Source organism: Apus apus, chromosome 4, assembly GCF_020740795.1.
Source record: "Apus apus isolate bApuApu2 chromosome 4, bApuApu2.pri.cur, whole genome shotgun sequence".
Classification (NCBI taxonomy): Eukaryota; Metazoa; Chordata; class Aves; order Apodiformes; family Apodidae; genus Apus; species Apus apus.
This window is the reverse complement of record NC_067285.1, coordinates 22,648,664-22,720,752: the sequence shown is the minus strand read 5'-3', so window position 1 is coordinate 22,720,752 and position 72,089 is coordinate 22,648,664. Positions and strand designations below refer to the sequence as shown.

Below are 72,089 nucleotides of genomic sequence, written 5' to 3'. Positions count from 1 at the left end.
CCATCATTTTAAAAGCTGCTTATGGATGCATGGGGCAAATTGGTTACTTAGCACAGGATGTGTATCAAGCAACTCAGTAACACACAACTAAGCCAGGAGCAAACACTGAGAACAGACATGTAAAAATGCAAGATGGTAGGTGCCTCAATCTAGCACACTTTCAGGGACTCTCAGGATGCCTTTGAGAGGGAAATCCTCTGCAGCTACTCCCCAACCTCTCCATCCAAAAGAAGCAGGAAGAGGACCCCTGAGTGTAGCCCTGCTTTGCATGGTTTGATCAGAGACTGCAAATCAAAGCAGCTGTGATAACAGAGCAGAGGCAAGCACACTTGGGAGGGCAGTTAAAACAACTACTTACTATAAAAGTAGACACCTCTTTGCACAAGCCTTCCAGGCCTGGACCCTAATTGAAATCCATGCTGAACTCTCAAAATCAGGAAACAGGGAAGCTTAGAGATGTCAGTAACATCCAACTCTTAATAAGAAAAAAATATTAGACAAGTGGAAACCAGGCTAAGAAGAGACTAAAGGGCTTAGATGGAAGTGATAGCTGATGTAAGAGATGGGGACATCTCAGAGAGTAACAGAGGTATTGCAGAGGGGCAATAAGGCAGCAGAGGAGAAAGAAGCAGTTAACACGAGGTAGATGGTAGAGGAGGATATAAAACTGACAGTACCACTGCAAAGCCACATGTAATTGCATTAAATGATGTTTCAACAGTCCCCTTTCAGCCTGATTCAGTCAGCTTTCACAGCCTTTGCTCAGTGATGTCAAGCTCCATACCACTGCAGAGGGGAACAAGTATTACAGACAGTGAGAAAATGAAACACGAAACCTGGATGTCCTTTCCACTCACTGCAGTCATGCAACTGTATCTGCTCTGCTCTCCAGGGCTAAAATAAAACCTGTGTTGACACTGGTCAAAGCCAGGACATTTGGCTTTGACAAGAAGGGCAGACAATAAAAGTCTTGTTGGCAGAAGTGCTGCAGATAAAGTTTGTTATTTGCCTCCTGACACAAGGAGCATAGCTTTTTATTCTGAAGAGGGTTAGTCGCAGAAGACAAAAACCCAAGAAACTTACTAATTTCAAAGAACAACTCTCACCCTTAAAAGCAGCCTTGGGCTTTAAGGATATAGAAAATACATGGAAGATTGCCCAAATTAATTTTGATAGGAAGAGGAGAAAGGGAAGAGTAATATGTCTGACTCAGAAGAAGAGCAGGACCCTGAGCAATGAGGCAGTTTGGTGAAGAACAGACAGAAGTATATCTTGAAAGTATAAGGATAACTGCACTTAACATCAGTAATGTGACAGCACAAGGACTTCAAGCTGCAAGGGTCACAGCATTGGCAAGGGAATGCTAATTGTGGCTCGTTTTCATGGTAACAGACCTAGACAAAGAAATTATTATAATCTGTTTACTAGGTTTACTAAAACTTCATTGCACTATGTTCAAAGCATATTTGCCTGTATGTAAAACAATATCAAATCCATTGCAGAGCTGGCCCAATTGGCTGACAACTAAGAGAGGGCATAGCTAACAGCAACCAAGCTAAAACGCTGAGATTAACTCAAGCTGACAACGTCCCTTAAGGGAACAAGCATAACCAAACAGGTCTATTTTTAAACCACTTTTGCAGAAGGCTGCTGCCATTTTTGACACTGTTACCAGAAGCCAAAACAGCATCTGTGGCAGCAATTTCATGGAGACAGTATAGTGGAAAGATGCTCCTCTACCTCCCTTTCCAGCCTTGTTTCATGAAGAGAGCAGTTAAACAATTTTAATGAATTTTGTTCCCCAAAAAAACCCAAAGCAATCAGCATATGGTGCATTCATCAAACCGACCAACTATAGTCGTGGCTGTGCTCACTCAGGACTCTGATCTTTCAGATGGTCTTGCTATTGTTAGTCAGATCACTTGTGGCTCTAGAACATCAAAGAGAGAGAGATGAAGCAACTCATCAGTATCTCTAAGAAATAGTTATGATGAAATCTACAGCCACAAGGTAGCAGACTTGTATTCCAAGGACAGATTGGTCTCCAGAGGATCTTTTCACCTCTCCTCCACCCAAACAAAATTAATTCCTTTTTCAGAAATTGTTAGAAAAAAATAATCATCATGTGAAGAAACAATACTGCTCCTTGCAGAATTATTTAAAAAGCATAATGATTTTTATATTTTCTTAAACAGAGTTTGCTTATGACTTCTTTGGTCATTTCTGTACAAATTAGGAAACAAGTCTGAAGAGGTGTAGAACACCTAGACAGAAGAGCCATATAGAAATACTTAATCCCATATTAGACTTAGAGGAAAAAACCTACAAAACAGAGTAAGATTTTTTCATCTCCCACATCACTGAAGCATTGTGGTGAAGTACCAATTGAGCTAGCCAATTCACTCAGAAGTAAAATCCAATAAATGCTCCATGCATCAGGAAAGCTGTAGTTTTAGGTTAGTAAACTCACATTGACACAGTTCTTAAAATGGAACTTGCTCACCCTTAGCCTGTATTCTCACAAAACAGGGAAACAGCTGCTAATTAACAGTAGTGCTTTTGAGAGCTGAGTAGTTGCACCCAATACTGGCAACATTTCAGGTTTACACACTAGGGAATACATCGTTAACTTAGGTTGAGCTATCTCTACAATTCTTAAGACCTCCTTCACATTGCAGAATACAATTTAATAGAGACATAAGCTCCCCAACACCTTCCCCCCTCCCATTATCAAACCGCTAACATCTCTGTGGCACCTTGAGCAATGGCTTGCATAGTGAAGCACTAGCAGGGAGACATTTAAACTGTCACAGCTGTCTTTCATGCAGTTTTCAATACCATGTGATCAGCAAACACTATAGACAACAGCAATCAAAAAATTGCAACTTCATTATCTATGGCAAAACTGGAGGTTTACATGGATTGCAGAGTATAGCACAGACTTCATAAAGCATTCTCTTCTAACCTTAAAAAACAATTTTCTGAGCATATAGTGTTCCCTTCATTAGCATCAAAATGTCACTAATGGTGCCAACTAGACATCAAGCAGAAACCTTTTGAAAATCTGGCATATTCCTCACTCTCCCAGCTTTCAGATGAGTGCAGCATTCAGCTGAATATCTTTCTCAACAAATGACATGTCACAGCCTTGACACAAAAATACTTGCACCTTGTCAACCATTCACTCTCCATGAAGTTCAAATGCTCATCTTCACAGAGATGGATTTGATCTGCACTGCAGTTAAGAATGTTAAATACGGACTCTCAGAAGAGAAGATGAGTGCAAGTAAAAGTACAATTAAAATGTGGCAAATCAGAGAAAGTACCATTCCATTTGTACAGTAAATAGGCAAAGCAACTCCTATAGCGTGTGGAAATTCAGGCACAGATAACAACAAACGCCAAGTGTTAGATGACAAGGATGGAAACAATCTGATATGGTCTCCATTTTAAACTGGTGACCTAAATATCCCAGTCCAAAGGTTAGCTACTGGTTTTATCTATCAAGAAAGTTATACTGCAACCATCACTATAATATAACACAGGCAGGCTGGTCCTTTATTGCCAGAGAGAAATCCATGTGTCATTTCCAACACCCCAGTTATTTGATAGATTTGTGAAATCAAGCTCTATTGTGCACAGCAAATTGCCTATACTAGCCAAGACATCATTCATCACTCCATTCAAACCAATTTTATCTGAACTGGAACTATGATAAAAATTAAACATAGTCACTTTGGAATTATTAAGGCAAACTAATAGTATATTACTAACTTTTGTACTTAGCCTCTCTCGGTCCACGTCACAAAAATAACTCAAATATCTTAAAGATGCCTGTGAGGAGAGAACAGAAGTCAACTAAAGGTCTAGTCTGAGATTTCTGAAAGGACTTAAATTCAAAAGAGCTAGATGCTTAATATCTGCAGTTTACTTCAGAAATAGCAATCTAAGATGCCCTGAGTAACTAAGAAAGTGGTCTCTACAGCACCTAGATGCTAGCAGAATTTACGATAATGCAAGATGCGACATGAGCCGCCAGTGTGTGCTGGAGCCCAGAGAGCCAACTGCATCCTGGGCTGCATCAAAAGAAGTGTGGCCAGCAGGGCCAGAGAGGTAATTCTGCCCCTCTGCTCTTGTCAGAACCCCCAGAATACTGTGTACAGCTCTGGAGCCCTCAGCACAAGAAAGACTTGGAGCTATTGTAGATGATCCAGACAAAGATGATCCAAGGGCTGGAGCACCTCTGCTATGAAGACAGGTTGAGAGAGTCGGGGCTGCTCAGCCTGGAGAAGAGAAAGCTCCAGAGAGACCTTATTGCAGCCTTCCAGTACCTGAAGGGGCTACAGGAAAGCTGGGGTGGGGCATTTCTCCAGAGAGGGTAGAGATAGGGCAAGGGGCAATGGTTCTAAATGAAAAGAGGGAAGATTTATGTTAGATATCAGGAAGGAATTCTTCACCATGCGGGTAGTAAGGTGCTGGAATAGGTTGTCTAGGGAGGTTGTTGATGCCCCCTCCCTGGAGGTGCTTAAGGCCAAATTGGATGAGGCTTTGTGCAGCCTGGTCTAGTGTGAGGTGTCCCTGCTTACAGCAGGGAGGTTTGAACCTGATGATCTTTAAGGTCCCTTCCAACCTTAACCATCCTATGAATCTACAATTCTAGGAAGATACAGGCTATATGAAAAGTTCTGTCAAGTATTACACTCTCACAGCTTTCTGAAGTCATTTTAGAGTCATCTTGGCTTCATTCTTCCTTCTCCTCCTTTCCGTCCCCCTCCCCCAGAGGACTTTCCACTGAATGGTATAGTATTTCACATTCACATTTTTAATGGTGAACTACATGTAATTGAGAAGACCATTTTCTGGCATAGCACTGCTTTGACGTGACATTTTTAAACAGTCTACTCACAGACTTGCCCAGCCCTCCCAAATTACCCGGAGAAGACACTTTAACTACCTACGCAGTCAGTCTTCCACAGAGACCCTGCTGGGCATCCTCACATAGCTGGACCACAATTGAGTTTTTACCACGTAAGTCTCGCTTTACAGTTAAGAATTTGGATATATTATTCCTCTCATTTAACATTCTGTTTACTTCCTTTTATTTTGGTGCCAGCCATCTTAGGCATTGAATTATTACACAAACCAGTCAGTGTACATCATCTAAGCTGATACACAACAGTTCTGAGGTTATTAATTTTTGTGGCTTTTAGTGTCCCACTGAGCAGCCCAATCTGATTAACTCAATTTAATGCCACTCATTCATTACTTTGGCCTCTAAACTTCCACATGCTAGGTTAGTTGGATTTCTGTCTCTTCAGCTTTCTTTTCAACCCTCTTTCATGGATCAGATAACTCTATACTGTATTTGCAGTCAAATACCTCAGAGAAACAACTCGAGAGCAGCAATCTTCAGTAAAACAGAGTTTCTCCATTAAAGCAAGCTCCACTTAATCACTCTTTCAATCAAGGCACTGCAGCTTCAATGAAAACAGTTCCAGTGCAAGGCATTTTAAAGACGCTAGGCAATGGATAACTGGCACACCAGCACACAGAAGCTTGCTTAAATTGTGAGATTTTATTTATGTTCAGTGGCAGCAGATACAGGTGAAGAAGCCTGCTCTTGTGTTTCTCCCTTCTGGCATTTTGATGCTTTTTCAAGCTACTTTCAGAAGCCTGGAGACACTATGCATCCTCTTTTCACAGCAGTCTGTATGCACAGGGTTTCTTCCCTCTTTACTCTGCCAATGCAACACAACCATAGTTCCTGTTCTAAGACATTTTTTTAAGGAGGTTTCTTGGAAATGAACACTGGCATGGGGGACAGAGGAAATGTAATAGTGAGTCCTGAAGCTCTTCAAGCAATGTATTTTTCTCCTAGTTCTAAATAATTGTATTATATCAAAGATTTTCACCGCATTACTTCAAATGGCAGGACCTGGCCATTTTCATAGCATTGCCATTACTGCAAAGCAGCATCTCTTTTAATGGTGCCAATGTTAGTGGCTCCAGACAAAAAAAAAAAAAAAAGATATTATGGTAGAGCACCTATTTACCCACTGCTACCTCATTTCAGGAGCCATTTATCAACACAGTCTTCATTTGGAGAAATAAAAGCAATGGTAGGTGGAGCTTTCAGTGCATTTAACTTCCCTGGCATGATAAGAGGTGGTAACACAGATGAGATCAAGCACTTTCATCTTTCCTCCAGAGCCAGCTTGGCTGCAGACTAGCTGCTTCTCAATTAGAGATTGCAGCATTTCTGGCAAGGGTTAAGGATGCTTTCTACAGCTGGGATTTACCTGGCTGTTGCTTTCTTAAAGAACATTCACTTTCTTCTTACTAGCTCATTCACCTTTTACCCAAGGTCCATAAGAAGATAAAAGACCTGGCTTAAGCTATGTATGAGTGAGACATAGATCAATGCCAAGATTTAAGAAGATAAGGGGACCAAGATATTAGAACACTGATGCTGTGTCATGATTTATAAACCCTGTCACGCACTGCAATAAGTGTTTCTCTGTTAGTTTCCTACACAGCAAGAGTTATTAACTACATAGAATACAAAGCCTAAGGAAGCTTCAGGAGACCTCCTAGCCAAGCCATTTCTAGTCCCTGAACATCTTTGCTCCAAGTTGGGATAAAAACAGTTGCCCAACAACAATTGCCTTGCACAAGCACTTTCACCCAGTTTAATTTATTGGGATATATGAGGACAATAGAAAAGGAATACCATCATTCATCTCTCCACAGAGAGAAAAGTAATGTATTAACTTGTTCCACTTTCAGAAATCTTCATCCCTCTCTGGGTTTTCTATTTAATATGCGAGGTAAATACAAACTAGCTATCCTATCTCTAAAACATTCTCTGGAATCAAAACATTAGTAATGACTTAAGTTAATGTGGCATTAAAAATGGTATCTCTGTTACAGCTTGCAAGACAGACCAAGAATAGCTGATACAGAATCAAAATCTGAAGAGAAGTCATACCAGTACAAACCTTTCCTTTTTGACAAGACAGAATATTTTGTAACATCAACCAAGGAACAAGGAAGCACAACCAGGTGTTCCTACCTTTTCCATAAATTCCCCACTGTATCTTTAAGGAGACTTATTACTGCATGTGATTCAATATCTTAAACTACACCAGATCTTTACCTGTCTCCACACTTGACACCTCTACATTCCCTGCAGCACCCACATGCTGACAGTATGCCACTCTTAGTTCATCCTAACTTCTCCATATTTCAGTCAAGGTATTGTTATTTGCTTCAGTTTTTTGCTTTTTACAAATTGTTAATGCTTCAAATATAATGATTAAAAATCACTAGGATGCCTGGTTTTCCAGTTTAAAGCCAAATTAATGTAGTTTCAAACCTCATACAAAGATCAATAACACTTGGCTGACAGATAACATACTGATCAGCATATATAAGTGTATGTATAAGTGTTTAAAACACTACACAGAATCATAGAATGTTAGGGCTTGGAAGGGACCTCAAGAAATCATCTAGTCCAATCTCCCTGCCAGAGCAGGATCACCTAGAGCACATCACACAGGAACATATCCAGGCAGGTTTTGAAAGTCTCCAGAGAAGGAGACTCCACAGCCTCTCTGGGCAGACTGTTCCAGTGCTCTGTCACTCTCACAATAAAGAAGTTTCTCCTCATGTTAAGGTGGAACTTCCTATGTTCCTTGTCCTGTTTCTGGACACCACAAAAAAAGACTGGCCCCTTCCTCTTACACCCAACCCTCAGATATTTATAGATATTAATAAGATCCCCTCTCAGAGAGGGGTCTCATCCTAGAGACCTTTTTCCATATTTAGGCTAGCTTCTCATCCAGTAACTTGATAAATCAGCATCAGTCTCTGTTGCATCCATCTTCCCACTCCCTGCCCTGAAATGCTTTCTCAGCAAAGGTTTGCGCTATTGGTTCTGCAGGTGCGTGTAGATCAATATTAAAGACATGGTAGTTTAGTCTGCAGTGACTAATATTAGTTGTGCGTCACCAGTTGCTCAGAGAGTGCAGTTACCTAGATGAGATTTCCAACGCTGATTGAAGTCAGCAGTATCTCTTATTCAGACTCAGCATACTGCTCCTCCCTTAAGCACTAATTATAGTGGCTCTAGACCACAACATTTCTTGAAGTTCTGCAAGTCAGACCACATTAAAAGAGATGCCAAATGGTTCAGAACAAGCTGTTGGGTTACAACACACTGTTCTTTCACCTTCTGAAACCCACAAACCTTGGCCACCCCAAGAATAGACATTTTGCCACATCCATACCACGTAAAATGTGTTTGTCAGCTTAATTTCTCATCTTTCCCATGAAAAAAAAAAAAAGGGTATCCAGGACTCTCACTTCACTACCCATCACTAATATTCTGTGCAAAGTGGAGTCAGATTTTTCTACATTTGGGCTGCACTTTGCCAGAGACTCAGGAAGTGGACACATGGAACTGTATAAAGGAAAGGAAAAACACACTGGAAACCAGGCTGAAACAGCCACAAATTCACATGAGCTCTTCCCATCTCCAAAAGCACTCCTGACTGTTAATTGCATTGACATTTCCTCTTACCAAAGAGCCAGGAACTGTCTTTGCTGCTGAAGTACCACATGATTTTAGTCAAGGTATTGTCATAAGTTGATGAAAAACAAAGAGCTGAGATATAATGGGGAAAAAATTATTAGTCAGCTTGTAAGGGATGTGGAAAAACACCACCAAGGAGGCAGCAGTGTTTCAGCCAGATATTTCAGAGTTTACTAGTCCCAGAGACGACATGGGAGGGCAGCAGATTGGTCCAGGGGTGCTAAGACAATCAGGGACCATAACTGGCACTTCAGATAAAGAAAGCTGACAGAAGAGGAACTGATACATGATGTGCCCAGCCTGGCTGCATAGGCAAGCAGTAAAAATAATTAGAGGAAAACTATGCTTATCATGGAGCGTCATAGCATACTATGGACAAAGTCCTTCAGAGCTTTGAACTGACAGACAAGCCAAGCACTATAACGATTTCCTTCACCACTGGAATTCAGCTTTCTCTGGAGTAAAACAGTGAAGAGATTTAACAGCAAAAACTTGACTCCACACTGCAGCTACTTCAAAAGCAACTAGATGGAAAATAGCCAGGTACTGGAGATAACCCCAGCTGCACAGAATGACAAGAACTAATACCATGTGTTAATGGCCACATCCGATTTAAGTTCTTGCCTTAGAAACTTACAGCACAGCACCAAGGAACCTGGAATCCCATCAGTCAAAAAAAAGACAACAAACAAACAAAAAACCCAAACAAGAAACAAACAAACAAACAAAACCCCACACCAAAAAAATCCCAGACAAGTAAGTCACCTATTAAATCATCACCCCACCTCCTTCAGCACCCAAGGTGTCTGCAGCCAAGAGCTCACCTGAGTATTCTCAAGATCTTGCCAGTCACAACCCAAGTACAACTTTCAGAAGAGTTACAGGGAGGCTCCAGACTGCCAGTGACACAAGATAAGACTGTTACATGCAGATGCTACGTACTGTGAATACTGTGAGACTACATCTTTGCTCTGCACCAAGGTCACCTTTTTACAGTCTCTACCAATATGAAATATGCAGCCTATTACCTTTACATACTACCTTCACATTCTGGTTGCTTTAGGAACAAGACAATAGGCCACAGAAAATGCCCCTCTGCTCTTTCCTCTTGCTCTTTTGCATGCCCTTGAGCTGCACTGCTCCCAGCCAAATGGCAAAGAAACCATACTGTCATTCTCCATGGCAGCACTCTATCCCACAGGGAAACACTTCAAAACTGAGAAATCGCCCTGTCCTCTTACCCACATACCCCTCAACAGATTAGCAACTTCACCACACACATGTAAGCGTTCTGTATTAAATGAAAAAGCCTGCAGCCAAAGCAACAGCTGCCACAGCTGACTCAGCCATTGGTAAAAAAAGGAAGTGAAGGAAACAGGAGGAGAAGACAAACTCTGTAGTCTCTGCTCTTATTTGTGTTACAAAAGGCCTTGGTCAGCACTATTACAGTTATGACACTTATGCACACTGAGTCTGGCTCAGAGTAAAGTCCCAATACAGGGCTAGTATAGCTGAGTTTACAACACATTCATTCAGTGACCAGAGGATGTGACTATGGTCACTAAAGGAAAGCCAGGGTTTGTATCTTTTTCTCTGACAAGGATCAGCACCAGGACTCTTACCTAATAAGGGGCTAAAAGGAGCCTTTAAAAAGGAAATCAAATAGGCAAGCCTTGACACTGCAGTTGTCAAAATGGTAATTCAAACTTTCTTGCTAATGCTCCCAAGCCCTGAACCAGCTCCATTATCTGTACAGAACGGTGCAGTACGAGGGAAGACAAACACTGGACCCACAGCACACAACCAGACTAGGCAATCCAGCAGCTGTTGTCCTTCTGCTGAACTTCATTTCTTCTACTCCTCCAGCAGAAAGCTCTATATAAGATCTCAAGTCCAAGTTTTAGTGGGTTTTTGAGGTTTTGTTCTTGTTGGGTTTATTTGTTGTTTTTTCCCCCTTCTGATGGAGCTTAATTTCCACTTACGTGCCCAAAGTGGAGACAAAGTAAGAACTGAGAAGAGCTGCAAGCCTTTTGGCTACTCTGTTAGCATCAGCTACGTGCTGCTATATACCAAGATGCTGCTGAAGCCACATAACTTCATAGCCCCCTCTGCTCTGAAGGATGCCGTTGTCCTGCCCTCTAAGTATATCTGTATTTGTACTACTGTGGCAGCTAATGGCTCCAACTGGAAGAGGACTCCATGACACCAGATGTAGCACGTGTGCATAATTAGAAACAGCTCCTGCTCCAAAAATTATTCTGGTTTAAAACAAGGTGCAATGACAGGAATTAATCAAATACAGAGGATGAGTAAGAGGATGGAAAAGCTATTACATGAACAGGTGTTTACAGTGACTGTCTCTACTTCCCCCCTGTTGTTCACAGAGCTTAGCCGTCTACAACCAACACACCATAAAGTCTGAAGCCATGAATTGGGGTTTGAGGCTTTTTTGATCCAGAAGTGGGCAGAAATATAACAAACTATCCTAATCCAGGGAAGTTCAGCTGCTCCAATACACTTGCAAGCAAGTAATTACAACTGATAGGGTGATTCTCTAGAAGAGTGTTAGGGGAGGCAGGGATTTAAATGCTGCTCTGAATTTTACAGCAGGTGAAGGTACTTATTTACCCTGACCTGGCCTTGCTTTTTATTACTAGCTTATTCCATTCTCAAATGCCCAAAAAGGACAAAAGAGAGAGAAAGAGGAAATGATGGAGTATCCCTCTTCTTAACCCTGCTGGCAGCAAAGACAATGTTTAATTTATAGCATTCCCACTACACACACCCCTCCACAGCTTGTCTCACTCAGAATCCACACCAGAAGGGCATGACATTTCCTCCAGATTGCAATATGCCCATTCATTTTCAAATATCAGCACTGCTTCTTAGGATGACTTCTGCACACCAGGAAATTACTAGAGAGGAGAGGAAAAAAAAACCCACAATAAACACCAAAAACAAAGCCACCCATGTGCCAAGAGAAAAGGTGGCACATGCCAAGTTCTTTCCCGAGAAGATTATGCCAGAAAACTGGGCAGTCATCTGAAAGGGTAACTTCAGATTAATAGACTCACATGCAGCACATGTACTTAACCTGTATGCCAGCAAGCAATACAGCACAGCTCTGCTATTCATCCCATCTGATTTTAGAAAGGGGGAGAGTTGGAAGCTTTATGCTGCCAAAATGCCAGCCACTAGCCAAAAGGTACATTTGGTTGCTTGTCAGTGTAGCAGATGTGAAATGGGCATCCTTTCCCTTCTCTGACCTCCTCAAGGACAGCAAAAGCAGCCCAAGAGAAGGAATTAAAACAGGCCAGCAATGACAAGCGATTTTCTGTGAGTTCTGCTTTTTAGCAGTCTTCCTGCATCATGTTTTTCCCACCACAAATTTTTCAGGAAAATATAATGCTGTTAATTCTTATTTATTGCATAAGAAAAACTGGTTAGCTGAGGACATTCAAATTAAACAAAAAGAGACAGTTATCAATAGTAGCAAGGAGGGTTTGTGCTAACAGGAGTATGAGAGGGGCTAAGGAGCATGTGGGAACACTGAACCGGATAAACTGGAACACTGAGCCAAGCTGACTGGATAAATCCACTAGTGATAAGCTTTTAAAAAGTTACTTATTCAATCATCCATTGTAATTTCAAATCAGGAACTGATTTAAGCCACTGGGACAATAAAGTTATTAAAAGTGAGGTTTATTTACAGAGCTGTTCTTAATAGCATATTTATTTAATAAAATACGTGTAAATTGTATGTGCTATTAATTAACTCATTAGAGCAGTTAATCCGAGCAAATTTCTAACTTAATACAGTAATGCATAATCTTCTCAGAGAACACTTCTCCTTCCCCATTCACAGGAATTTACAAGGACCAACCTTCTATTAAAGTCAGGATGTAAGATGAATATTCAAAAATGTTAACTGGAACCACCAATGTTTTAACTTGCTTTCTCTAATCAGAACTTTAATATCATGCTTCTCATACTTGCAAGTCTGTTTTCAAAAATCAAACAGCAACAACAAAAGAACACAAACCCAGGACCAAGTTCTTCTGTTATCCTGATACATAATTCACTCATCAGACATTTTTGGACATCTACCTTGGTACAAGCTGTGCCTCCAGAAATACCCATTTCTCTCCACTGATCACAAAAAATGTGTCCAGACAACCTGCTCAGATGCAGGTGCATAAAGATATTATACTGAACACCCCTAAATTCAGGTTTACTGAACACTTTTTCAGAGACTAACAGTAGTTGGAACAAAGATACAAAATTAGTAATTTCATAGCTGATACCAGAAGTCCCGTACTTGTTTCCCAACTCAATTTACTTGTGGCAGTTGCACAGTCTTTGGGCTAACCTCAGAGCCAAAGAAAAGGATATCCCTTTACTGTCCTGCACCCTCAAGTTTTCTTTCATTCCTCGCGAACAAGTCATGTCTCCAGTCCTGATTTTCAATGCCCTCCTCTGATTAAGTTTTACCTGAGGATCACAAATAGTTCATTGCTTCAGTATCCATTCTCATAGTGCAGGTCTGAAAAACCAATAGCCTTTTATTTGCTGAGAGTCTCTCATGAACTATTCCTTTCTGGTGATTCTGTATCAGATCCAGGATTTTTTTCCAACCCCACAAGACCCACTGTGTTACAATAGACAAAAATGGAACCAAGCTCCATAGTCTAAATGGCTTTTGCAGTCTCAGAAAGAAGGATGGTGATGGGGAGATGAGGCAGGAAGAAGCAACCCCTATAACCAACAGATCACACACAGACAAGCATAATCAACTAATTATAAAAATTAACATTTTGCCTTTACAAGAATCTAGCAGGAACTGAACAATGATGTTGCTGTGCACTAATCAACAGACAATTAAATTCCTTTAGAATGGCAAAACCTAGTAAGAGGAAACAGATTTTTCACTTGAGTCTTCCTACTATTACCATTTATACTGCTCAGATTCTGGTTTGTGCTGGGCATATTTACAAAACATGGCTTGGAGAAACTACTGTCCCTTAAAGAGGATTCTCAAATAATAATTTTGCTACCTCATGGGTTCAAGGCTCTAAAAATATGTTACACTGATGAAAACAGAAGGGAAGGATGACTTGTAACAGTACTACCAAACACTGGAAAGGATCAGCTTTGCTCAAGTTTGATGCACTTTAGAGAACAAAACAGAACAATATATGGCATTATCCTGCACCATCAGCAAGCAGTATTTTTTGCCAGGGACTCAGGAACATCTGACATTTATTTAGTCAAAAGTTTTGGTGGCATTAATGCCTAACAGAAGCACTTGGCATCCTTCAAGCAACGCCAAAGCTCTCCGGGCAATCACCAGGTACTCCTGGATTCCCACACTCCATCAGACTCTGCATAGGGATGAGAGCAATCCTCCAACACCTGCACACCTTATAGCCTCGTAGCTCTTTCCTTCACTGTGTATGCCCAGCCTCAGAAAAAAAGATAAGACTTTCTTTCAAAGTGTCTAGATTGCTCCTTTTTTTTCCTCTTATGTTACTTCACTTCATCTGTCCATTAAGAACAGAGCAGTGGTCACCTTTGTGCTTTAAGACAGATAATATGTCTAATAGGCTAGAGCCAGGTTTTCAACCATGGTGAGTATTTGGGTCTGCACATTTGTTTTTGCACGCTACAACCTACTACCACGTCTGAGGACACGTCAATAAAGAAACAAATGGAAAAGGTACAGAATTAGGAAGGAACCTCATATTTCCTAGAATTGTTACAGGACAAACAACACTCAGTCTATTTAAGGAAAGACTGGATGTGGCTCTTAGTGCCATGGTCTAGCCAACGTGGTAGTGCTAGGTCAGATCTCAGAAGTCTTTTCCAGTCTCAGTAATTCTGTGATTGTGTGATTCGGTTATGCCACTTGCCTTTTTATAAGTTTGAGCTGGTTGCTCAATAAACACTAAGTCCACATTTCATGCCTTTTTTCAGGTATACAACAACTTTGTGCATGCATAAGCCTCAAGAAGCTAAACGGTCCATGAAGGACACTGCAGCTAGGCTGGAAGAGTTACTAAACCCCATTTGGTCAGAGAAACTGTCTCTGCCTTGGAGCCAGGCAAACTGCTTTGATTTTCCAAAAGGCATTTAATCAGAAAGGTGTATGGCACACAGTAATTACCTATGGTCTTAAAAGTGGCGAGACAGACGACCAGCTGCCTACCTAACCTCCTCCTGGCCTAGCTCCCAAGTACTCTGGCATTTTCCACTGTTGCCTATGTGAATTAGACAGAAGACAAAGGCAAACTGCATTAAGGTTTCTGCCAGTTGGGTAGGGCTTTGGGTTTTAAGGACCAGAGCCTAGGATTCAGTTACAACAGTTACTGTTTACAACATGCTACAAATACCCTGTTAGGAAACATAACAGCTCTCTAACTGCAGAGCTGCTCTCTACTGTGAAATATGTCAGCAGGGCTTTGCCAGAGTACAACAATGTTAAGTACTCTGCATGTCCTTCAAATCCAATTGTTCCATCAAGTCTGACTAGCCTCTCACACACGTATGCCTGGGAAATTGAAGGTGACTAGATTAAAAACAAACAAACAAACAAAAACTACAAACAAACCCACAACACAAAGTTAGAATTTAATTTCAAAACAAGATAGACTTGTTAGAACTCTAACAAAGTTAGAATTTAATTTCAAAACATTGGTCTGCATTATCATCTTCTATCCTTATAAGACAGGACATGTGAAAACCCAGAAGTAAATAAAGGTAGTTTCTCTTCAGCAATAAGATGGGACCAGAACTTCAATTTACCTTATTCAAGTTACCCATTACCTCTGAAGTCTCATTCAGAAGCATCCTTGCCTCTTTTTGAGGGAAAAACACTTAGAATAACGAGCAACTGCTGACTCAACTGCCCCATTACAGCTGTTCCCACTTTCACAAGAGAGGCTACTATTTATAAGTATGCCTCTGCCTAGCAGTCTCTACCAACATCATGCAGGTACAATGTAATTTATTTCAGATAAAGAAGATCGAGAGAGAACAAAGGTAAAGCTTGTAGGAAAGAGCAGAGAATGATTGTGTTTCCCCTCTGTGGCAAAATGCAGCAACTTCAAGAACAAAACAGCACCAGAAAACATCTGAAAAAAACCCCCACAAAGATACAGGAGGGAGGGGAAGACAAAAAGAAGGGAAAAAAGACTCAAAGACTAGTACTTATACAGCTGTACTTGTTACCCAAACAGAACCAAAGAATAAGGGACTACGTGCAAAGAAGTGCAACAGTGAATGTAAGGTGCAAAGGACTACAGGGAACACAAGGTGCAAAGGAAAGACTGTGAAGCAAATTTGTTCCAGATATTTCTTCAAAGAGCATGGCAGTCAGGAACAGATTCCATGGTGATTGTGCAATGTAACTCAAAAGAGCCAGCTGTTGTCCAAGGATATTTATGATGCTTTATAGAGGGAAGCTATTATCCCTTGGAATGGGCTACAGAAGAATAATTTTGCTACTTCACAGATCCAAGGCTCTAAAAATCTGTGTTACACTTAGACGAGTAAAAGTGAAGTATGCAGAAGTGATCAAAGGAGAACAGGCTGGTTTTATAGCCTGCAGGGGAAACAACTGATCATATATTCTTCCTATGACAAACAACTGAGAAAGTAATTGAGAGCCTAGCAGAAACCAATGTTGTTACCTCAGCATTATTGATTTTAGGCAGACATCTTAATCTAACACATGACAAAATTTTGGTCATTGCAGTAAAATATAGCTTTCAAGAAAAAATGATATTTATAAAGGTAGTTTATGGTTCAGTAAGAGATTCTTATGAAGTCAAGCCCAGGTTGTAAAGAGATGGGAAGAAAGGGACTTCTTAAAAACAAAATGGATAGAAATTTTGATTAAAAAGTGAAAATATTATTCAAGTAAACTAATACAGAAGGATCTTCTGATCTTCAAAACACTAAAAGGAAGCAGTAAAAACATAACTTTGAAATACTATACTAAGAAAGCCTTATTCCCATCAAAAAGATGACTGGCACTGAAAAATTCAAAGTTTACCTGTTAGGGATCCTTTAAAAAATTCTTACCAAATTTAACAGAACTGTTCCAATTGTTTATATTAGAAGGAGCTGAGGTTATTTAAAATATATATAACAAAATTAAACCAGAACAGGATTAAAAAGTCTATGTAGCCCTTTTTTAATATTCTAACACAAAGAAATGCAACAGTAAAGAAATAAAAGCCATTAATACTAAAAATTAAAATTATATAAAATTGTAGCAATCATCTTCAGAACATTGTAGAGAGAAAAAAAAAGTTAGTTTCTCCAATTAAAAAAAAATGGGGAAAAAGAGGAGCAGTGCACACGATTAAAAAAATGTTTCCTACCTTTCCTCCGACAAGCAATCTGCCCTTTACGGTGTCAGACACTACTCTCTGCACCTCTCATTCTCCTGCTTCCTGGAGGTACCTGAGCCATCCCGCTTGTACTTCTTCAGCCTGAGGGGGGTAATGCACCATACATGGAGTTTCAGGTGCTAACTCTAACTGGGCTCCCTCTCCAGCAGATGTTTACCTGCTAAATACAGTACCACCTTCTTCACATCTGCATCATATTAACAAACCACAGTTGACTCCTATATAGTCTCTTCTCTGTGCTTCCCCACTGACAAACAGTCCACTAGGAATTCTTTATTTTAAGTCCCAAAGTAAGTAGACTGGCATAGTTTTCACACACTTGTGACAAATTCCTACTTGTGCAATGTCAATCTGACCTAGAGCTCTCTAGGAACCAGATCTAGTGAGAAGATAATTCATTGTTCTTTAATATGCTTGAGGCAGACTACCTATGAACACCCCAGTCTCTGCACCTCTCCTGCTTTCATGCTGCTGCTATTGCTCTGGTGCACTGGAAGCTCCATGACAAATGTCCTTAACGGAAGGGAAAGACCAAAGTGCTTCCAAAACTAGCCTTCATTTTTGGCATCCATTCACACAGCTGGTATGAAACAAATCCAGTTTGCTAGCCTTTAACACGGATTTCTTCAGATGTCAAAAAGAAAAGAGGCAAAAGATAACGGCATGGGAGAGCCTGATTAATGAGGTGTCATAGTTATGGTTGATTTGTTCACTGCTTCTTTCATCTTATGTATACCAGAGTGATAAGGAGCAAAAGTTCGCATATTTTGTTCATGCTCTATATAGTTTAAGGCTTACATGGAGCAACATCTTGAGACTTTCAGCAGCAGGCTTTGTAAGCAAAGCAGAATGCTTCACTCAAGCTGTGCTTATTTCCATCACATGGGGACCATTTGAAGGAGCCAGTTAATACCAAGCTCTATACCTCAGTAAGAAGCATCCATTACACCGCTGTCTATGCAGTTGTTCCAAGTGTAAGGCTGGGCCACAACCTGAGAGGAGATAATTCAGAACAGTCTATCACCTGTTCTGAGAAATTCAACGTGCCTCCAAATCACATCCTTCAATAACAAACTGTCTTTGTCAGGAGAACTGCTTCTATCATTGGTTCTGTCAAGCTGAGCCACTGAATGAGCTATTTCACTGAATCTCCCCAGTCAAGCTCAATTTGATTTTTACAGTCCTTGATACTTGTGGGATATTTTCGTAGAAGCCATTAACTTACTTTGCACTGGACATTATGCTGCTTGGCAGGGGCTATCTCTCCTCACGATACCTGCATGTCCAAAGTTGAACCTAGTCTTGTAATGAGATGGCAAAAAGGAGTCATATATATTCAAAATGTTGGCCTGTAAGCCAGTAAGGCCTGAAAATATTTACCAATATGTCAAAATGCTTCTAGCTGAAAACTGTTTCTAAACCATTCACTGTTTGCAAGTTTAATGGCTTAAGGCTTATGGGCTCATGAATCACCAGCTTTCTTAGCAGCAGCATTTGAAATGTTGATACCTTAGCCTTGAAATAGATGTGAAGGTACCACAGCCTTTACAAGCTGTTATCGAAAGACATACTTTAAAAGCTCCCACAGAAGACTGAATGCAATAGAAGTAGCTCAGTGGGATGAAAGTAACTGAACCAACTTAGTTAAAGTCATTGTTCATGTCTGCGTTCCATTTTAGTGATTACCCTCCAGCTAGACAATGAATCATATTAAAGGAAGCTCTGGTACTTACTGTTTGCCTGATAAAAAAAAACCCAGATAACTTTAGAAGCAATGATGAGTCTTTGGGAAACTATTAGTCTTATTTCAAATTACTGAATTCAACTATCAGAAGAAAATTTTGGAGAGCAATTCCATTTATCACAGATTAAAAAATAGATTGTACTATTCTTACAATCCCAAGATTTTCAGTTGAGATGATGTATGAACATTTACTGCAAAAAAATTGCTACAAAAGATACATGTGGAATGGGTATCTCTAGGGTCAAGGAGGTTACGACAATAAATGGCAAACACTGCATTACAGAACTGTTAAATGAAATGTTAAGTGTACACTATACTAGAGAGATAACAGGGATGCAACAGATTAATACAACAGTAAAACCAACTGGAACAAAAAAGAAACCTCAGTTGTGAATAAAAAAATAATTTCACATATAGTCCTCTAAAATAAGCCACTGTCAACTGATTTATCAAAGACTTGCAAGGGGATATACATTGCAGAGTCTAAAATTAGAAAATATGTACGTTTTGTCTACAATGCCTAAGATAAAGAGATGAATGAACACAGAAATATGGTCAATAAATTCTGATTGAGTTTTTCCCAAAGAGATTATGAAAATCCATTAAATTAAATAAATCAATAAAACAGGATGCTTATGGGTTTGTTTATCTGTGGATTGCTTAAAAGGTATGGGAATTGATGGCTTCCTGTTGGTTTTTATTTCATTAACTGACCCCACCTATACATGCACTCATCTACCATGTTGATGCCTACAACTTGCAGATCTGCCTCTTCTTTCCTATCTCCTTGCAGCCAGATTAAAATCCCAATCTGTTTCTAACACCTCTCTGAGGATGGTTAAAACCAGGTCAACCTCAGCTATCCAACCTTTCTCCTCCACCAATATAGATAAAAATTATCATTTTGTCTGTCACTCAACTCATAAGTCTTCATTTTCAACTCTAATTTCTCTCCAGGCCCTCACATTCAACCATACAAAAACAAAAAGATTTTTACATATTTCCAGGATTTTTTCTGTATATTCATGTTCACAACTGAAAATTTTGTCCAAGGTCTCATCACCTTGGTTACTGCAACTTATTTCCCAGCTCTAATCTCATTCAAGTCCCATCCATCCAGAAGGCCATCTCAATCAGCATTTTCAGCAGTTAGTCTGACGATTTTAATGCATTAATGCATTCTTATTTGGTTCCTCTTTGTATTTGGGCTTTTCATCATTCTGCACTCATATTTGAGCTAAACTCCTTAAAAACAGCTCCAAACCTCATTTTCCTTCCTCCTGGACTTTTCTTAAAATTTGTATCCTCTGATTTCTCCTGAGAGACAAGACAGTTAGGTTACTGCCAAGTACATAAATTAATACGATCCAACTCCTTCTTACACTTCCTGCCCATGGCCATTTTTTTACATTCATATTGTAAGGTTCCAAGGGCAAAGACTATTGGCTCCTTTCAGCTGTACATAAGCTCCAAACACATTTCTGCTTTGCTCACTGCACTAAATGCATGTAGCATATACACTTCCTTCTCAACACGTTATGCAAATGCTGCCTTGTTTTACAGAACCTTGTGACTGCTACCATCATTGCAAACAGAGGACTACAGTGTGTGGGTAACCAAGATTTGAAATAAGCTCCATTTAAATTATGCTTCAAGCCACACCAGCAAGACTGCAACCTGAATGTAGCAGACACAACACATAACCCCACTGAATTCTTCCCAATGTCCTAGGCCAATGTATTTTCAACAAATGTATGGGGGTTATTTCCAGTGAGTATTGCTGTTCCAATATGCCTTATATACACTTCCTTCAGGTTGTCTGTGATGTACATTGATTTTCCACCATAGAGTGAATATGATTATCAAAAGAGTCATCCATACCTACCCTGATCTAATAAAACCATTCTAGCTGCCATTCTAGGGTGTAGTATGAATGATGCCAATAGGTCTAGTAAAACCACATCAACAGCAACTATGGTTTAGTGCATATGTTGCAGGTAGGCTTTAAGTCACGGTATGGACAACTCCTGGCTGTCCACACTGGAGAGTGGCTGAGCTACCCATAAATTTTACTTCTCTGTAGTGCAGCAGTAGGACAATCACGGTAGTTACGTATTGCTCTTTATCACCACCTTGCAGCAGACCACAGAAAACCACCAACATCCTGGAAGGTACAGCCTGCCAGAACAAATGGCTGAGCTCAGGTAGCTGACATATGGAAGACGGAAGATGGGAAGAAAAACAAAATCAAAAACAGAAAAGAAAAAAAGTTTAAAATCTAAGGATAGTGGAAGGGAACAGCTTATTTAACTCATTTAGCATTTTACACCGGTGCCTCAGTTACTAGGCATCACTGGTCTGTCTAAAAATAGCTGCAAATGAAAGGTTGGACTCCAGAAGTGAGATGACAGCCTTATCAGTAAGCTAATGCTTTGCCGGTCCCATATCTACAGTAATTCTACAGAGCTAGATGACACCAAGGTGGATGGTGTGCAACATTCCCACATATAAAAACACTCCTGGATTGAAGGTTTCAGTATGAGAAGAGATTAATGGAGATATCAATTACTTAGTGACTGTAAAACATGGGTAGGTTATCAATATGAATAAAGTGACGATTTGCATACCCTGAGGATGACCACTGACTAGTCATTCTGAATCCTATCTGTCCTGCTCCTTATGTTTCACTAAAGTTATCATATTCAGTCTGAAGATGTTGAAAAAAAACATCCTTTCATGAGTGCAATTCCAGGGAGAAAGCACTTTCAGGCACAGCAAATATGCTTACTGACTGCAACACTCTGAACAATCCTGATCTGTGAAATCTGTGCAACTGGATTGACCTTATACATACAGGATACAGGGAGCAGTGGCGTTTGTATCCAAGCCCACTTCACACACAGTTTTATGTCTAGGCAGCCTCCACGTTACTCAGCACAAGAAGCAGGCAGAAATCTACCAAATGTTTAAATGCCCAAGTAACCACAGCACACTGCAACCATGTGTCTAGTTAATCTGATTAATCAAAGTTTCTTATCCAGTAATAATATATCACAGAGCTATATAAAGAGAAAAATGCAATGGCTCAAAGAAAAGCAGCTAGCTCCTTTTAATTCAGTTGGAAGACTGTAACTCCTTTGCCACTCTAAGAAAAGGTCTTATATTGACTAGATATCTGTAAATCGACTTCCTTATCTAAAGGAAACGAAACATTGTCCAATACACTGACACAGTAAAATACCTTCTGACGCTGCCATCACAGGTAAGCTACTACTAGATAAGACCTTTGGGGAGAGAGTCGTGGAGTGCAGTTTCAGAAACTTTTACAGAGAACTTCAAGTGAGGCAGCTCTTCGAGTTGAAAGTTGAGGCCACTGGAAGCTTACAACTTTAGAGCATTTCATGAAAAAGAGTATCCCACAAATTACTCTCCCTCCTGCTGCAGTTTTAGAGAATAATCACTAGATGGAGCTGCACAGTCACAAATCTGATTTATGGCAGCCGTCTCCGGCAGTTCTGTTGGGCTAAAACTGATCCATTCCACCGCTTCCTGTTAACTCATCCTCTGAAAGATGGGGTGAAATGCTTTCATTCACAAAAGCAAAATGCAGACAAGATAAAATTATTAGATACTGAACGGGGATGGGGGGAGGGGGTAGGGGAAGAGGGGGAGAATCACCAATAAAAACCCCAAGAAACCAACAGCATTCACAGCTTTCAAAATCAAATAAATCCTTACAATTAATTGAAAGATACTTTATCTGCCAAGACATATCAGATGTCTTGCTTTGTTCTGCAAGTCAGAAAGCACAGCAGACTCCTCAGTGCTTGACACGATTAGCTGCTGCTGTAAAAGAAATACAAGATCTTGGAGCTCAGGCCTTTTTAAATTATATACTTAATCCTGCACTTCAGATGTACTTAGGAAAAAAAATCTTTTTCTGCTAACTGCATTGATGCTAGGCAGTTTCTCTAGCATAGTTGAAAAGTCATCCTAACCTACCAGAACATGATTCATCTGGCTTTCTAGTGATTATGTGGCAAAAGGGAAGCTTTACCTGCTTTCATTCTACATCTGTTGAGGGCAAGTTGCCAATCACTCTGTGCCTGCATATGCCTGGTCTGTGTGGAACACTGCTAATTTCATCTCCTGTAGAGTGATAAAATGATAGATTTTCACATCTTGCTAGGGTTTTGCAAAATCTATATATTGCCAACACTTGAAAAAAGAAAAGCAAAACCCTGACCCATCTCCAGCAGGCACTGCAGAGTCCTTTCAGTACTTATCTACGTAACTATGTATCTATGAAACAAAAGCACAGAAAAAAAATTAGCCTGATTTCTAAGAAAGGAAGATGGCACAGTAACCATTGGTTTATATATCCATTCCTCAGCGATAGATCAGACCAGGGAGGAGGTCCTTCAACAACCAGGCTGTCAGTACCAAGGGCACTGCTGCAAGTCACCCGGAAGGTCCAGCAGAAGAGGGCTGAAGCAGTAGTAGAGGAAACCAGCCTCCCATGGAAGATCTTCCTTGCTCCCTTTCATCTGGAAACTCACAGTTCTTTTGGTAACATGACTGAGGTCCCACAGTCTTACATGCTTTTTGAGAAGGAATCTGTTCGCACCTCGACTGCAAAATTATCTGTGCTAAGAGAAAGAGATAGCACGTTTCCTGAGCTAGTTAGAGGACCAAGCCCCCCACGAGGGCATTGCCAGCTCACACGACACTTGGGTGTGCTTTAAAACGAAGACTGCAGTGAAGACGTACCAGAGCCAGTCTCTGAGCAGCCAGCGGCACAAACTCCAGTTGTTGCTTTTACCACTTTAAACACCGCTACAGAGTAAGCCACTCGACAGGACATCTCCCGCCCGCCAGCCCAGCATCGGGCAGTGTCAAAGCCACCCGAGCACGGCGCCCGCTCCCAGCACACACCCGCGCACGGCAGCGCACCGCCCTCGCGGGAGGAGGAGGAAGAGGAAGCGGCGGCCCGGGGCCATCCCGCCCCCTCCCGTCACCGTCCCGCTGCTCCCGGCACTGCCCCGAAATGCCGCTGTTCAGCGTTCCCAAAGAAGTGGCTGTGGGAACGGCGATGCTGGGGATCGCCTTTGCCACGGGGATGCTGGCAGGTAAGCAGTGCACACCGCAATCTCATGGGGGACGGGGGCGCTGCGTCCTCCTCTTATCCCCACCGGGAAATGGACGGGGACAGGGGCGCCCGGGCAGGTCCCCACCGGGAGGAGGCTGGGTCCCCCAGTTGCGGACGGTCGTAAAGGGGGCATCGCCCCCGGCTCCCCTCCGAGCGGGGCTGCCCAGCGGGCCGGGTAAATACACTGATGCTATTAGAGCCCAAGCCCTGTAATCCAGCCACTGCAGCGCGGGGCCGCAGACAAGGTCCCGGCCACGGCGAGGACACATTCCCAGCCCAGCCCCTTCCCGCACTTATGTGGCCAGCCCGAAAACGCTGTCGTGGTCTCCTGGTGTCAGTTTCTCTTCTGGAAACAGTTTCGCTTCCATACCCCGGGGTCAGAGGAAGAGCGAGCCCACGGTCAGGCAGGGGAAGGGGTCCGCTGTTGGGTTTGTAGCACAGCCACTTGCCTACTTACCCGTAGACTTTAGGCAGGTTGCTGAAATAATCTACACCTCAGTGTGATCAGCTGTAAAATAGAGCCATTAACAGAAAATAAATTAAAACCTCAAAAGTGTTTTTTAATAGCGAACAACTATCAGGAGATGCTGAACTGTGGTTTTTGTTATTTAAAATATTTGCCCCATTCAGTAAAAGAAGCATTGGGCATCATAGCTGAAATCAGTTATGTATTTCAGTAGACAAGCGATAGACCTGAAACTACAGCTTTCAGCACCCACTTTTTTTTTTTGTACACTGGCTTCATGCTAAACAAGCCATTGAGCAATGCCAGATTTCCCCTGGCTAGAGGGCAGGACACTCATTAGAACACAGGGCTCGAGAAACTGCATCAGCTGACAGCACTAAAGATGAAGAACCTTTATCCATCTGCAAAACACGGTCCCCAGGTGAAGAAAATAGTGTGCCTCATTCATGTTTTTCTCCTCACACTTGCCATTTGAGTTTTGGTGTGGTTACTTGTCCTGTAAGAATACAACAGCCTGTAACCTCCACATAGGCCACTGAACTTGGAAGTGCTGGGTTAATGGCTGGACTTGATGATCTTGAAGTTCTTTTTGAACCAAAACAGTTCTATGATGATATTCTATGAACAACATAGTACCCAAGCCTTTCCCTTTCAGTCTTTGCAGACTTGAGGCTGGACATCTTAGAGGTTAAAAAGAAGAGGAAAAAATTACAGTTCACTGAGCAGTCCAGCTATATTGCATTTTCCTTTTTCACTGGATTTTCAGAGCAAAAACTCTTTAACCTTTAGTAATACTCAAGTGTTTGCTCCATTTAAGCAGGCAATAACTGAAAAAGATAAAAGTTCTTATTATTCTGTATTTGTTTTTTAAGGTAAAAGATACCCCTCCTTAGTTTTTGGGACACCCAAATCATCCAAGAGCATTATTGGGAAAAACAGTCCTCTCTGGCAATACATACTGGATCACTCTTTGCGGGAACACCCAGTTCTAAAGAAGCTGCGACTGGTCAGTATTTTACCCTTCAAAACAGAATTTCTGTTCAGTCTTCCACTAGGCCCTTTTAGTATTGCCCATGCCTTGTCCTGAACTGTTGGATACTCTGTGATGTTCCTTCTCCATCTTATTCACACATTCTTGGATTTATAGGTGGTAGTACACAAAACTACTAGATCATTAAGGAAGGACTACAGGCAGCCTTAGTTGCACAGCTGTCTGTTCCTTATAGAGATACCCAATAGCCTGGGCCCTTAAGGTTTGTCTGCTAGTTTTATCATCACAGAACCTTGAGGAGGAAACCAAACTACTACTTGCTGGTGAAGACCATTATTTGATGTACATGGAAAGATGGCTCAAATCTTTTCCTTTCCCTGCTTCTTGTGCTTTTTGGGATTTCCAGTCCTTAGAGACCACTCTGTATACATATTTATACTTGGTGGTGATATCTGGTCCAGAAGAAATCCTGGTCAAATCCACTACCCTTGGGTACACTTCCTACATAAGAGAAGCAATGCAAAGTTGTCCAGAATTTGTTTTAAACTGATAGTACCTACACTTTTCAGTGTTCATGGCTTCTCAAATAAGATTTTAAAGAGTACCAGCATGTGTTTTAGACACATCTGTTTATCCATGGCTCCCAAGCCCATGTGTTTGGGCTGTTCTTGATTTTAACTTGAACAGATTAGTTCTGTTCATTTTCATTGGCATGTAAGGAAACTGTAGCTCAGAGAGATGATGTCCTCTAGCACGCTCCTGTGTCAGAGCTCAGAACAGACCTCCTGACTCCCAGTTGGGACATTTCAAGTGAGACAAACTACTCTTGTATTAAAGCAATTCCATGTGAAGTACTGGAGCTGCTTGGTTTGAATGAGCCCTAGAAGAAGAAAGGAAATAGGAGGACTTGCCTTTCCACTGAATTGCCATGACATAGCCCTGCTTCCCTTGCTGCCCCACCCCTCATTCCAGGGGACCTCCCACCCTGGCATGGGCGCAGCTCCTCCAGCTCTGTGCTGTGTAGCTGGAATGACGCCTGACCTTCGGCCATGGACTTTAACCCAGCAGTTCATAAAAACATCCTACATGTCTTGGACGAACAAGGGCAGAAATACAAAAGTCATAATAAAAATAAAAATAATAATAAAAACAAGTGCATCTGTCTATGTAAATACACAGAAATAAAGGACTTTCACAGTCAAAGTTTCTCTATGGTTCTTCAAAAACTATTGCTTAGTTTGCCTCACGCATGGTAATTTTGGGGCATATGACTGCTTTGATGATTAGTCTCTACTTATGACACACACCCTGCTCTCCTCAGTTACTGCTACATTCAAACCAATTTCTGGCTCATAAATGGAGCACAAAGCTATCTAAAATGAAAATTATAGGAGTGTCAGTTTTTCCTGGGGTGTCTCTGGGGTTTTTGCCTAGGATACTGTTCTGGAATATTTTGTTTGTTATGATGTGTTATTTTTTTCGCCTTCCAAGCTCACTGCTGATCATCCCTGTGGTAAAATGATGGTGTCCTGTGACCAGGCTCAGCTTATGGCAAATTTGGTCAAACTCATTAAAGCCAAGAAAGTTATTGAAATAGGTAAGAGAGTAACTTTGTCTTCTCTGTAGTAGAATAAAGCTCCTGGCTGTGCTTCTCCAAATACAGCCATATTTACACAAGATAAGGTATCTAATAGTAGGGCACCGCATTCCTGTCTCAGCAACAGGTGGGCAAACTACAGTATAAAAAGTAGCACCTAATTTGCACTTACTTGTCACTTCGTCTATCTGCGCATTCAGTAATCCTAGCATCAGCATGGATATCTCCTCAACTCTGAGGCAATCTGAAAAAATAAGATTAACAGATCACTTGGGTCTCCAATGTCAGGCAGCTATTCCAGGCAGGATGTATTCTTTCCTTCCTGTATCAGTTTCTTGCAGAAGGAAAGGTTTCACTGCACAGGGCCTTGCATACAATCCACTTTCCTAGATGCACCTATATTAGCAGGATGTCCCACAGGCAGGCTAATGCTCAGCAGTCAGGTTTGGGTTCCCACCTTCATCATTCTTGTCCTGGCTGTTATGATGCCCTTGTTACAATGTATTTTGCTTCTGGTCTAGTCTCTATGGCTCAGGATTTAGCTCCACTTTTAAATAAGGGTGTTGCTCAGAGATGTAAGACCAGACTCTGCCCTGTGTGTTCAGGGCACTTCTGAAAAAAGCCCATGTGAAACTTAGCTAAAAGATCGACTTAAAAAACAAACAAACAAAAACAAACAAACAAAAAACACAAACAAAACAAAAACAAATACCCACCATTACGTTACAACAGAGGGGAAAAGCTCTTGTATCCATTACCAAATGGCCATCCTTGACTCCTTTCACCTTTGGGATGTTTAATGCTGAAGGGAGTACTGAAGTTCACTATTTATCTTCTTTTTTTTTTTTTCCCCCACAATATGGTAAGTGTTAATGACTGTTATTATTTTCATAGGTGTTTTCACAGGTTATAATACCTTGAATATGGCACTTGTCCTGCCAGATAATGGCAGAGTTATTGCCTGTGATATAAATGAGGACTATGTCAAAATGGGAAAGCCACTGTGGAAAGAGGTAAGTAGTGTCTCTTCTGTTATGTTTGGAACAGCTGCATTTGCATCTCAAGGGATCTTGGTATCTTAAACTTGCACACTCATACAGAAGTATTCCTATTATTAAAGGAGGCTAAGAGTTCAGTTTGGAAAGACAGCTGAGTGCCATCTGGAACCTAGAAATAATGGGAAAAATATCTGAACACTAGTAATTCCCTGAATGCAATCCACTAACAGCTTATTTCTTGACCACTTTCATAAAGTCTTTGTTCTTTTTCACTCTAGGCAGGAGTGGAGCATAAAATTGACCTGCGGATTAAACCAGCAATTCAAACACTTGGTAAGTAAACCTCACTTTTTATTTTTCCCTTCCCTGGAAATACAAGATAGATACAATGCTGATGAAATTCAAGACCAAATGTGCTTCTGGATACAATCTCTTTGCTAAGCGAGACAGCTTCTCTTACACTGGCAGGGGGAAAATCAATCAGAAAACTTCATAAGTTCAGTATTCCTACAAGCTAGCAAAGAGGAAGAAAATGCTTGTCATGTGTGGTGGGCTGTACTGGTCACTCACCTGTCCTAACCATAGCCTTGTTTAATCTATAAAGTACTATTGTCAGCTTCTTCTGGTAAAGCAGATTAGAACAGATTAGACAAAGTCCAATTTCTCTTATCCATTGTCCAGTTTAAGCAAGTATTTCTTTGTTATAGACAGAAAGAGTTTTCTGAAAGGGCTGAAGTGCAGAAAAAATACAGAAATATAAAATTTAGGACATGACAGTTGAACAGTGGCCAGAGAACTTCAAATTTAGGATGTGTCAAAAGCATTCCAGACCAGTAGAAAGGCAATGGCTTTCCTCATTCAAGAAAAGAGAATATGTGGGGCAAATGGAATATTAATAAATATTCTGAACATGCAATAAATTTGCTAAGAATAGAGGAGGTGGAAGAAGGTTTGCAGCAAAGGTGTTTGATTAATCCACAGATCCATCCATGCCCTTATATTACTTCCAAATGCATCCCTCTTTTGTAAAGAGGCAAATATTAGCAGCCTGCTAGGTTGCACTATCCTTGAAGTCTGATGGACATCATTGTCTAGGTAATACTTCAGACAAAAAGTCGTCTGTTGACAGAGGATAAGGGCAGGTGAGAAGGGTGTCCAAGACCCTTAGAAAGGCAGCAATCAGCCCCTCTGCAACTAGTGATTTGGAGTTTCCATATAAGAGAACTCAAATCTGAATTCCACTTGCCTTAGCCCAGAGAGTGAACACTTACAGCAATCTTTCACTGTGAGAGGGTTTGTTCATGAGCTATACCATGACATTTGATCAACAAGAGATTAGCATTTTAGAGACTGTTCACAGGTACAAGAAAAATTCTACTCCATTTAAGAAAACAGTTCTTCTCAGCTCAAAAAACAGCTGAAGATGTAGAGTGTGTTTCAAACTATTTGACTTGTTTTTACTGCACCTTTCAGTGGTCCCAGCTATATCCTGCTGGTTTAGAACTACTCCATGAACTTCCAAGTAGGCAAAACCCAGTAATGACTGTTTTATGGCATGCATCATGTCTAAATTGGTTTCTGTGGGATACGCTTTTCTAGTAATTAGCTGTAGAGGAATAGGCTGCCCAGTCAAGGCACCAAAACCATTATTTAATGAAAATTTGGACACAAATGGACAACGTCCTCCTATACAGCATTAACCAGGGTGTAACGACTCACTTTGTTGCTCTTCTAGATGAATTGCTGGCCAGTGGAGAAGCAGAAACCTTTGACTTTGCTTTCATTGATGCAGATAAAGAAAGCTGCAATGAGTACTATGAAAAATGTTTGCGCCTCATAAAGAAAGGAGGAATAATAGCTATTGATAATGTAAGTACTGCAGTTGCAGTAGCACAGGGAGTTACTGCTTTTGCCTCTGGGAAAGCGAAAAATAAAAGTCACAGCAGGGTTATAGTAATGTGATTTCTGACCTGCAACTTGGCTGGCAATTGCAACATATTTGTTCCATGTTATACAAAGGAGGCTTTTCAAATTCAACATAAATTCCTAAAGTAAGCTATATGGAAGACTAATATAAGAAAGGAGTAAAACCCTGTAGCAGAAGTAATGTGTTAAATTTCTGTTAGTACATAAACAGCCTGTCATAACAGAAACTTAACAATTTTTCATCATTTATTACAGAGAGTGCTCTGTATTATTCTGAGTTGTTTTGTAGTACTTTTTCTTCTATGTGCAGTGCTTACGCAAGATCAAAGGTAGCACTTGTGAACATTAATTACTAGTAAGTTATAATTTAGTAAACTTCACTAGAAACAAAGAATTATGTTAAACTTCAGGCACCTTCAGAGTTATGGTGGCAGCTGAACTGGGGCTTTTAAAAATACTTATGTTTAATCACATCTGGTTTATTTAATTTTGTCTTCTAATTTGCAGTAAAAGTACGGTTAGCCAGTTCTGTGGACTCCCAATTCCACTTGCTTAGGAGAGCTCCATGTCAGAAACCACTAAAAAAACTGAAATCCTAAAATAACATCAATTTCTACAAAATATGCAGGACCTTTTCCAACGCTTCCTTTGTGGTACAAAGAACATATGGGAACCGATTAAGTACATGACATTTCTCATTTCAATAGGTCCTCTGGAGTGGAAGAGTGCTAAAACCAAGAAAGGATGATTTGGCAACCCAGAGCATCCACTACCTCAATGAGAAGCTTCTCAGAGATGCACGAGTCAGTATCAGCATGCTTCCAATGGGGGATGGAGTCACATTAGCATTCAAGTTGTAACTGGAGGAAGCCCAGCAGAGAGGAAACAACAAGCAGCATCAAATCATTATGAAAAACACAGGTGGAGCAGGATCAAAAAATGGTTATTTAACCTATATCTCCATTGGATAGCATAGCCTGGTAGACTCTAGGAGCAGCAGAATCATAAGGGCAGCTAAGCTGAGAAGAGAGACTTATTTTGAGATCTACTATGGTTTCTCGTTTTAATTGTAATAAAGTAAACATACACAAGTTTGTCCTTGTAAGAGAGTGTTTGAAAAAATCTTCATCTGTAGAATGACTGAGTTCCAAGTGAGGCAATAGAACGAAGTATTTTTCTGTCCTAAAAGACACTACTGAGTAGCAGAATAATTAGTCCTACATCAACAGGAAAAGAAACACAGTTCACTAATGTTGAAAGCCATAACAGAAAAGTGGATTTTTAGTGAAATATACATGATAAAGGAGATTTCTAGCCTTCTCAGACTACTTACATGGAAAGTCACTGGTAACCCTTGAATGATTCTACCAAATCTTTGTGTGCAAGGACAGTTTCTCTAACACAGGTAACAGCGCTGGTAGGTTGTGTGTTTTTTTTTTTTAAATCAGAATGAGGAATAGCAAATCACAGAATCACAAAATCTTAGGGGTTGGAAGGGACCTCGAAAGATTATCCGGTCCAACCCCCCTGCCAGAGCAGGATCACCTAGAGCACATCACACAGGAACATGTCCAGGCGGGTTTTGAATGTCTCCAGCAAAGGAGACTCCACAGCCTCTCTGGGCAGCCTGTTCCAGTGCTCTGTCGCTCTCACAGGAAAGAAGTTTCTCCTCATGTTGAGGTGGAACTTCCTGTGTTCCAGCTTATGCCCACTGCCCCTTGTCCTATCACTAGACATCACTGAAAAAAGCCTGGCCGTGTCCTCCTGACAGTCACCCTTAACGTATTTGCAAACATTGATGAGGTCGCCCCTCGATCTCCTCCAAGCTAAAGAGGCCCAGCTTCCTCAGCCTTTTCTCATAAGGGAGATGTTCCACTCCATCATCTCTGTGGCTCTGTGCTGGACTCTTTCAAGTAGTTCCCTGTCCTTCTTGAACTGAGGGGCCCAGAACTGGACACAATATTCCGGATGTGGCCTGACCAAGGCAGCATAGATGTGGAGGAGAACCTCTCTTGACCTACTAACCACACCCTTTCTAATACACCCCAGGATGCCATTGGCCTTCTTGGCTACAAGGGCACATTGCTGGCTCATGGTCATCCTCCTGTCCACCAGGACCTCACGTCCCTTTCCTACCCTGCTCTCCAGCAGGTCAGCCCCCAACCTGTACTGGTAGATGGGGTTGTTCTTCCCCAGATGCAAAACTCTACACTTGCCCTTGTTGAATTTCATCAAGTTTCTCCCTGCCCAACTCTCCAGCCTGTCCAGGTCTCTCTGAATGGCAGCACAGCCTTCTGGTGTGTCAGCCATTCCTCCCAGTTTAGTGTCATCAGCAAACTTGCTGAGGGCACACTCTGTTCCCTCATCCAGGTCGTTGATGAAAATATTGAACAGTACCAGTCCCAGTACCGACCCCTGAGGGACTCCACTTGTCACAGACCTCCAACTAGTTTCTGTCCCATTGACCACAAGTCTTTTTCCTTTCAACCAGTTAATCATCACCTCACTACCTGATTATCAAGAGCACACTTCCTCAGTTTATCTATGAGGATGCTGTGGGAGACAGTGTCAAATGCTTTACTGAAATCAAGATAAACCACATCTACTCATTTCATTCTGATGCATTCTATAACATTTCTGATCATGAAATAGTAGTTGAAAAAGTTCACCTTACTGGCACCAATGAAAGAGACTTAAGGGGGCATGAAGCATATTTTATCCTAGCTAGAGAATAAGAATCCAGTTAATGGCTTATTTCCATGGTGAATTATAAATAGCAATAAATAATTTTTAGGGATCTCTATTTCAGCCTGAATTTTTTATTACAGAGAAAACCCAATTAAACAAGAATCCAAAACTAGCATTTTACAGACAAAAGCTCCGCTGGCTACTGCTTGGGGGGACTGGTACACTGGAAGGGTATAATATATATGAAGGAAAAAGGTGACTGACATTTGTTTGCCTTTTGTAGAGAAGCTGTATCAGAGCTAAGGGAATGCTTCTTCCATTGGCTTAAATAATATATTTTAATTACTCAAGGCACTGAGGGACCAAGATTTCAAGTTTCAAAATTGTCAGAACTGTCTACTTAGCTCACATTTTTGATATTTCAAGTGGGTGGCTTAGGTTCTGATAAGGGTTATATGTTCAGGGCACAAGTCTTACCTGTCTCTGACACTAATGGTACTATCCTGCAGCAGGAGAGTGATGAAGAAAGGAAGCATTGCCTGATGGTTTCTGAGTGGAGCTGGGAGTGAGGAGATCTCAATTCTATTTCTGTCACTTCCACTTACAACCTGTCAGGATGTGCTTAAGTACTTTGCTGAATTGAGGACTGGCTGCTGTAAAGTAAAATCCTTGCCTGGGAGAAGACCAGGACAATGTGCGTCTGGCCCTTAAATGAGAATTTAAATAGGGCATAAAGCCTGCCCAATTTATTTTTCTGAGTACAGTTTTACCCTCAGAGCTTCAAACCTCTGTGTGCCTCAATTTTCTTATCTGCATAAAAGAAATAACATCTTACCAAAGTCTTAATTACTATAATAGTTCTCAGATAGACTGGCTAAAAGCCATGTTCCAGGCTAAAGGATCATTAGCCATTTACATGCAAAGCTTCTGGCCATGCTGTACATTACAATTTTACTTTTCAAGTAGATAACAAAAAATTGTAAAGGTTACAAACACAAAATGGGACACTTTAACAGCTGGGACATCCTCTCAAATATTCTTGCTTTCAGAAACTGATAATCACAAATTATTTACGAGCTGTTAGGAATACATACCCTGGCCTAAAACTACCATTAAAGCCTTTCCCAAACAGGCAGAAGTCACTAGAATATTGATCACAGACTCTATAACTGTTTTGCTACTTATTTCCAAGTTGCAAGAAGCCTCTCAGTAAATCCAAACCAAAAACAGGCAAGCACTGTAACTATTTTTGCAAGAAACTGTCAAATAACTGTTTAGCAACATTAAAAACCAGATACAATCATAGTTCACAAACTCCAAAACCCCTGTTACTTGAATACTAGGAACTGGCAAAGTCCCCATTGCCTATGCTAGAGGAAGGCCCTACTAAGTGCTGTGCATGAACTAGGATTTTGCCTCTGCTTTGGACTCCGCTACATTTTAAAATATGCAGAACATACTGTGAGCATTTCATCAAACCTGTCTCCATCCTGATCACGTAATTACCATTAGAAAGAATAGCAATGTGTCCCTAAACTATAGATTGATGAGCCATCTGTAAGCTGAAACAAAGAGCAGAAGGAAGCTTAATTGAATCAAATATTTAGAATACATTACACTCTATCTTGTAGTTACTCAGAAGCTGGCCTTCTCTTCAGGCTTCTGTCCTGCACGTCTGGAATTTATCACCACTAACTGCATTTAATCCTTCAACCTTACTATAAAGTGACTGCTGATAATATATAATTATGGTTTAATTCAAGTGGTGAATCAGCTTTAGGGACTTTGTGGGGACAATGGAAATTCAGGCTTTCATTACCCAGCGAGACTGGACACATGATAATAAAGTCTAAGTCTTTGTCTCTCTCTAATGGCGAGATCATGTATGGGAGCTTATAGGTCTGCTCACCCCTCCCACATAACACCTCCCTGAGCTACTGCTCACTCTGAAGTGGCTCAGAAGTTTCCACCCCTAAAGGGGAGCTGACCTGTGGGCCCAGCTGTTGCCCAAACCCTAACACCCAGCTGTTCATGCAACACTGCAATCTCTTGGGTAAGGAACTGGGCAGATGGTCACACTCAAAGAGTGGTGATCAACAGCTCGATGTCCAGATGGAGACCTGTGACAAGTGGTGTTCCCCAAGGGTACATCTTTGTCAGTGACGAGGACAGTGACACTGAGTGCACCTTCAGCAAGCTTGCTGAAAGCATCAAACTGTGTAGTGAGGTCAACATGCTGGAGGGAAGGAATGAAATCCAGAGGGACCTTCACAGGCTTAAGAAATGGCCTTGTGCAAACTGGATGAAGTTCAACCAGGACAAGTGAAAGGTCCTGCACCCAGATGGGGGCAATCCCAAGCACAAACATAGGCTGAATGGAGAATAGATCAAAAACAGTCCAGAGGAGAAGGACTTGGGAGTGATGGTGGATGAGAAACTCAACAGGAGCCAGCAATGTGTGCTTGCAGCCCAGAAAGCCAACTGTGTCCTGGGCTGCAACAAAAGAAGCATAGCCAGCAGAGCCAGGGAGGTGATTTTCCCCCTCTACTCAGCTCTCACGAGACCCCACTTGGAGTACTGTGTCCAGTTCTGGAGCCCCCAATATAAGCTGGACATAGCGCTCATGGAGAAAGTCCAGAGAAGGGCCATGAAGATGATCCAAGAGCTGGAGCACCTCTCCTATGAGAACAGGCTGAGCGAGTTGGGGCTGTTCAGCCTGAAGAAGAGAAGGCTCTGGGGAGACCTTACAGGAGCCTTCCAGTATCCGAAGGGGTCCTACAGGAAAGCTGGAGAGGGACTTTTTACAGGGGTATGGAGTGAGAGGACAAGAGGTAAGGGATCAAAACTGGAAGAGAGGAGATTTAGGTTAGCCATTAGGAGGAAATTCTTTAGTGTGCGGGTGGTGAGACACTGGAACAAGTTGCCCAGAGGAACCATGGATGCCCCATCCCTGGAAGTGTTCAAGGCCAGGTTTGATGCGGCCTTGAGCAACTTGACTGAGTGAGAGGTGTCCCTGCCCATGGCAGGGGGGTTGGAACAAGATGATCTTTACAGTCCCTTCCAACTCAAACCATTCTATGATTCTGTGATTCTTCTAGTTGTAAGGGTTGACCCATGTGAGGTCAACACAAGTCACAAATGTACAGTTGGGACTTGGTCAGAATCAAATGGGACAGTACATTAAAAAAAAGAAAAAAGAAAAAAGAAAAAAAAATCCAACAACAACAACATACACACACACAAAAATCTCACAGAAAAAAAAAGTAGTCCTCCCTACTGCAATAACTCCCAGAAGCCACCATGAGACTGAAAGCATGCAATCCTAGCTGCTGGTCAAGTTCAAGTATCTCAGTTCCTGTTCCAGCAAAGAAAATACTCCAGGTGCTCAGAAATCTCAAAAGAAGACTGCTCCCCAAAATGAAAACCCTCACTGTCCAAGGGTAGACAGAGGGGTTCCTGAATGCTCCTGGGTCACTTCTACATTTTCAACACTGCAGCTTTGATCCCACTGGGACACCCAGGGGTCAAAGCAGGGAGTATCACCAGTCTCTCATGTTGCTGCAAACCTAGAGGAAAACTGGGTTGCTGGTTGTAATGTAATTTCAGAGGCACTTTTTTGAATCTCTGACACTGCCACCCCTCCATTAACAAACTCACAAAGTGTTTTTAATCTGTTGAATTTAGTCATGTTACACTTGGACAGTGCTTCCTGTGAACTGCTGCTCATGGAAGACAATTAGCAAGCTTTTTGTGATAAAGCCTTTAGGATACCAGAAACGGAACATGAATATAAACCTCATCCAAATCCCTTCCTTTGAAGCACAAGCAGCTCCTCACATTCCCCAGAAACCTTGCAGCTGAGGCACACACCATGACTCAGTCACTGCAATCTTGATGATACTTGGATGGCAACAGCAACAAGTGCCATAACTTGCAGCTGGCTCCTTTTTGACAATGTAGTAGCACAGTTAGCTACGTCACTGCTTGTGTTCTCTTTATCACATGAAGAAATCCATCCCAAATGGCTGCAACAGGGGTAAATAAGCTAAGACGTCAGTGATGTTTTAAGACATCATGCTCTCTACTAGTTGAGATGAACACAGCTCAATTTTATCTAACCCATCTACTGAAACTGCACATGTTCTCCTCATCCCTGGCACCACTCTTGCACTACCAAAAGGAACATGACCTCGCTGAGCAGCTTCATCCATTCTTCCAAACAATGGGTACACCAACACATTCATATAACCTACGACCTCTCCATGCACAAGAAACCTGGACCCATCCCTTGGTGCTTTGCAGCACATTTGATTTTACTGCTCTTTTCATTTTCATGGGAGCAGCAGCTCTATCACATCCACCCCAGAATGAAAATGTGGAAAGCCATAAATAAAATGAGGAGGGTCTTTTGGGGAAGGATTTTTTTTTATGAAATCCCAAACAAGGAGTGCTGAGCAAGGACTGACATAGCTGGTTCTTTCCTCTGCACACCTGAGAGCTGCAAATGAGCATTTCCTGCCACAGTGAGCACTGAAGTTTCTTCAGAGAAACTTAAATGTAGTAATTTTTTTTTGTTTCCTCATCCATCATTTGCTCTGCTCTCTGGTCTGCCAAGCCCTGTCCCAGGGCAGTGGCATTTCACTGCTGCTGCGGCTGTATGTTCTGTGCAGTGATTTGTGCTGGGATGAAAGGTTCTGCATGAGAACAAAGCATTATCTCTGCATAATTCTAATCACACACAAATTGGTCTCATGCATTTGCAGCTACTGGTGGTTTTTAACTCACCTGTTTTACAATATTAATTTTAAAGGTAATGTTTTGGAAAAGGAAATGAACAAACATAAAACCTGTAAAAGAGAGGAATTAATATGGAATTTCAGACAAGTTATTTATCTTCCTTTTTCCTTAGTGCAATACTGTTGGGATAAGCACATAACTAGCTGCTTTAATATTTATTCCTATTATAGAAAAAGTAAACATTGCTGATAAGTCACTGCTTTCCAGGATTAGATTTCATATTTTAGAGACTGCTTTAAATTAATGCAGAAGCAAACATTATCTTTTCCTCTTATTCATACATTTCCCTAATGACTTCCAAGCAAATTGTGCCTACTTATATTTTATTATTTTAAATAATTAAAGCATTTTATGGAGGCAACTAAATTCTCCCCAGAGTTAGCAGGAAGTTTATTGATTGAACAGATCTCAAGCTACAAGGAAAAAAATATTATTTAGTTTAAAGGCTCATAATTTTATTCCTATTCACCTTGAAAAAACAGGAGTATCTATGCGTTTTTACAGCAACCTTTTGAGTTATGCCAGGGTAGGAACTCAGGTTATGTTGGTGAGCTGAAAGTAGTAACTTTCTGACATTGTGAAATTAGATTTGTAGAAGATAGTTAGTGAGAGAGTGTAATTATTGATCCCACAAGTAAATGCAATGCCTAACTACTGCATACACATTCAACAACACTGTGTTCATTACCCAGGATAAGACCTGGCTGTACATTCACAACACCAAGGATAAGAATCAAATCCATAAATCATATGCATCAACTAAAGAAGTCTGCTCTCAGGGAAGGATGAGCTCACTGGTCACTCAGCCTCTACGTGTCATGTTGTGTGGCATGGCTACAGGAGTCTGCAGGGTTATGACCCAGAAAGGGACTCCACCTAAGAGCACGAGAACAAAACAAAACAAAACAAAAACAAACAATGAAAAGGCCCCACAAAAGCAGAAGCCAATGCGTTTTAAAACAGGTGCAAATAAACCTGTAGAAGGGAAAGGGATGTTTGCAAATCTAAATAGAAATCAAACTACTATCACCTGGAGCTAAGTTAGGTTTAAAGGGAAGGAGCCTCACACTTGCCCATGATTTAACTTGCATCTTTTAATGAGTGCTTGTCAAGAAGAAAACATTAGGAATTTACATTTAAAGGTAAGCAAAATGTGCATCTTCCTTGGACTAATTATAAAATGCAGGTCCTATTCTTTTCCCTAGCTAAACTCACACAGGCTGTGCCTTACAAGACTCAGTGCTTACTTAACTTCTTTGTAAGGTATATATTTTTATATTTGCCTACTACAAGTCAGCTACAGGTCAAAACATGGAGGGCAGAAGGAGCAATCACAGCTGCAACCAGCAGAAGCTGAATGTTTTGTCAGACAGCAGTGGACACCTGTGAACCCAGGCAGAGCTGCAAGGGCTACATGGGGATGAGAATGGGACACAGAGACCTGCATTGGTCTGTGCAAGGGGACCCACATCTGCCTCCACATCAGCAGGCCCGAGCTCCATGGATGGAGATAAGAAAGGGTCTCTTAGGTGCATTAACCTACAGCTTGCCCCCACCTACCAATGCCTCCTCAGCCTCCTGGATATTGGTGTGCCATTTCTAGTGTCACCTTCAATGTCCTCTAGCCATCTAAATGCCAGCTGCTATAAAACACTGTCCCAAGACATTTAATCCATCTTTGCCATGTAAAGTAACTAGCGGGGTTATTCCAAAGCAGAAAGCCCCAGTTATTTGTGCAACTAGTGTGCCATCATGTATTATATCAAAGAGATTAATACAACCTGAAAGAAATTGCACAGCCTTACTTGGTTTCTTTTGAACAGCAGAGCTAGATCATATTCCAGTGAGCATCAATTACATCCCCAGTGAAGAGGAGCATTAATTCACTATCAAGTGCCATTATGCAACGGTGTTCACTAGGTCAAACTCCTGATAAAACAGATCCTGTACAAAAGCTTGCAGTTTCTCTGCAGCTGTGTAGAGCCAGCTTCTACATCACCTCTGGGATTTCCCACAACTGTTGTGGAATTTAGGCACTGTCATTCCCTGGGAATTATTCCCAACAACAACAGTTGCCTCCTCAGGTCAGGGAGACAAGCAAAATGGAGTCAGTAAGATGTCCCGCTGACATCTGGGCCATAGTCCCACACATTTAATGAACACCCAGAGATCTGGGGTCCCAAAATCCCTACTGATGTTACAGAAAGGATCCCAGGTACCACCAAGCCCATCAAACCCCTTCTTTCATGAAGCTTTGGTTACTTTAACAGGTGCTACCAAGCTTTCCTTTCTTGTTTTTCAACATAGTCACTCTCATACTGAGTGCTGCTCCTTAATTCAAGCTTAACTTCAGGCATAATTTAAACTTCCAGTCATAGACTACAGTAAACTGTTAATGAAAAATTCAGAGCTGCAGCCAGGGTCTACTTGTTAATCTTAGACAGCATTTATGGTCACTTCCACAAACTGCAGTAAAAGCATGTGACTAAGGCTGCAAAGCTAAACACTCAGAAGGTTACAAAAGAATAATTAAATTTGCAGAAGCAATCTTAATTTTTACAATCCCCATTACATGTAAGCACTATAATAATGATTTTAATATTATGAACAAACATTTTGGTACTCTTATGTGCTCTTCCTGACCTTATTAGGTCTCATTTTACTTGTTTAGCCTCCAGGCTGACCAACTGAGAACCTACAAACAGGAAAATAGCTAGTTTTAAGCAGACTGTGCCAATAGAGGATTCCTAGGTCACAGAAGGGCCAGGCAGCCTTGTGCCACAGATACATTTTTCCAGCAAAAGAGGTGGAGGAAATCAGGCAGCCAGACACACCAGCAAAAGTTACAACTGCCTTTTCTATGTTTAATTATATTTTCTTTCTGAATTATATTTATCTTACTTCACCTCCATAAAAATAAAATGGACTGCAACAGCTACACCAAATAACTTCAATTAACTTGCTCTACTTTTGCACCAAGCAATTCAAAGGCTATCAAGCAGAAGGGAAGAAAAACAGAGGAGCGGTAAGAATGGGTTCACCTATGCAACAGAAAGCTATCCTGTGAAAGGGGAAAGGAAAGCATTCAAATTAAAGCTTTTCTTTTCCTGCAAGTTTTATATTCAGTTTTCATTCCTTCTATCCCTTGCTGCTAACCAGGCTGAGCTTGTGCCTGAAACCCTGCCCCTCCGGTAGCCACCCCTTTCTGCCGTGCAGGCAGCTCAGCCCACACGGGCAAGGCAGGCACGTACCAGCTTCCAACAAACTGCCGACACAGGCACCGTCGCAGTGCTCCGGCTCGCAGGGGCCAGCTGTGCCCCAGCCCCACCTAAGCACGTGTGACATACCATACTTCTAATTCTAGAAATCCCAGACAGAAATACGAGAGCAATCTTATTTCAGGAAGATGAAATCGGATTAGCCTAACAAAAAAGCCTTGCAAGGGCAGTGGGCTTGTGCTTCTTGCAGATCTCACTCTCTGCTCCGTAGTGAGGGATACTTTGCCAAAGGCAGGGCAAGAGCAGCCGCCTAACTCCCTGGCACTCCTCTCCAGACGGGGGTGCTGCGAGTTCGGAAGAGGCTGCTATGAATGACTGTAGTTGGACTGCGCGGTACAAAGCTTCCCACACGGGAAAAGGAAATGGCAGGAAACAGGACTTTGAGCTAGGCTGTTTAGACAACCCTTGAAAGGGAGAAATTATGAAGCAGAAGGTGGATTAGTTGGGTTGTGCTGGCTTGGCAGGGGAGACCTAGCAATACTCCAACATTTATACACATTCATGAACGTGGCATATGATGGGCATGATAAAGTTAAACCAGGTGAGCTTCTGGCTATGTGAGTAGGCTGGAAACAATTTCAATGGTGTGCTCATGTACCCTAAATGCAAAGAGGGCCGTTGCTACAAAGCATTGGTTCTCACCTGAAAGCCTACTAGTCTTGCACCAGGACTGAATTCTATGCTAGATTTCCCAAGGTACTTAAAAAAAAGGAAAAAAGCACCACACCCACAAAAACAAACCAACCCAAATATTTCTTCAAACACAACGGGAGGTGATCAGCCTTCTGTTACAGAGGCTGCAATACAAGACTATAGCCACACTAAATTACAGTACCCTGAAGACATATTTGTGAATTGCAGTTTACTTATAAACGTTTCCTAAAACATTAATTCCTGCAGATGCCTGTTCACACTTACCTGGTGCCATCTCTGCCAGCAAGGACTCTGCAGCTGGTAGGGCAGAAGGCCACCACGTCCACATCCATACAGCCATCCATCAGAGCTGATATCAGTCAGCCCAACTGATGAACCTCCTAGGCATGATGGCAAACAGCCTGCTACTACACCCTCCTCCATTACAGTCAGGCTTTTGTCCAGGCTTAAGGACACATAAGGAGCACCACCAAACACAAGGGAAGGGAGAAACACACTCTGCACTGCTCCCCAAAGCACATGTTACCAATTAGAGAAGTGAAAATTATACCAGGTGATTCTTGTGATCAGTTGTAGCTCACACAATCCACTCAACAAGGTAGCAAGGGAAAAAAATCACTAGAGCTGTACATCTGTCTTGCACCCATGCCCAGCCCCCTGCATTGGGGCAGCTGGCAGAATACCCACTCCTCTGGTCCCCCAGCAGCTGAGGGGCTCAAGATGCCTGGCAAAGAGGCACTTGCATGCTCTGCTTGGGCAAGGAAACAAGGCCCCAATGACCAATGAGGGTGCCCAAAGTGGGGTGCAGGATGGGCTGAAGCACCCCCCAGAAGCAGGCAGTGGGGGACCCTGGGGCAGTAGTGCCAGGCACATGGTTCACTGCCCAGCACCATGGACACACTCATCTTCTGGCTTTGTCCAGGAAAGACAAGTTTTGTACATTAATGAACAAAAGAGCCCAGAAAAAAGTTGTTTCCACTCTGCACCCTCAACTGAAATATCCCACACAACAGCTTTTTAACAGGCCCTCCACAAGAAGGGGATGGTAGTGCAGTCACTCCTCACAGCAGTGCTGACCACCCTACAGCTGCTTCTGGTGGGAAGCCACTGCCCCACTGCACTGGTGGCTCAAGCAAAAGAAAGGATTCACATATATTCTCCACAGTGTCCCCAGAGGACAGGCCCTGAGCAGACTTGCTGGGCAGCCTTTCTTGTCCCCATGCTCCGATTGCTTGACTGGGACCCAGATTAGTTGGGAAGATGGGGAGAGAGTTTGTGAGCTACCTACACACTGTGGCCATATGCCCACACTGCTGGCATGCCACACGGCCACCACAGGGTCACTCCAGCCCCTCTGTGGTGCTGGTGCCACCAAGCGTTCAAAGATCATGACCCAGGCAACATTTTGAATCCTTCCTTCTTACCTTCAGTTTTTTTGGCAGCTGGTGTGCCCTAGCCTCCTGTCAGGATGTGTTTCTTAAAAGTGAGGGTGGCCTTGCAAATCAAGGGATCTTGAGCCATTTGGAGGTTTCTAGAAAAGTATTGTCAAGTCAGAAGCAGAGCAGCAGTTGGTAAGATAACCTGCTTCAGTAATTAACTTTGTTTAGACAGGAGAGGGGGTGCACCCACAACCAGCTGTTTGCAGTCCAACGCGGAGACAGGTCCAACTTCTGGCGTGTGCTGCCCAGCACCCTCAGACACAGGGCTGGAGGCCATCCGAGTATCAGGGTACACAGGGGGTTTCTTCCTCCATCTCTTTAGCTCAGGATCAGGCTAAACTTTACTGCGATGACTGTTTGCCCGCTGGTTTCTCTCCATCGGTGAGCTGAGGAAAGGCCCCAGGGCGCGCTCGGTGCCTGCAGCCGCGTCCCGGAGGCAGGAGCAGGGACCAGCGGCCACCAGGTGGCGCCGTCGGCGCGCGGCCGGGCGGTGCCGGCAGCGGGGGCTGCGCGCGGCGCGGGCGGCCCAGCCCGGCCCGTCCGCGGGGCGATCACAGCCCTCCTCGTACCGCCCTTACCGGATCGGGGCGCTAGAAACACTAAAAAGACAATAACGCTTTTTCAGCAGCTGCAGGGGAAAACGTCCCCGTTCCATCTGTGCAGAAAAACAGCCCCTACCTAAACAGCCAAGCCCTGAACGTAGCGGGACCGATTTCTTCATTGTTACTCGTGCCTAATATGCCATTAGGGTGTGTTTTTAACAATGCCACCATTAATCTACAAAATACCCAAGGACAAAGTTCATGGGTTTCGCGTGAGCGACCTCCTCAGGTCTCCCCGTGCCCCGTGCCCGGCTCCCGGCTGAGCGCTCCTGACACCGACGCCCCTGGCACATCCGAGCTGAGCCCGTGAAGCACACCCACCTCACCTCAGCGAGGTTTTTGTACTAGCCCTTTAGTACGTTAATGCTCCTAAGTGTACAGGCAAAACAACTATACCGAGTTGCTAACAATGCAAAATCATTAAACAGTCATGGCTTTAGTAGCCCGTGGAAAGATCACTAGTGGCTTACCCTGCATGGAATTGCTTAACTGATGATAAGGTGTGATAAGGAACAAGGACCTTTGACACAAGCAGGGCTGAATCACCGATGCGAAGACTGTCTGCTGTTTGCTCCATACCACTTCCTACAGAAGTGCAGTCTTGGTAGATAAAACTGCACCACCTTTGTGTCTGGTAGATGGACACCAGAATAGGGCATCGGAGGGCAGTAAGGACAGTCTGCTATTACCTGTCTTTTCCCTGCCACTGCCAAGGGAAAGGCAAACAAACACCTGTGTTCCAGTGCTTGGGGGTGAAAGGTTTCCATCCATTCCAAAATAGTTCAAAACAAATGTCTTGGTTTTGAACAACTGCAGTGTACAAGAACCAGATTTAAGAATACATCACACCAACCCAAACCATGTGAAGAGTTCAAGATTAACTGAAACGACCTGGAGAACTTCTAGAGCACAGCAAGAACATGTGTTTGAGTGACTCAGTGAGCATGAGAGAACATGAGTGTTTCGGTAACTTGCAAAATCCAGGGCATCATATCTCACATGAAAGGATTTTTATTTAGGAAAGCATGGTTAAGTCTCCTCGCAATAGGCAGACAACCCCTACTCCAGGCGTACCAGGCAGGAATGCAATGCTATAGGACACACAAACAAGATGCACAGCCATGCTCATGTCACTGGTTATCTCAAGTGTTTTTATTTTCTTCAGAATGACACCTGAGGAAAGGCTGGCTAGCACTGAAAGTATCATTAAGGCTTTTTACATGTTCTATGAAAATTGAACTACTTAAACTACCAACATTTCTTACCATAAAACTCTTGATTACAGCACCAGCTTCTGTAACACACTTGAAAAGAAAGTTAGAAAGCACTTTTATAAGCCTTACTTGAGCAATGTCAAGACATAAACACTGCACTTCCTTTTCATGCTCAAAATACTGATTTATGACAATATTTTAGGAAAACTCACATTTTCACAGTTGTCTTAACTACTGCAGAGCCCTTTTACTTCTCCAGTTGCCTTTCAGCATTTTAACAAATGGAACTACTTAAGGTTTAAAGACTGAGGACTAGTAAAGTGATGCACATGGAAACAGAAAAAAATTAATAGGTTCAAACTTTCCATTACTAACTTGTACAAAGAGCTGAAGTATCTGCTTTTATCTCACTTGCCTATTTTGGGACCTCAGGAAAACACCTAGAAGTAAGCAGGGTGTGAGAAAAAGGGTTAGAGTACACTAAAGAGTGTCAGACCACTACAGCCCTATCAAAAGCTTCCAAAACCTGAGAAACATCAGTGTTAGTCATGCTGGTTTAAGGATGCAAAAAAGATTTGTATGCAAAACATACAAGTCCATCATCTGCACAGGTGCTAGTGTTGGTTGTCACATATAGGCACATAGCTTTTATTCTTTTCTTTTTCATTAGCCTGGACACACACTGTGAGGCATCAAAGGTGGTTTTACTAAAAAGAAAATCCATACTAAAATTCAAATGTCTAGCCACACACTCTCTGGCTTAAAGTGGTCTAGCACATTAAAAAAAAAAACTTTCAGACTAAAAATACAGTTTATGAATGTTAACATGAAGAACAACAAATTCCACCTTACATGCTTCTTCCATCATTGAGTAGAAGTTCTCCTCAGAAAAGGGCATTTAATGACAACAGCAATAAACATACTCCAAAGCACAAATTCTCCCACATCTTCTCTTTGTTATGGAACAAAACTAGTCAGATACAATAGCAAGCCTGCTCAAGAGCCTGAGCTTGACACTTAAGCTCTGCTCTGTCTTCTGCAAAGGTGACAGCTATTCCATAGCTAAATCCTAAACACAGGCATTTTACAAGAGTACTTAACTTACAGATTGCCTATGAGGGCAACAAGGCAGGATGAAGATCTCAAGCAAATCACCAGGACTTTCATGAGGGTTAAGTCCAATGCAGCATGAACCAAACACAGCTTGCAAACCAGAGATAAATCTTCCTGATTATAAAACTTGCCCTATAAAGGAGGCTGCTGTGAACTACAGCCTTCAAGACTAAGTATCAAGATATCCTTCTCACCTATAAGAGACTGTAAGAAGTAGGCTCCAGTCCTCTCCCTGATCTCAAGAAATCCACATTCTTAAAGCATTTTAACTGTACGTATTTAATATATACCACCTTAAAACCATTCACAGGTAGTTATGTTGGACCTTAAGGGATGTTACACAAACCAAGTATCCCTCATACTTTTACAATCTCTTCATTGTACTCTGCAGAAACACAAACATTTTTCCATTATTCCATGTTTCTGGACTTAAAGCAGCTACCTGCAAAGATTTAGCAATCAAAGAGAAAGCGAAATTGAATACATTTTCCTCCATCTCCATTTAAAATTAAGCCTTTATTTCAGTCATTTTAAGCAGAAACCTCTCCAAGCATTAGGATAATCAGGCTGTTATACCATTATACTGTTACATTCAGTTGCAGAGATAGGTCTCACTTCATACAAATATAAGCAAAAGGTGTGTGACGGTGGTGAGGTTTTTCACCCCTTAGGCAAAAGCATCAAGGAGTAGTTATTAAATGTCTCGGTGTGCCACGTACACCATTCTGTACTCCTTGCATCAGGAGGCCAACTAGCAATGCAGTAAATCTTGCTTGTGGAACACAGGAGGAATTAAACAGTTGTGTCATAACAAATCTTACCTGACAGAAAAGCACATTCAACTTGCTTGAGGAATCCAGTCGTTCAATGAAAACCATCTATATTCAGTGTTACCATGGGTGGGGTGGAGTCCTTAATTGCACAAAGGTATAGAGCGCTACGTCTTGGATTATTTTAAGTTATAAGTTAAAACTTAACTGAGCACTACCCTCATACCTTAACGTTTAAAATATCTGAGGCACAAATAAGTGTGTGTACTTGTTTTATTCATAATTTGTCTTGGGATACCAAATGTGTTTCTACTTCAGGTGACTTAACAAAACCATTGACTGCATTTCAGAACATCCACCAATCCATCTTTCATTCAATGGCAATATTGAATGTTAAAAGGAACATAAAAACAAACATGCACACAATTGTACAGTTTTCATAAATGTCTATTTCATTATTTGTGGGTAGCGCATTAAACAGTTAAATACATTTAAATATGTTTCCGTGACTGCACTAATGCAGATTTTTAACTAGATGGGTAACCAATTTAACTAGAAACCAGCTAACATGTAACTGTCTAAATACTTCAGATACAGCTCTTGTTCTAGGTCATCCTTCTTGGAAAAAAACCTGCTGGTCACATTGGAAATACATTTTAAGGCCAAATTCTTCTGATATCCCTTCTCTGCAGCAGTTTCTTCACTTTTTTTAAGCCTCCAATTCCAGACCAAGACCAAGTTTATGGCCACCAGCATTGATGCTCTTTCCATCTATCAGGGCAGACAGTGTAAGCTTCACACCTGTAAGATTTTTAAAGAGCATGTTTACAACATACAACCAGAGTAGTTTTCATGCAACTCCACCTCCATCGCTACATGTCCCAGTTGTAGCTCTTTTTTCATTTCATTACTTTCCTCTAAGAATTTCTAAAGAAGAAATTTCATTTACCCATGAAATCTATTGAAAATTAGTCATGTGAATCAAGCTAGATGCTTTTTGTAAGTATCATGTAATAAGTGCATATACAGTCTCTAACTGGCAAGTACACAAGAGCTCTCCTTTATTTTACTTTAAGGTGTGCAAAGAAGAATGAAAAGTATGCGTAAAAAGGCAGACACTTGTATCAAGGAATGGACAGAATGAAGCTACTATATGTATTGGTTTTTGAATAAGGAACCAGTTATAATGCAGCATTAACAGGTCCTTTTCTATTTAAGCAGAACAAGTTACACTCTTGAGGAATTTTTTTACTAAATATGAAGAGCAGGAAGTGTGTTCTTTCAACAATTAATCATTATTTCAAGACCTGTTATCATTCAATACAGTATGACTGGAGAAAACAACATCAAAAGAGAATGCTTGCAAAGGCTAAAGCTAAGCTATCCAACACCATACAGTCCACTACAACACAAATGAATGAGAAATATGATGCAGAAACACTGGATACAATGGAATCTGTTTTGGTTAGATAAAGGTTTGATGTGCAACATAAGCTACTATAAACCACCTACTTCACCCTCAAGACTAGACTATTCTGAAGGGGGGGCAAGAGTTGCCTAATAAATGTATACATCTCAAAGATTTTCTTAGAATCATAGAATCACTTAGGTTGAAAAAGACCTTCAAGATAATCAAGTCCAACCATTAACCCTATTCTACCAAGTCCAGCACTAAGCCATATTCCCAATTGCCATACATTGTATACGTGACTTCATGTAATAATCCTTACCTGGCCTCAGGGTCTGGGTGTAACCCACTCCAACTAGACTAGAATTGTTCACTTTTGCCTGAAGAAAAATAAAGACAAAAACAATTGAAATGTTTTAACTAGTCAGTTCTTTGTTATCATTCAACAACTAGAACAGCTATGGCAACATTCCCATTATCAACTAACTGAATTTTACTTGTTCTTTCCATCTCTGTGCTTACTGGATTCTCTCTTCACAGCTCTGCCCTTTCCACTCAATTTACAGCTGAAGTAGTAAGGTATTTAAGAGCAGATAGAATGTAATGGTGGGGAGAACAGTTACTGGAATGTAGGCTGGCAAATGAGCTTCTCCTCTCCCCACCTTTTCAGAAGGCCATAGCAATTTATCACCACCACCATTTACCACCATCTTCCCAGATAAGCCACTTGGCAATCCTCCATGCTCATACTACTACAAAAGAGTTAGTATCTTGCAGGTCCAATCATTCAAGCAGCAAACATTTTATAACATAATCATAAACAATACATGCAAAATTATTTATCTCACTTTGCATCTCTTCCTCTATAGGATGACTCCAACAATCCGGGTTAAATTCTAGCTTTATAACTTGAAGAAAACTTTTCTTTTTAACCAATATGGTTGGAGTTCTTAACATGACCAAAAAAAAAAAAGTTTTTAAAAAAATTCTGTAAACTTTCAGAACTAGACATGAAGAGGATTTTTCTTTTTCCTTTTTTTAAAATGTATTAAGTTCTCTACAGTAGCACAATGTTTGACGGATTCTATAAAAGACCTTACCATATGCAACACTACAGAATTTAAAAACTGCTGGTTCAATTATAACTGCCTGTAATAGTAATTCCTGCAAGATTTTCTGACCTTTTGTACTAACAAAGGACACAGATCCACAGAAAGTGAAAATACTGGTTAGAGCTATACTTACAGAGATAGAAGCAGTGGAATCCAACTTGTATTTAGCCGCAATGCCAAAGCGAGTGCTGTTGCTACCTGCTGTCCAAGCCAGGTTGACAGCAGTTTCCAAACTGTCACTCACTTTCTGGTAAATTGAGCCACCAAATTCTGAACCATCATTGCTGCACAAATTAAGAAAAAACTTAATTTCCTGCATTTATATAATACCAAAATTTATTTTTTTAACCACTTCAAATTTTTATTCAAATAAGAATTCCAAAAGTTGGAGTTGTTTCAGACTTTTTGACAGGAGAAGAGGATAGGAACAAAGGCTTCGAAGCAAAATTAAATTGCAACAATTCATGGGGAAAAAAAAAAAAAAAAGAAGATATTTCAGAGCACTACACCTAATTCTCACACTAATGCTGAACTATGTACTTAAGTGTAATTCCAGGTTATATCTTCACAAAACTAACAGATAAATGTTGTTAGGAAATAGGTATTCTGAATTCTATGATTATTGAATCATAGAATGTTAGGGGCTGGAAGGGACCTCTAGAAACCATCTAGTCCAACCCCCATGCCCAGGCAGGACCCCCTAGGGCAGGTCACACAGGAACACATCCAGGCAGGTTTTGAAAGCCTCAGGAGAAGGAGACTCCTCAACCTCTCTGGTCAGCCTGTTCCAGTGCTCGTCAACTTCACAGTAAAGAAGTTTCTCCTCATGTTGAGGTGGAACTTCCTGTGTTCCAGCTTATACCCACTGTTCCTTGTCCTATTACTGGGCACCTCCGGAAGCAGTCTGGCCCCTTCCTCTTGACACCTGCCCCTCAGATATTCGTAGACATTAGTAAGATCTCCTCTCAGACTTCTCAAAACTAAACAACTACAGTTCTCTCAGCCTCTATGATACTCCTAAAGAACCAGATGACCCTTTTAAAAATGTGTTACTGTGTTTGATATTAGGGAACTGAAATGGAATTCTTACAGCCAGATTATAAAGCATTTTGTAACTTCTTCCCATACTCCTCAGCTTCCATAAATACTGACAGTTATACTCCCCATTCTTCCCTTCAGAAGGACAAACTTTTCTCTCAAAAATCAAGTTATTTCCTGACAAAAGACACTAGAAGAGCACCAATTTTTATTAACTTAGATCAAAAATACTATTTTCTTCAGTAGGTTTTGATCAGCTTGCTCTGAAGAACACTTAAGATCTAATGGCAGCAAGTTCAAAAAAGTTCATAACCAAGATGTCTTATGCTTGTTTAGTTACACTCAAATGTTTCATGTGCTCTTCATCCCAGACAAGAAGATGAACCTACTCAAAAATGTCCAAAAAAAACCCTCTAGTCTTGCTCCAGAAACTATTACTGCCCTACTTAAACAGTGCAACACTAATTACTACCTCTAACAAATCCACTGCCCTTAAATTATAGTCAGATATAATTCAATGTAATGGGAGAGCTGGAAAATGCATTATCAGCTCTGTTTAAATGAACTATTGCACTGCTGTAGTGTATGTCACGCTGTAAATGCTAACAAGCCACAGCTATTTACTGTTTGAAAAAGAGATACAAAGTAACATTTATTTTTTATTTACAGCTTCCCAATGAAAAATGCAGTCCACTTAACAGCCTTGTAAGTACCTCTTGGTATTCCATGGATTTGTATTCTGACTAGGCGGTAGAGAAAGCCTGCTTCTGTAAATCTGGACACAATGTTCAGTACTTACACGTTTGTGTGGAGTTGGAAGTCTCCAGTCTTGTAACCCACAGAGAAATTATTTCTTGTCAATTTTGATTTGGCACTATCAAAAGTCATCTGGTAACCAGCGAGCCATCCTTCATAACCAAAGACAGCTGAACCATGGATTGCAGGTCCAGCAAAATCAAAGTCAACATCACAACCTAAGTTTAGGCATTCACGTTTATAAGCCGACTTAATTTTGCCACTTTTCTTTCTGAAACAGAGAAACAGTTACATTAAGTCTTCTGAAATGAACTGCCAAATTCGAGCCATATGACTCTACACAATGTATCTAATGCCATGCACATGTCACTAGACTGGGCCAAAGCACAGGTAGCCCACCAAGAAACCACAGGGCTACCGGAAACAGGCATTTTGTGATGAACAAAAATGAAGGCATTTTCTTGCCTCCTGCAACCTTCCAAGTATTTCTATGCCAGAAAATAAGCAAAGTGGACTGTCGTGAAATGTCCAACAGTAACCCTATAGAATAAAACATGATGCTAAAAAGCAGAAGCCTTTAGCATTAGGATTTACTCATTCAGATCAACAGCAAACCATACAAACATCTCTGTCAATACAACAGACCAGATGCACATTCACTGGCCATGGGTTTTGGTATTGCCCTAAATAAAGTTAAAAGGTTAACAATTCTTACCCTGTATTTGGTGAGAAAGTTGTATCAAATGTCAACTTCAAGCCTTTGGCAATCTAATTGAATGAGAAGAAGATAAGATAAAGGTATAAATTCAGTTCTACTAGTCAGATAAGACAAATAAATACTCTCCTGATGCATTACCTGATCTTCAATTGCAATTTCTGTTCCTAGAGTGTTATCTGTGTTCCATTTTTCTGTGAAAGTCAGCCCATACTCAGCCCACTTGTATTTGGTCTCCAAGCTACCATTCACTTTTCCAGTGTCTGTGTTCGATGAACCGGATGTTGTGAATTCCTAAAAAGGACAGAAGATACATGTGATCCTGAAAGCATTACATCATGCTGAAAGACAAAAAAATGTTCTTCAGCAAGCATTAAGATCTTCTTCTTCTACACAACAAGTTTAAAAACATTAGGCAACTTGCAGGGGGAGAAGAGGGAACAATGTGGACAAGAACTAGACAATTCATGCCTACATGGAGGCCTCCCCCCACACCCCATCTCAACTGCAGTGTTTCTGCCACTATTAACAAATTGTACAGGTTTGCAACATATCTCAGAAGCAAGACAGTAGTTAGTGTAAGTCTTCTCCTTAGAAGCAGAAACAAGTTTTTGAAATATAAGGTTAAGTCTGATACTGCTAATGAGCAAATTAAAAATCAAACCAAGAGCGAAGAACACTCTAAAGCACATAGTGCATCCCCAGAAAATTCCTTAAGAATCACAGGTTTATTTTCCAGTCAATCACCTCCAAAGATAAATTACACACAACTGTAAAATGTCACAGAACGCCATCTTTTTTCAAATTGGGGGTGGAGTGGGTGATGGTTTTGGTTTTTGTTTGGTTTGGGTATTTTGTTGAGAGTTCTCAGCCAAACAATGCACTGGTTTTTCATACAAGCCATAGACAACACAGGCTTTTATTGACATCCGTAAAATTCCTATGCCCTGACACTTTGGTTTAGTGACACACAGGAATAATGTTCATGTTTGAATTGTAAAGCAAGACAACAATCTGATTTTATGCTTCTTGTAGAGTCTAACTTTGAATTCTTGAAAGTATTTTAGAAGTCAGCAATACCACTCACATCTCCTTAATAACCTGAATAGTTCCTGATGTCTCCCACTATTTGGATTCTCACAAAGACAGAAAGAGTCATTTCTGTCTACCACTATTCAGAAACTAAAGGCAATACCTAGTATAAGCAGAAGTCTGGTTTGCAAGGGGTTTCTTCCCACTGAAATATTATTGCCCTTACGGTTTAAAAAGTTTATTATTTCAACTTCTAAAAACATATAAATAAAAACGTTGATCTCTGACTTCCTCCATGCACAATATTATTTTCAAATCAACTATTCACACTCATCTCCTCAGAAGGAATCACAGTTTTTACTTTAAGACCACATTTGAAATCAAAAGTCCTTAAGCATCCGTATTCCCACAGCCCAAGACCTACTGAATATTGCAAAAACATGCATAAGACTCTTCTTTAATGCTGACTGATCAAATTTAACCACATAGCCAAGACACTCAAATTACGTTAGTGTAGCACTAAACTGTGCATAGAGTTGCACAATTCTAGTAAGGTCTACTTCTTAGCAACTGACACTTCTCACTTTGTGCTGTCCCTTCTACACAGTATATGTGACAGCAACTACTGTGGAAACAGCTTCAGGAGCAGCAAATTACTACATTATCTCTCATCTCTGCTTTAAAACATTTGCAGTACCTACATGCCAATACTTTCTCCTCCTGAGAAGGATGGCTTATAACTCACATGGGATTCACGTGAAAACTTGGGTTTTGCAGGGAATTTTACCAGTATTACTGGTTGTCAAAAGAAACAAGCTAAAATAAGAACATCAGTAACACAGCTCTTGCAAACTGTGCTTCAGTCGAGATACAGACTTCTAGAAAACAACAGCATATAACCACCCACCTTGCTTCTAACAGCTAGTTACACTGTTGAAGCTTTCAATTATGATGGGGGGGGGAAATCTACCTTTATATCTTGCAAAGTCTGCTCTAGAAACAGATAAAAGTTGCAGGAGGGACTGCTTGCACGACCAAGATATTTTGCATGGAATATTACTGCAACACTTTAATACCTTCAAAGAGGAGCCTAAGATTCAAGATTCAAGGTGCTAATTCACTGCCAACTATTTCACACAAGTATTAGGATGCCAGAAATTTCCACCAAATACAAACAGTATGATGAAATACTTTAGAAACAAATTATGTGCACTACAACTGATATATTAGAATACTTTAAAATGTCAGCTATTTGTTAGCCTCCAGACATAAGATGGGGGACGAGTAAACTTCTATTTCACAAATATTACTGACCAGCGTGATACCCCTGTTATATTCAGAATAAAGTCAGATCTTTAGGGGCTTCTGAAATAATTTTACATCAGAAGTTTATGATTCATATAACCTATAAACTACTTAACAGCATCTGGAAGATGTCCTTTCTAATTAAATATCAGAATATTTCCAGAAAAAATAATGTAATTTAAAAAAGGTATTTGAACTTACCACTCCACTTGCAGATTTTGTTTTCACATCCAGCTTCACCAACCCAAAACCTTAACAAACAGATGTCAAAGTTACAACAGCAGGCTTTTAACCAAGACCATGCACATTTGGCAAGAAGCTGGTTTCTGAAGCAATCTTAGCAGCATGCCATGTATATACATATATTAAAACAACCATAGACTGACTGACTTAAGTAACACTCCTATTTTAGATGCCACAGTAGGTAGAGGAGGCCACACTAGAACAAGCCAGAATTCTGTTTTATCATCACCACATAGAAAGTGAGAACAGCCTCTCAGTTGTACACTGCACATTTAACTACCAAAAAATTACTTCTAACAGTCAGATCCAGCCACAGACAAAATGCCTTTTTTTTTTTTTGTCTATTCCCAGGACGGCATCATCTTTGTAGTCAATGCCATCTGAAGAGCTATCCCAATGCATAAAATTTGTCTCTCAGCACCAAGAAAAAATATCTTACAAATCTGTAAAAACAAAGTCACTGGAAAACACAAAGCCATTGGAACTACAATTTAAGTAGATATTATGGGAGTGTCACATTCTTACTCTTAGAGCTGAGCAGTGGTCTTCATGAAAAAGCCCCCAGGTGAGCTCCCAAAAACCAGAAAGAAGCAGTACTGTAGTAAATTAGAATTTAACTATGCAACTGCCTGGTATTAAAGCACTTGAAAATGTTGAAGAATTCTTTATCCCAATAGCTATTTGTCTTTCTCTTCCAAAAAAAAGGCTATAATGTTACAGTGGTATATATCCCTTTCTATATAAAAAATGTTGTGGCAGAGACAGGCTGGTAAACGAAGCATACTCCTAAGTTAAATTACACTTGATGCAGACATTATAGCATACTTGTACACCTCTGACATTTATGTGGCTAAATCATTAAGACTTAAAAGACTTCACATCAAAACAGCCCACAAAAGGCTTGCAATTATGTTAGTTGACGGTAATGACATAAAAACCACACCTTCCCCCTCCACAGAAACAGGCATTTGAGCATTCGATTTTACACACAAGACTTAACAATACAATTCATTGCTGCACCACAAACACCATGTTTTATAAAAGGTACTATTCTTACCATATCCTTTATTGAAGATATCTCTGGCAGATTTGCCGAGGTCTACATATGATGGAGGAATCGCCATTGGAGCTGAAAGGTAATGGGCTCATTAACAGTCAATCTTTCACCACTGTGCCCACACAAAAAAAATGCTACCAAAACTCTTAAAGACACTCTTCAAGGCAGATCCATACTTGAAGGCAGTTAATAGATGGCTCAAACAATAACAGTATTCTGTGAAACATCTACAGATTTTCAGAAATGTTAACTGTGAACACTGAATATTTTCTTGGCTTAGATTATCTACTTGTAGAGGCATAACAAAACCACCCAATTCCTAATTTTTCTAGTAAGTTTTTCCACACATCTTCAATTACCAGAAATCAACTAATAGCTCACATTTACAGAGTTAGCAGTTACTACCAAAAACCAGAGAACTGCGAATTTGAAAAACCATAATGCAGATACTTACTTCCTGGAGTTCCAAAGTCAAATTTGGCAGATGCTTATGAAAATTATCTGAAAGGACATGCTAGGTTTTATTTTCAAAATGTAAAAAGAGTGCTTATCTGTTCTGTAGCACCATTTGTCCCATGTTTTAAATGGCAAACATTTTAAAAGGAACATCTAATGCCACTGACTAGCAATCAGTCTGATGAAGTTTTTGTCCCTTTATAAAGTACAAGAGTTTAATTTTGGGGGTTTGCCTTGTTAGTTTAAAACAAATAAGCAGTAGGAGTGCCGGGTCAATGAGAAATGCTCTCTTTAAAAGTTCTTCCAGACAGGAGCCTCCGGCAATGTCACTGTTAAAGAACTTGTCATTCAGGACTAGGTATGGCCTGATGGATAGATACTAGCCTAAGGTCTCACACAGACAGGCCTGTGTGGTTCTCCTCCTTGTGAAGATAGCTCTATCTGTACCTTCCCTGGGTGACTGTTTTCCCATGATTTCAATAGCGAAAGGCCACTGTTACAGAGGCACAGCTCTTTAAAGTTTTAAAATACACAAACCAGAGAATATTTCAAAGAACTAATCAACTCCCTCCATGCTGTAAAAAGTGGGGGGGAGCAAGGGAGGGGAAAACAATGAAACTACCTAGATAAGCATCATTAAAAGGCTAAACACAACCAAACAAAAATCTTATCTTTTCAAACTGATTGGTAACATTTGTTTTGCAGAGAAAGTTAGATTAACATAATTGACTGTTTATCTTGCTCTTGCTCTTTTTTTTTTTTTTTTTAAAGTAAATTGAAAAATATCTTCAGAACTGGAGAAAATATTTTAATCTTATGTATTACTTTTAACCAATATTTACATATTCAACATCTTATCAACATTATCTGCTTATCTTCTGCAGATCTGTACAAGATCCTAAGTGTGCTCAATAATACAGGGTTGAGGCAAGCTTTTTTCCCTCCATCCTCTCTGTCAGAAGAATTTCTTTACGTATGTATTTGTCTACATAAAGAGAAAACTTTGCTTGAACATCTGATTCAGAATAATTTCCTTTAGGGCACCATTCCACTGAACAGACTCTTATTTCAGAATGGCATCCACAGAAAAACAAACAAAAAAACACACCACCACAAAAAAACCAACACAAACACCCAAACAAAAAGACACCTGATTTCACCTCCCATAGATGGCCTAATTTATGAACTGCTACTACTAATAAAAAGCCTATTTTATAAAGTAATAATAAGGCCCAAGACTGCTTCTGATCTTTTTGCAATTTCTAATGCAGTTTTCCAGAGTATCTTACTACACCTCCCTAACTAAAAACATTTATATTCATAGTTTAACTAAAACTTTAGAACTCGTTCTTCAATAAGAAGTTCTAAACTCTACAACCAGGTTACTATAGCAAGATATCCATGGCTTGCTTAAGGACACAGAACAAGTCTGGTTTTCCATCAAGTACACTACTTCTTAAAAAAACCAAACCAACAAAATAAACCAAGCATGAAAGTGACTTAGACCATTTGAAGCTTAAGAAGGCTTAACCCAAGTCAAGGCCATATAAGTCTTGAGAAAATTCTGCAGCAGAACTGATACTAATCCTGGTGACAAGACATTAAGTTGTTCCTATTACTGAATAAAAAGAAGCAGGTGTTAGACCAATTAACAAGAAAGTGTGGGAAAGATGCTCTTTCCGGTCTAAATTTGTGCTGTACAGCAATCATACAATTCATTAGCAGTATAAATTAGCTCAGATAAGTTTTACCTATGTATTTTTTCTTTAATGAATAGGTCTCATTTCTAACTAGCATCTTCAGAAGAAGAATTATTTCTGAAGTTTTATACCAGCCTTTCACACATACATACCTTTACAGTGTAAATAAATGAGCTTTTCACTTTTTTTTTTTTTTTAAATATTTCCCATCTGACTAGACAACCACTACAGATGAGAGATTTATGCTATGCAGTAAGGTCCTGGGAAGTTAAAACTGGTCCCTGTGTCTAAATTCAAAGGATTACTGCAGTAAAATGGAAGTTGCCATTTTATCCGGTCTAGTTAAGCATCCTTCCTATTGCAAACAAACCAGTATTTGTCAGATATTACAGCCTAGAGGTGCAAGTTCTGTGATTAAAAAAAAATTAAATAGAGTACAACTGTCACACTGCTGTTCTAATCCTATACTAACAAGGACAGACAAGGACAAAAGGGGAAACCAAGAGTTAATTTGGGTATACTAAATACCTGATAAGCCACTGTCATCATTAGAATTAAATGAAGACAGGGCTAAAGAAAAAAACAAACCAAAACATTTCTGTGTCCTGCAATGTTGGCAAGTTAGCTAGGTTTGGAAATTCTTATAATCAGAAGTAAATTTCTTCATTTGAAGTATCTTAGACTTTAAAACTACTAATTAGAAGCGCCTAAAATATAAGTACCATTTAACAAGAGGTTTGTTATGAAAGCAACTATCAGATAATTCTATTCCTCATTTCAAAAACACAATCTACTTGAATCAAGCAGGAGCTCCACCCAGATCTTTGTTTCATACCACCCTAAGAAAAAGTTTAATTCATCTGTTACTCAAGAGCCACAAACACACTTTCCTCTGGAAAAAAATAATAATAAAAACCCCAAAACCAGAAAAATGTATTGATGTTTTCAGAATGATTACATCACAGTTTTCCTTCGAGGTAATATTTCAGAACTCTCTCACACCCTACAATTAAAGGAATGTCAAGGACTTCCAAAGGACTTCCATGAAGATTTCTAACAATTTTAAGATCTCAGAATATTGAAGATCAGGCCGGAGACTAGATCAGACTCCTTGAACATTGAACAAAAAAAAAAAAAAGGGCAATAAGTAGACTGAAACTGTACTCCAGTAATGCATACAAGAATGTACAAGTTGCTATTATTTTAAAAATACTTTGTTAAAATACACTGGAGACAGCACCGAACTTTGGACTTACACTGCAACTAAAGCGTAAAAACAAACAACCCCCCCCCCCCCACCAAACCACCTCACTACCCGCACTTCAACTCCCTCCCTGCTTAGATCTCCGGGGTGGACACGCTGCTCGAGTAGCCAGAGCTAGGCCCATTTAGAGACTCTACAGATAAGGGAAAAGAAATTAAGCATACGAAAATGAACTACGTGTTCAGAAACTGAAAGCAGGGGCAAAGCTGAGCCGCGGGACAGAGGAACACCGAAAGGGAAAGCCGGGATGCGGCAAGGCGGCGGGACGAGGGCAGGCGGCACACCCTGCCCGGGCCCTCCCCGCGCCCGCGCCCAGCGGCCGCCGCCGCAAGGTGAACTCCTCCGCGCGGCCATCTTGGGCATCCCGGCCTGACCCCCGCCCGCCGCCCCTTATGTAACCGCGGCCCGGCCCGGCCCGGCCCGGCCGCCGAGGAAGGTTCGGTGCGCGCGGAGGCCACGGGGAAAGGCGGGAAGGGCCACAGCGGCCCGAGAGCCCCCGGGTCCCGGCTGCCCCCGCCCCGCCCGCAGCCCGGGTGCTGGGGAAAGCGCTCCCGCCCGCCCCGCCCGCAGCCCCCAGCCCCGCTTGCCACCTCCGCCCGCCCGCACTCGGGCTGGCGCCCCCCGCCCCCCCGGGGCCCAGGCCGGCACCTGCCTAGCACGGGCGGGCGGCGGGGCCGGGCGGAGCGGGAACGGGGGCGCGGGCGGGTCTCGGCGCGAGGAGGCCGCGCTGCTGCAGCCGCCGGCACTGGAGGGCGAAGTGAAGGAGACACCGATCCGCCCGCCGCCCCGCAGGACCCCAGCCAGCCGGGGCCGCCCGCCCGCCGCCTCCCCCGCCCACCGCATCGCGCCGCCGCCCGCCCGCCGGGAGGCACCGCCGTGCGGGGCCCGGAGCTGCGGGGCGCCGGGAGAGGCCGCGAACGGGAGCGGGGACCCGGGCCGGGACGCCTCGGAGCAGCAGGCACTCGGCAGGGCAGCCCCGGCAGGGGAGAGGGGTCCTGCGGGAGGGCGGGGCCGCCCGGCGCGGGGGGGCGGTAGCGGCGCTGCGGGCGGGAGGGGGAAGGGGCCTGAGGCCGGGGGGAGCGGCGCGGCTGGGGCCCGGGCTGGGGCCGCCCGGCCGGGCTGCGCCGGCGGGTGCGGCTCTTGGAGGGGAGCGGAGCGGGAGGGTGGCAGAAGGAGCCGGGGCAGCCCAGGGAGGCGGCGGAGCAGAGGGCCCCTCGGCTCGCAGCTGCTCAGCAGGCCTGCGGCGGCCGCAGCCGAGGAGCGGGGGTTTAAGGAAATAGGCGCTCTCCTCCACGTGGAGATGGGAAGCTGAAGTGCGGCTCTCGGCAGTGCTGGCAGGAGGATTCAGGGCCATCGCCCTTCCCGAGAAGGCATTCGTCTGCCTTTCCGGGCCCCCCTGCCTCTGGTCTTGGCACACCGGCTGGTGAAGTTCTGCACCTGGGAACAGCCACGGACACGAGCTCCACAGCCCAGCGAGGGGGCACCGGGGGCGTGTGCCCTTGGAGTGCTTGTTGGAGACGGCTCTTGCCCGTCACGGCTCCCAAGACCCTTTCCCCAGAACGGCCAGCCCCGGCAGAGCAGTGGGGTGATGGCACACCCCCTTGCCACAGGCACGCTTGCCTTTGCTGCCCCGCTTCCCACAGCTCTTTGAAAACACTGCTCCTAACGTGCTCTCCTGTTGCTACCGCGAACCCCAGAGACACAGAAATGTCCAGCAGCAGCACAGCTGTCCCAGAGCCCATCTAAGAGCTTGTACTCGATCTAGCAAGGTTTGCTACCTCTGTCAGATGAGTGTCACAGCCTGTCCAATTGCCTAAGGGCATTTTTTGTATTTCAGTCACCTCTCACCAGAATATCCCAAACACTCCACAACAGAAAACAGTGTATTTTAGGTCAAGAGAAGCAGTAACCCTCAGAAAGCTTTCTCAGATGGTGCTGTCCTGATCATAAATGAGACCTCTTGGACAAAACAGTCCAATGACTCTTCTGCAGCAGTCACTGAACAATTCATCAGCAGAAATCACAATCACATCAGCAGAAATCAGTCACCAGTGCAGACAATTGCTAGGCCAAGGAACTGCAGGATAGGCATATCTGAAATTCATAGCTCTCCCCTGCTTACTTGAATTAAGACATAATCAGTTTTTACTTTCTTGAATAATCTTATTTTCAAATACAAATTGTATTTGCATAATATATTATCATCTGACACTACCAGTTTACCAGAACACATGGTACAACAGTAATTTTCCAGATTATTAAAAAGAGTAGACTAGCAGCGAGGCCAAACATAGTGCCAGTCAGCACTTGCTCATTATATCAAAATATAAGCTGTTTTTTTTTCTTTTTTTTTTAAATTTGTCAGAGTCCAACACTGTCACATGAGAAGACCCAACAGTTTAGTACATGTCATTTTTATATTTTTAAATAAGACAGCTTGGCATTCCACAGAGGAATTGTATTGCTGATTCAAGAAGGAAAACCACATGCTGAGAGAATAAATAGCAGGAAAAGAAAACTAATGCATTTTATTGTGCATGGGAACATATATTAGGAATAAATAAAGGTCTGATTAAATAAAAATAGATTGTGGCATAAATTGTTAATTATTTAAAGACATACATTTATTATTCATACCCATAGTCTGAATAAAAGATCAGTTACATACATGAAACATCAGCTTTTTCCTTTTTTTTTTTTTCTTTTGAAGATTCATATTTTAGTAATGGTTCAGCTTTATTTTTAGCAATCCAGGAAAGGAATTACTGCCCCACCCTGAGCAAAAAAAAAAAGCAATTAATCACTAGCTTTGTGAGACAAAGCAGAGACATAATCTGAGACAGACAAAAGCACACAAACTCCTCTGCATTAATGTTCCAGGCTTCCGTAGTGACAGCCTCCGCCTGCCAGTTTTTTTCACTCTCCCCATTCCTCACTTGCACAACCATGCCTTATTTCTCACAGCCTATCTGCTAAAGCTCAGAGTGCCAAGAAAAGGCATGCCTGCAGGCCTGTCACAGCAAGCCATCAAAATTATTCTGCACCTCTCTTCTTAGCACTCTCCTCATACCCTTCTGTGCGCACCTCTCCTGTGCAGGTGTGCTCACTCAAAATGGGTTGGTTTTCCACTGAAACTAGGGAGCTGTCATTTTTAGTGCAGTTTGACTGTTACCACTTCATTTGAATATAGACATGCATATGCACAACTGACATCACAGAGTCCTATCTTTTACTGGTTCCACTTGGAAAGAAAAATCCAGGCATCACTACATAAACTGACTATAAGAGCATGCCATTTGAACACAAACTCTGCTTTTCTCTCCATATATTATAATCACAGTTACTTTAGTAATATATGTGACCAACAAAAAGAGAGGAAGCAGCTACAATGCTTACCAGCATCCATCAAGCATCTTAGATAAATTCGTGTTTGCTTCTGCCACAAGCCTGAAGTCATTGCTCTCCCCCCAGATGCAGACCTTCAGGCACTGAAGGTACAGCAGAGAAGTCTAGCAATAAACAACTAAGTAAATTAGGACTCTTCATTCTGAAATAAGTTGTCTAAGGGATATGGCAGAGATTATGAAAGTATAACCAGCAGGGAAAAGGTGGAAAACAGTTGAAGGTAGCAGGAAATGAGTCAGGTTTGTGGAACAGAAATCCAGTGAGGATTAGTCATCCATTCAACCATTACCTATCGCTTCCATGGCCCTTTGGAGTCAGAAAATCACTGAGCTGCAAAGCTGGAGGTATCATTTAAGCTTACACTGTCCTTACACTTCTTTTTTTAGGCACACATTGCCTAAATCATTGTTTAATTCATCATCTCAGGGACAGGAATATTTGGCTAGCTACACCTTTTGTTTGATACCGTACAACTGCCCTTATGCAAACCAAGCATCTGGAAAGCCCTAAGAGGGCAACCAGAAGAGGTCAACACTGCCAGGATCCTTCAGAATTACAAACTTAATGCCTTTTTATTTTTTTTTTTACCAAGCAGTTTTAAGTACAGTTCTTTCGGTTTAACTTAAAAATTAGAAAGAAGTTTAACTTAAACCAGATTTTAAGTTACACTTATAACAGTTCCACATAGACGCAAACATTTAAATCGCCTGGTTGTCGTGGTTTAGTCGTACAGATACATATGCAGAGAATTCCTTAGCTCAGAGGAACACCAAAAAAATTAGCCTGCAGTTTTAGAGCTGAGGAGGCAAAGTGAAAGCAAATTTGAGAAAGCCAGCAAGGGAACCAATTTGTGAGGAGACCCTAAGGCTGACAGAGACACAGAGCACCTTGCAGCTACACAGCTAATGAAAGCTGATTGCCCAAACCTCTACAGCCAAAGCAAACTAAAGATCTAGTCCTTGTTGTTATGGCCTGTGCGGACACTGCACTCTTCTAGTACACGTTCAGTGCTAAAGCATCCTATTATCAAATACACAGTAAGAGGGACATGGAAAAGGTTCTGTTAAAGAGCAAGGAGAAACTCAAGTGAAAACCAACCCACACAGAAAAGCCTGTACACATTCCTTCTGGATTTATCTTTCGTTGATCATAAATTATTTTCCTTCTTCTTTCCTTCTGTTGCAGTTTTCATTGCCCCAGGAATATTTTTATCCTCAGTTGCTCAATGAATAAACAAGTAGCTACTCCATGATAGATTTACAAACCAACATGTTTCCTGACACCCTGAAATAAGTAAAGTAATAGGCTTAATTCCTTGGAGAAGATACCTCCTGGAAAGGGAGGGGCAATCAAGTAATCAAATGCTGATTTGTAAGCACAAGACAGCCATTCATGCAAAATTCTCAGAGAAAGTCAGAGATACGCCCCATGTTCCTAAATCACCTACAGGGAGCAACAGGTTTGAGTGATTGGTACAACAGTTCTCACCTGAAGTAAATACGAGAACAAGTACTTATTTCTGCTGTGCTGTTGACATTTCTGCTGGTGGTGCAGGTTGTAGCAGCTACTGTGTCAGGTGGATATATGGCACTTAGTTTTAGACGTTACAAATTAAAACAAACAAACAAACCTCAGTGCATTTTATACCATAGAAAGTACATTGCAGAGGAACAGGTCTCCAAGACTCCGCTTGCCTAGCTGAAAACATTTTGGTTGCTTCTGTGATACTGATTGTTTCTCTTATGATAAAGCTTGACCTGCTGAGAGGGGTGCACGGGGTGCTGAACAACATTTCTATGGTCTTGTCTCTCTCTGGAGACACTCCATACTTAAGCCTAAATTCTGTAAACACCACCATGAAGGTGGAGGGGAACAAAGCAGACCTGAGCCATGGAGGAGGAATACCTGAAGAGTTGTGCCCAAACCATTGAAAGTTATGTATGACATTCAGAAGTTTAGAAGGGGGCTTTGGGAGGGGAATGGATGACAGAGTGCCCCCAAACAAATCCTTCCCTGAGAAAAAAATGTGCTTCCCTGCTATCACAATCTTTTACATTATTTACAGGGTCTTCTTATTATGCTCAGAGTATTCTTATTATGGTCTTTACTGTAAACTGCTCTGGATGCACAGCTCCAAACCTGAAAGCATCTCTAGAGTACCAGCACATATTGTTGGCCATTTGATTTTGAGATACTAAGTTTTCTTCTTCAACAACAACAACAACAACAAAAAAGTAAAAATCTTAATAATATTTGCTGTCATTCCAACCTGCACTTTAGTCCATTTATTCCTGAAGGTAAGTCTTTCTTAAGGTCACCTCTCTTTCTAGGGTCCCTGTTTGTAGCAGGGCTTACAAACATAGCACGTGATGGGAGGCCATTTGTCAGAGTCAAGATGCAGGAGTTTCAGGCTGCTGTAACCTGAGCTACCCCAAATAGCCTCAGACTTCGAGGAAGCTGCAGACAAGGACTGGCTGGCTGATTGACATGGGTGCACGTCTTGGCTCCCAAAGGTGTCCCCTCTGGGTCGGTAATGCAGGTTGATTCAGGGTAGGGCCACGCTGTGGGGCATGGGTCTTTACAAACAAGTGGAAAATAGCAGATTTCTGGAAGCAGATGTGTTAAAGGTAGGTTGGTGGTGCCGAAGGACAGGACAAGGCTGAGCTGGTCAGCAGGCCACCATACTGTGCCAGCTGCGTTTTGGTTCAGGTTGCACTGTTTGGCTGCAGTGGGTAGATGTGATGCCAGTGACTCCTGAGTGAGCTGAGAGCCAGCTGTTGCCCACCCTTAAAGAGTGTGGGGTGGCCTCACTTTTATCCTATAGACACACAGGAATACAGGGCCTGCTGTACACCTCTGCTCTGTTCTTCTACCCCAGCAGTCAAGATACTTCGTTTAACAACTAACCCCCGGCTGCTGCCTTTCAGGAGCACAGGCAGTGGAGGGCGGGCTTTCCTGGCTGGCTGAGCACAGCCAGGTCTAGTTGTAGGAGGGAAACTGAGCTGCAGATGCTGAAATAGAGCTCAGTTTCACAAAAGGAGGCTGGGGCGGAGCGGAGGAAGCAGGCAGAGGGGCTGAGAAATTCCGCAACCGTTTGTAAAAGCGAACTGACAACCTGTATTAGACCAGTGTTCGTCGGTGGCTCCCATACCAGCTGGCAGCGCATCCCATGGGGAAACAGACAACATGGACGGTGTTGACCTAAATCCAGTTGATCTGTGATGAGCTAGAGTTTCACCAGAGCAATCTGACACAGCTGGTTATCTGGGAGGAGAAGATTATCTTGATAGGACAAGCCTGTTATAAAATCTACAAGAAGTGATTTATCTACAGATCTATTTTGACAGCTCTCATGCTAACAAATAGAAAAGTAGCAGAATTTCCTTGGAAGAATGTGTAGACCACACCCTCACTTGGCATGGGAATATGCAAAGTGAGCAAAACTCCAGGCCTTCAAGGGTTTGCATTTTCATCTGAACATAAGACATTAGAACAAACAAAAACAACAACCACAAAAAAACACACAAAAAAACCTGCAGTGAATCTACACTCTCTGTCTATGGCAAATTTCGCCTCTTTCACAGAAATGTAACTATAGATGTACAGTCATGTTCCAGTGAGCTGCCAGGTACTCATTGCAGCTTTCAGTGCAGCAGAGCTGATGATAGTGATTCTTTTAATTAGATTTACCCTAAGTAAAATGACATATTTCAGTAATACATTGTTTCATTGACTCCTTTGTTTTTACTCAGAGTGGAGATTCTAGTCTGGAAATTTATGTCAGCCTGAATGTTTTTTTTTAAAGGTTAGAAAAATGTTTTCAGTGCTTTATAAGGGAAAATGCTGTTTACCCAACTGAAATACTTCATATAATGATTAAATTCTGAAGGCCCTGTGCTTTTCCTGTTGAAACAGGTTTTTCAGACACCACATGGGAACACTGCCCTTTTGCTGACTGATAAAACTCACCCATTCGATCTTCAAACTTCAGAAGGATCTCCCATGGTATGATTTGGCAATTGATTTCTCCAAAGGATGTATTGATGGAGCATGCTTAATCTCTGCACTTAATGTAATTGGCCTAAGTCCTCCCCCAGGAGCAGCTGTGCATACTTGATCTCACAGCTGAAGAAGTGGGATGAGATTTCTTATCTGATTTTAACTCTGTATTGTAAACCTCAGTGTGATTCTGAGCAGAATCAAAAGTCCCTACAGGTAATCATTCAGGAATGTAAGAACCCCAAATGCCTCCTAGGCTGGCAACCAAAGAACAGAAAAGGGTATAGAAACAAAATGCAAGACAGAAGCACGAGTACTAACACAAGGGGATAGTGAACTGTGACAGGAACAAGGGCAAAGGTGTCTGCTGACAAGAATGAAGAAATCAGGGCTTTACTGATTTACCTGTAGCAATTAATTTCACTTCTCTTTAAGACTCTTTGCCCTTCTACAAAGGGAGTAATGATATTGACCTCTTTTGTAGAGCCCAGCACAAAGTGAATATACAAAAAAAAATGTCCTGCTTTGCAACAATTACATAACTACAACTTTTTTTTTTTTTTAAATGTCACATTGAAAACTTTCACACCCAGGTATAAAACTAACAGGCCACATAATAGAAAGATAGGTAAGATATTGCTTAAAAAGCTATACAGACAAAAATCCTCCACATGCAAAGGTTATGAGGTAGGTACAGTAAATGTGGCCTATCATAGTCTAAAGAGGTAAGATTATTAGTATAGAACCAAACAACCAGAAGGAATTATATACCACTCTACTTAAAAATAAACAAGTTCTTAGCTCCCCCTTCCTACTTCATACCCTGATAACACATCCATCACATTCTTAGAATTAAGGCATTTAAAAAAATGTCTCCTATGATATGGTTTGAAGAGATGTTTGTCTGGCATTGCTGCATATTTGTTTTAAAAGGTATTCTCAGTCTTTATAACACAAATGCTGAGCAATTTCTAGAATAATGAAGTGTTAAGATCAATTTTAGATCATCCAAGAGTTAAAGCATAGCAGAGGATGAAATACAGACATGCTGCTTTCTTAGAGCCACAAAGGGCTCCATCTCTCTGAGCTGGGAGTAGAGACAAATTATGATGTTCCTGTGGTGATAAGTTAAAATGGATAATCTAGACATTCATAAGCACATGCCACATGGAGGCTGATCCTTGGGTCCTGTTACTGTACCTAATATTCACTAATATTCCAGTGATCACAACATTAACATCTAAGTGGCCTAGAAGGCTAAATGGGCATTAACTTAGTTTCAAAAAGTTATCTTGTGTTAGCTAGATATATCACACATAACATAAAACTAAGTATGAGCAATCATTGCTTAAAATGTCTTTCAGATACATTGTGATGTGGAAACTTCAAAAGCCTGTGCTAAGGAAAATTGATGGTATGTGTTTGCAGACAGGCTCACAGATTGTGGAAAAATTCAATGTCATTCACTTCATCAGGGTCAGTTACAAGCAGAACTGAAGATAAATCTTTAGAACAAAGACCTTCAAGCAATGTCCTGCAAAATACATATTTCTAAAAAATTTCTAAAAAACATCACTGATGACTGGCAATTTCTGTCACTTGATGGGTATTCACAGCAGAACACAGGCCAGCAGTTCAATTAACCCAGCAACAGATTAAGGAAGTCATAAACATTAAGAGGCTAGCTAGGACATATACAGAGAAACAGCACATGGTTCATTGATCGTAAGCAGTGATCACAAGGAGAGAATCCTTTCAGAGAGAGAAGTGAGCTTTTGCTCCGTTTTTGTCATGTAGATACAAGTTTTCTAGAAGGATGTTTTCCGAGCCAGGAGGAAAGTCTGCAGTCTTCCACATAACTCACTTGATTCAAGCAGAAAATATAACCTTAAGAAGTAGAATATAACATAGAACTACAATTCCATCCAGCATATTTTAATACACATTTAAACTCCACATTTCCAGCTGCATTTTTATTAAAACTTAGGTTCACGCTATATATTTTAAGTTTATGTGTGCAGTAAAAAAACTGCCTTCAAACAAGTTGAATATTTTTACTGAAATAACTTTCCACATTGTAGAAAATTGTTGGAACATATTTTAAATCATATTGATTTATACTGGTTGCCTACAAATGTATTATCAAGGTGAACATCAACAGCTTAGTAATGCTTCCTAAGTGACACTGAGGTTGGAGTATCACAGTCCTCCACTATGTCCAGAGATCTCATTATGTGACTTCACACACTTGTCTGACAGGAACCACAAAATTGAGAAGCAGAAATGTTTTTGATGCTTCAGTTACTAGACAGCTGGCTTAGTGCATTTCAGAAGTTTACAAAACCAGGAGCTTTCCTTTCTGGTGTGTATTTGCACTAAATCTGGCTTCCCATATTTCTCTGTGTTTTCAATCCCATGTACCAAACTGCTTTAAGTTACCTCACCCCAGATATCACAGTGGAAAAGATTAAAAGAAGCATCTCTTATTTTACTTCAACACTCCCATTCTTTTTGAACACAAACTTGGAGATTCAATCAAGCCAGAATAATTACAGTTCTGAGTCAGGCTTGAACTGTGGTTCTTTTTTTATCAGTACAGTCTCTCTTTGTTTCCCCTGCTAACAGGGATAAAATTTAAAGTTTTTAATGAATTAAATAGTAAGCTACTATTTAGAGAATTAATGGCTACAAAAGGGATATAGTAATCTCTTCAGAGATTAAAAAAAAAAAAAAATTATGCTGTACCGAGTTTGCAAATAGCAGCAGCAACAGAGATTAAGCTATACGGAAGTCCTGCTTGCAGTCTTGCAGTTCCAGTATTACTTAATCACCTGGTGCCTAAAAGTCATCCTTCAGTATCTTATGTTCATCTATCAAGATTAGATATTCATAGGAGAAAGCTGTAATGAGATCAGGAGATAAAAATATAAGATTTATTATACACTACACTAAAAAGAAGTTACAGATGACAAAGATTGCAAGATGCCAGTACATTGAGATCTTTCTCCTATTTGGCCACAGGAAATCAGTCCATCAAACAGCAGCCTAACATGCCTCATCTTGATGACATCGTCATGTAAGGTTATGCCATCACTGAAAAATGACCCAGCAGCAGCGAACAGGAAAATCTACACTTTGGAAACATTAACCCTATCCAAGAGGCACATATATTTTTTTGGTACTCTTTTAAGCCAGGGATGGCAAAATAATCTACCCTTTGACAATCAAGCCCTGTGAAGTCCAAGCTTTCCAACACTATCTCAAGTTGGGAAAAAGCATTAACAACACAAACCAAAAATCCTAAAATGAAGACGGCACTTGCATTAATAAAATGGCAGTGTGTATACCCACCAACACAGTCCAAGATGGCTGAGTCAGTGAAATTATGGACTTCTGAACTTTGTGCCATTATGTGGCTAATAGCATTGGGTCAGTACTACAGCGTAAGACTAAGTGCACTAAGTGTGAAATACAGCATGGGTTGCACTGTATACAACCTCACCCCATGCTGGGGGGGGGCTTGGAGGTTTGAGCTGTGGTCCTTCTGGGGGATACATTCTGTCTCCAGGTTTTCATGCTTCCAGCACCATTTTCAGTATAGTTGGCAGTTTTCTTCTGACACAGGCTACAGTTAAAGTAACATGAAGTAATGCTGTGGGTGCTTGGGGATGCATCTGATCTGCCTCCCTGCCTTTTCTCTGCAGTACACAATATGCCAATCGATATACAGCCTTGCCTTCTCCGAGCTTCTGCAACTGGCGCTGCCAGCAGCTCTTAAGGTTTTGTGAGCTGGCTTCTGTAGACTGCTAGATGTGTAGGACCAACAACAATTGTGTACATGTTGGTCTTTCCTTCCGTTTCATCTTCCTTTGTGTGGTTTTGCTCAGCTGTTCATTGTAGGCACAAACAGCTAGTTTAACTAGCCAGGTGTTTATTTTTTTTTACTTCAGTTCTGATTTCTTACTGCTCAGATAATATATATATAGGAGACTATGATTCAAAACTACTTTAGCTGTTTTAAATAAGCTCTCAGAAAAGCCAGATGCAGTAAAATAGGTTTGTCTGATTAAGCCCATTGCAATCTTCAGCATGCCTGGGACTACTTCTGTGCTTTCATTTTGCAGAAGGATGAATTTAAAATCTGCTCCAAGCAGGATGCAGATGTTCAAGTGACAAAAGCCAGTGCTCAGTAATCTTAATGCACGAGTATACATCTTCTGGCAGGATCCTGGCACACCAGCTGTTACTCCGATCTGCTGGCCAACTGCTTTCCATTAATCACTTCTGTCAGAAGAAAAGGCCTTCCAAAAATCTTTCACCTTTGGCCTATACTCAAGCAGCAAAAAAGGATGCCGCTGCATATAAAGCTTGTGCCAGAAGGGATTTTCAGCCTCACGGAAAACATGAGGTTTTGCCGTGAGGTTCCCCACAGGTTCATCCTGGAAGACTCAGCAGACTTGTCAGCCACACCACTTCTGCAGTTCCTATACCTAAACAAGGTATTAGTTCTCAGTTACTCTGCCTATGTTTGTAGCTACCTGACAAGTTAGTTCATTCCTAGAAGAGATCTGTCAAGACAGTATTACAGGGATGATGACTGAAAGACAGATAATGTGGCACAAGCTTTTTAAGAATTCTGTGGTTAAGGGAAAAGAAAGAATAAAGAAAACATGGATGTGAATCCAAGTCAACTACAGCCCTGTATTTCCTGCATTTGGGAGCATTAAAGAACAGGAATCTGTGGACAAAACTAAATTCCATTAAGTAATGCAAAAAGGAGAAAATTGTTCAAGAACACGACATTTGACTCAACATTAAAAGTTCAAGTCAGCACACTCAATTAAAGAACCCAAACTACCTTTATCCTGCTTCTGATAAATGCCTTTAGATACATTGATGAGTTTATTTGTCTGTCAGTGTATTCTCGTTAAGCTCCCTTGTTTGTTACCAAGGGAGGTAAGAAAGCTTCCTTCCTAAGCCAGCATCTTTCTTACCTGTCTCAAGATTTTCACAGTTCACAGTTAGATTGGAGTTTGGTATACCAGGGATCTGCATCCCAAGCACCTACTGCTCCAAGATCCAACTGGGTTTAAATTCCCACATATTTCACATCTGGAGATTGGGCAAGTACTCCCTCTTAAGAGCTGAAACTAAGAACAATATTGAAAAATACATATGCATTTGATTTTATTGGGGAATTTCTCAACATCAAGTCAAAGAACTGAGCCAGTTGCCTTAGGGTTCCTCAGTCTTTGTGCAATTCTGGGCATAAACTATTACTGCATCTGATGGGGTAGCATTTATTAGTATTCAATTAGTTGTCATTGGACTTTGAATCCCCAGATGGGATGTAAAGATGTACAGCATGTAGCCAAAGGTAAGATCAGGCTGTCTTCTCATGGATAAGGTGTTCACACCAGATGTTGGTAGGTTGGCTTCCTTTTGTGCTTCAGTGATCTGAGCTAGTCTATCATTCTTTGCCAGTTTGCCCATGCCCTAGGAAAACTGAAGGGAGCATATAAATAGTATGTGGAAATTCAAGGACAAATCAATAGTCATAGCGTGTAGTCTACATCCCCACTGAAAAGCCAAAGTGAAAATGACACCAAGTTGTGAACCATCTATAAACTACTCCAGCTACTGCAGTTTTGCCTTGAACTCAGATGCATTTGAACATAGTAGAGATAGTGTCTGAGCAGGAGTCTGTGGATTTAACTATTGGTGTAACTCGATAGGACAGTTACTCCTGGAATAAAATAAATTAATCCTGGCATACAAACCCCAATCCACTGCTGGTCAGTGTGCACACACACTAGTGGCAGCAACGCTGCCATAACTCAGTTACACCATCACACCAAACCATCCCCACTTCAACACTTTGAGTCCAAAGCAGCACTGGGATGGCACCCAAGGGGCTTCCATGTTGCCAGCCAGCCAGCAGCAGACTCCAGCCTTCTGTTAAAGCCTTGGTTTTAATTACTGCAACCCACAGCTTGGAGAAACAGCCTGATTCAGAGAAAACCAGAACAACTAAAACAGAAGACCACCTTTGTTAAAATCCACCTTCGTGAAGAGGCCATCTTGGTAACAGCCAGAGGCCTTCAGCAAGGCCTGCATTGAGCAAAGCCCATTGCAAACCACTCTCCCTTCCTCTGTTGTCTCCTCT

The 72,089-nt window shown here is 41.5% G+C and overlaps 2 protein-coding genes across 4 annotated transcripts; one reads left to right on the top strand and one right to left on the bottom strand.

The window, feature by feature from the left end:
- The first annotated feature begins 23,736 nt into the window (after window positions 1-23,736).
- COMTD1 (catechol-O-methyltransferase domain containing 1) lies at window positions 23,737-30,969 on the top strand. Its single transcript, XM_051617820.1, has 7 exons — window positions 23,737-23,880; window positions 25,239-25,372; window positions 26,849-26,954; window positions 27,849-27,967; window positions 28,231-28,285; window positions 29,688-29,821; window positions 30,586-30,969. Exons 1-7 carry the CDS (start codon window positions 23,799-23,801, stop codon window positions 30,736-30,738), a joined length of 783 nt encoding a protein of 260 aa, XP_051473780.1. The 5' UTR covers window positions 23,737-23,798; the 3' UTR covers window positions 30,739-30,969.
- A 15,191-nt stretch (window positions 30,970-46,160) lies between these two features.
- Window positions 46,161-59,297, bottom strand: VDAC2 (voltage dependent anion channel 2). 3 transcript variants are annotated; one of them, XM_051617005.1, is made up of 9 exons: window positions 59,168-59,297; window positions 55,100-55,171; window positions 54,001-54,050; window positions 51,604-51,756; window positions 51,463-51,515; window positions 50,791-51,018; window positions 49,087-49,237; window positions 48,164-48,221; window positions 46,161-47,234 (listed from the first exon to the last, which is right to left on the bottom strand). In XM_051617005.1, exons 2-9 carry the CDS (start codon window positions 55,164-55,166, stop codon window positions 47,143-47,145), a joined length of 852 nt encoding a protein of 283 aa, XP_051472965.1. In that variant the 5' UTR covers window positions 55,167-55,171; window positions 59,168-59,297; the 3' UTR covers window positions 46,161-47,142. The 3 variants fall into 3 exon arrangements, with proteins under 3 accessions (XP_051472965.1, XP_051472966.1, XP_051472967.1); XM_051617006.1 differs by having other exon boundaries at window positions 59,172-59,297; XM_051617007.1 differs by lacking the exon at window positions 59,168-59,297 and adding an exon at window positions 55,554-55,574.
- Between the last annotated feature and the right edge of the window lie 12,792 nt (window positions 59,298-72,089).

Excerpts from the sequence above, each read along its gene's own strand:
- COMTD1 (XM_051617820.1), top strand. The coding sequence starts at position 23,799 with ATGCCGCTGTTCAGCGTTCCCAAAGAAGTGGCTGTGGGAACGGCGATG. Across the intron at positions 27,968-28,230 it reads GAAAGCCACTGTGGAAAGAG|GCAGGAGTGGAGCATAAAAT; the intron begins GTAAGTAGTGTC and ends TTTTCACTCTAG. Across the intron at positions 28,286-29,687 it reads ACCAGCAATTCAAACACTTG|ATGAATTGCTGGCCAGTGGA; the intron begins GTAAGTAAACCT and ends TTGCTCTTCTAG.
- VDAC2 (XM_051617005.1), bottom strand. The coding sequence starts at position 55,166 with ATGGCGATTCCTCCATCATATGTAGACCTCGGCAAATCTGCCAGAGAT. Across the intron at positions 48,222-49,086 it reads ATTCCACTGCTTCTATCTCT|GCAAAAGTGAACAATTCTAG; the intron begins GTAAGTATAGCT and ends ATTTTTCTTCAG. Across the intron at positions 47,235-48,163 it reads CACCCAGACCCTGAGGCCAG|GTGTGAAGCTTACACTGTCT; the intron begins GTAAGGATTATT and ends AAAATCTTACAG.